Source organism: Psammomys obesus, unplaced genomic scaffold, assembly GCF_907164565.1.
Source record: "Psammomys obesus unplaced genomic scaffold, mPsaObe1.curated_primary_1811, whole genome shotgun sequence".
NCBI lineage: Eukaryota > Metazoa > Chordata > Mammalia > Rodentia > Muridae > Psammomys > Psammomys obesus.
This window is the reverse complement of record NW_026591560.1, coordinates 870,551-934,763: the sequence shown is the minus strand read 5'-3', so window position 1 is coordinate 934,763 and position 64,213 is coordinate 870,551. Positions and strand designations below refer to the sequence as shown.

At 51.4% G+C, this 64,213-nt stretch overlaps 2 protein-coding genes across 3 annotated transcripts; both read right to left on the bottom strand.

Annotated features, from left to right (window-relative positions):
• Window positions 1-15,304: 15,304 nt before the first annotated feature.
• Window positions 15,305-27,414, bottom strand: Rps6ka4 (ribosomal protein S6 kinase A4). 2 transcript variants are annotated; one of them, XM_055610550.1, is made up of 17 exons: window positions 27,289-27,414; window positions 27,128-27,199; window positions 26,228-26,446; window positions 26,027-26,142; window positions 24,821-24,928; window positions 24,522-24,602; window positions 24,345-24,448; window positions 24,091-24,241; window positions 20,936-21,100; window positions 18,361-18,489; window positions 18,093-18,226; window positions 17,919-18,012; window positions 17,423-17,596; window positions 17,136-17,330; window positions 16,739-16,898; window positions 16,429-16,592; window positions 15,305-16,253 (listed from the first exon to the last, which is right to left on the bottom strand). In XM_055610550.1, the coding sequence occupies exons 1-17, from the start codon at window positions 27,341-27,343 to the stop codon at window positions 16,053-16,055; spliced, it is 2,322 nt and encodes a 773-aa protein (XP_055466525.1). In that variant the 5' UTR covers window positions 27,344-27,414; the 3' UTR covers window positions 15,305-16,052. The 2 variants fall into 2 exon arrangements, with proteins under 2 accessions (XP_055466525.1, XP_055466526.1); XM_055610551.1 differs by lacking the exons at window positions 26,027-26,142; window positions 26,228-26,446; window positions 27,289-27,414 and having other exon boundaries at window positions 27,128-27,190.
• A 4,042-nt stretch (window positions 27,415-31,456) lies between these two features.
• Ccdc88b (coiled-coil domain containing 88B) lies at window positions 31,457-46,512 on the bottom strand. Its single transcript, XM_055610530.1, has 27 exons — window positions 46,423-46,512; window positions 46,024-46,178; window positions 45,787-45,898; window positions 45,639-45,708; window positions 45,502-45,560; window positions 45,332-45,415; window positions 44,562-44,705; window positions 44,251-44,399; window positions 44,044-44,125; window positions 43,767-43,925; window positions 43,137-43,283; window positions 42,857-42,965; window positions 42,571-42,707; window positions 41,370-42,485; window positions 37,104-37,231; window positions 36,916-37,033; window positions 36,571-36,666; window positions 36,353-36,493; window positions 35,645-35,901; window positions 35,236-35,379; window positions 34,885-35,071; window positions 34,637-34,782; window positions 34,331-34,429; window positions 33,946-34,112; window positions 33,210-33,419; window positions 32,988-33,056; window positions 31,457-31,868 (listed from the first exon to the last, which is right to left on the bottom strand). Exons 1-27 carry the CDS (start codon window positions 46,480-46,482, stop codon window positions 31,813-31,815), a joined length of 4,401 nt encoding a protein of 1,466 aa, XP_055466505.1. The 5' UTR covers window positions 46,483-46,512; the 3' UTR covers window positions 31,457-31,812.
• Window positions 46,513-64,213: the final 17,701 nt, after the last annotated feature.

The following is a 64,213-nucleotide window of genomic DNA, read 5'->3' as shown; positions in this document are numbered from 1 at the left end:
AGGAGGAGGAGGAGGAGGAGGAGGAGGAGGAGGAGGAGGAGGAGGAGGAGGAGAAGGAGAAGGAGAAGGAGAAGAAGACAAAAGTGGGGGGGGAAGCATAGAAAAAGGTTATATGTGTCTTTAACTCCATTTGGTGTGATCACTTATTCAATCAGCAAACAGTGGATACACTGAGGAAATGCTGCATCTCCTCATCCCAGGGACCCACACACAACCTGTGTCAAACCCCCCCTTCTTTGTATCAGGAGACAGGATGCAGTGTGTCAGCTGCTCCACACACAGTGACTGTTCCATAAAAACTGCACCTGCCTACAAACTAGACTGCCAAAAGTGGCAAGGGAGGATGGCGGTTACCTTCTTCTGCCACAGACAAAGAAGCCCAGGGGCTGCAGAGATGGCTCAGCAACTAAGAGCCCTCACTGCTTTCTCTTGTCGAGGACCTGAGCTCTGCCTCCAGCACCTACGTTGGGAGGCCCACCACCATCTCAGAGGAGTGGAGTGGGCGCCCTCTTCTGGCCTCCACAGGCACATGCACAATGAACGCACAATTTTTTAAAAAGTTTTCTAAAAGAAGTCTCAAAGTCCTGCTGTGGGGTTGAGGCAGGAGCATGGCTGTCGTCAGTGTAGCTGGTCCCTTCTCTCCCTGTCATCATTAATAGGAGGTTCCCATCTTTTCATGCCACCTCCTGATTCCAGATATCACATCCACCTGCCAGGCAGTGGAGGTGAGAAGAAAGAAGATAACCCCCCAAACACACCCCACCTCACCCGGACTCCTGCCCTGTCAGCCTCTGAGGAGTCCTGCGGCCACCCCACCCCAGCCCTTCTGGTTAACTCTCACTGGCCTGTTCTGAGAGGGCAGGAAAGGGGGCAGTGTAGGAAGTTCACCGTTCGGCTCAGCTCTCGGGGCTTTCTGTTGCTAAAACCAAGGGTGTGGTTGTGGGGTGTGCTGAAAGAAACCGCCGACCCCTTCACTCACATAATCCTGATTGATGAATGAAAGACAGGCCTGAGGGCTTCAGGAAGCTTCTCACTGACACTGTGGGGCCTCAGAACGAAAAGGAAGCAGCCTGGAAACTGTCCAGCAATGGGCTTGCTGCAACAAGTCCGCTGCCACCCTGCACCGCGGAGAGAACGTTAATAAAAACTGGAGTTGTTTTAGAGTGATCCCCTGCTCTGGGGCCCTACGAAGCAGGCCAACATCAAAGTGGCCTCACTTGTTCCTTTCTCAAGCAAAGCATTCTGGGAAATCAGGAGAAAGAGATGACAGCCAAGGATACCACAGACTGCTTTCTAACTTCTTTCTTTTCTTTCTTTCTTTTTTTTCCTTCTTTCTTTCTTTCTTCCTTTCCCTTTTTCTTTCTTTTCCTTCTTCATTTTTTTGTTGTTTTGTTTGTTTGTTTGTTTTTTAAGACAGGGTTTCTCTGTATAGCCCTTGCAGTCCTGGACCTTGCTCTGTAGACCAGGCTGGCCTTGACCTCACAGAGATCTGTTGGTCCAGAGTCTGGGATCACTTCTTCGCTGCAGGGAGTCCAGGCACTGATGTGTACAGGTGCTGGACGCAGAGGAAAGAAACTTAGCTAGGCAGCTGGGTTTGCAGGATGCCAGTCCAGCGGTGAATGCCAGGAGGGAAAAAGCCTTCTCCGATACAGCTCTTCCAGTGTTACAGCGATACAGTGGCACAGCTCTTCCAGTGTTACAGCGGTACAGTGGCACAGCTCTTCCAGTGATCCAGCTCTCTTTATTGGGGGGCATAAGGGATATGTAAGCCTTGGGGAAGTGGATAGGGTTTTCCAATGAGTGAACATTATTGGCTGGGGCTGAGGTGCTGGGAATGCTTCATTTGCGCAGAGAGGGATTCCAGGTGCTAGGCTACGTGACTGCAGAATTGCAAGGGTGGGGGTTCTCAGGGCTACATGTGTGTGGGACGTGCAAGTGCCGAGCAGGGAGCGAGGGATCCTTACTCCTGCCGGTCTCAAGACTGAGAGCTCAAGAGTGAGGGTTTGGACACACCTAGACCCTGCTCTAGCTCCATGCTGGTTTCCATGGTGACACAGTCCCCATGCCACACAGAGATCCGCCTGCCTCTGCCTCCCAAGTGCTAGGATTAAAGGTATGTGCCACCATCAGCAACACAGGCTGCTTCCGATCAACACAGTAATGAAATAATTCTCTCTGCCTTAGTTTACCAAAAAATTGCGTCATAAAGCTGGGCTCTGTGACACCCACCTGTCACCCTAGCTACTTAGGAGGCTGAGACAGAAGGATGGTGTCAGCCCAGGCCAAGAGTTCAAGACTTGCCTGGGCAACACAATGAGACTCCAGATCAACCAATAAATCAATCAATCAATTTCCTTTCAAAATAACTTCATATAACCAAAGTTCATGGATCAGTATTTCCATTATTTATTTTTCTCTCCCTGTGTAATACCATCTAGGCATGCAAGAATGTGTGTGTGTGTGTGTGTGTTTCTATCAATTAAAGAATTAAAAGGCAGGGAAAATTTGAAAGTCAGACAAAGCCAAAGGTTATTCAAAGGTAACAATTTAAAAAGAAACACCCAGAGCAGGCACGATGTAAATCTCAGCAGCTTCCCGGAGAAGAAGGATGGAGAAGAGAAAGAGAGAAAAAATCCACACTACTTGAGTTAAGCCAGAATGGAGGAATCTTTGGGGCAGACAAGCAGCTGTGGGGCAGGGAGGGAATTTAAAGAAAGAGGGAGAGAGCCCAGTAACAGAGAAAGCTCACTTACCTTCTGGTGGTATTGAAAGGAAGAGACAGGAAAAGGAAATGTGACACCTCTCTGAGTCAGGACTCAGGAGGGAGAGCAGACACAGCTGAGCCTCATGGCCCTAGGAGGGACTGCAACAGAGGGCAGAAATTCTAGGAAGGGAAAGTACAGTATCTCAGTAAAGGAATAATTATTCCGCCCATCTCTTAGCCTGCCTTCCTTGGAGAGGGCGCTGGGCCAGGTCATTGACTGGCTCAACTGGATTAACTATGTTTTAGGTAGCTTGGTCTCCACCCAGGCCAGAGATGGTGTGGGCTTTTGCTGTGTTGGCCCCGTCTCAGCAGGTAACCCTAAAATCATCTAGAAGGTGGGCAAAAACTAGGGGTGACCTCTAACCCATTCTCACCATGAAAATCTCAGGATTTGTTTCCAAAGTTGTTTGCCAAAAGAAATCATTACTGTCTGGGCCGGAGTTCTAGTCCACACCCTACAGTGCAGCTACAGGCAAGAACTGCTAAGGAACTGGAGCTCCCTGGTAGCCGTCCTGGCCCGGGAACTAAGGAGGGTTCTAGATGTCACTTCTGTGGCCCCTGCCTGAGCTTCCCGTCAGTTTCTGCCTCTTGTTTGCATCACCTGCTCCTGCCTTGGAAAGAAAGTTTTAAATTACATCCTTTCTTTGTGTGTGGTGTGTGTGCCTGCACTGGAGGTGAGTTTCCAGGGTCCTCACCTTCCACCTTGCTGTGGCCTTTACCCACTGAGCCACCTCGTGGGCATAAGAAAGTGATTTCGAACTTTGACCTTAGTTTCTTCTTTCCTCGGCTCTTTACTCTCTGCTCAGTTCACTGGGACACTTATTCGGTTGTAGGATGAAATGCCTGACTCTGAAGCAAGTGGATCTCTGTGAGTTTAGGGACAGCCTGGTCTACATAACAAGTTTGAAGCTAGCCAGGGCTACCTAATGTGTCCTTGTCTCAAGAAAAAGAAAGAAAGAAGGAAAAGAAAAGCTAAGAACTTTAGCCAATTTATTACTCTCATCCATTCACACAGATATGCTGGTAGTCCACGGGGACCCTCTGAACTTCCTCTGAGTTTTCAGTTCCTTGCTCCTAGTCCATCTTTTCCATTCTTTTGGCATTTGCTTTTTCTCTCTGAGGCAATTTATTCCACCACTCGGCTCCCAGTTGCTCCAGGACACAATCTTCACATTGTGATCCTGGGTTGTTGATCAGAGCGGAAAGCTGAGCTAAGATGAGGGACACGGCGATGTCACATGCTGACTGATGGGATGTACTTCAACTAGACAGCACGCCAAGCCAGCGCGCCTCCACTGCTTCAGGCTGCACCGAGTCAGAGCAATAACCAGAGCCACGGCGCAGGCGAGCTGAGATGTGTAATAAAGCGAAGTAAAAGGCCACAGAAGCCTCTGGAAGGTGGGGATTACTAACTCCGAGAGGGAGGGTTAGGCCGGGGTGTGGAGAGGTTCACAGCCTCGGCTGCTGCTCTGCGACTCTAGACAAAGTGTGTAGCCTTTGTGTGAGCCCCGTCTTCCTCCCCCACACAGTGACAATTCCATTCCTGAAGTGTAGTCATCTCGCAACAGTGGTGACAGTAACCTCTGAGCTCGGATGTGTGTGACGCCCAGGCTGACACACTGACACGCAACAGTTGAGCTCGATGGCCCGGTTCTCCTGGTGTCACAATACCCAGAGAGTATTTCCCCTCCCTCCCTACAGCCCCAGACACTTCCCCTAACTTGGCTTTACAGGAAGCAAGAGGAACGTTCCACCTCCACCTCCGTCCTGGGAAGAGGTAGGCTGGAGACACCGGGAGGTGAGGAGGAGCCTGGAGCTGCAGCCCAGCATCTGCAAGGCTCCCCTCCCCCACCCATCCCAGGTCCAGGATGGCTAGTGGCAGCCCTTCAGGGACATCAGTCCTGAGCAGCCAGCTGGATGCCTGTGGCTGCTGCTGACTCAGGGAAGCTGGGAGACCTGGTGCTGCCCTCACTCTGTGATAGCTGGCTCTCTTGTGACTGGGGCAGGAGGATGGGTGTCTGAGATCCTGCCATAAAGCTGCTATGTGTAAAATTCTGGGATCTGGGAGCTGTAGCTCATGCATCTAATCCCAGCACTCAGAGACTGAAGAAAGAGGACTACCTTGAGTTCCAAGCTAGCTTAGGCAACACACACACATAATATATATAAATTATATGTGTGTGTGTGATACATATTATATATCAGACAGGGTTTCTCTGTATCCTTGGCTGTCCTAGAACTTACTCTGTAGAGCAGACTGGCCTTGAACTCAGAGATCCACCTACCTCTGCTTTCCAAGTGCTGTGATTAAAGCATGCTCCACCACTGCCTGGTTAAAAAAAAAAAAAAAAAAAAAAAGTGTACTTTAATTAAAAATTCCTCTGTGTACTTTGGTCCCCTTGAGGGTGATGCACTCTGACAATAGAACCAGGAACACTGGTTAAGGGCAGAGCTACAGCCCACACCCCAAGGGTCCAGGAACCTACCTGCCTCTTCTCGGGGACCCTACTCCTTGGTGACCTCTTGATCAGTGGTCTTAGGTAACCTGGGGCCTCCTCATAGTCAGCGGGGCCTCAGGAGAAGTAAGAAGGCAGGGAGGAAAGGGTAGGCAGGAGGGCACCCAGGGCCAGCCAGTAAACTGTGTTCCTCCATGGTCTCTGCTTCAGTTCCGGCCCTGGCTTTCCTCAGCCAGAAGGACTGCAAGCTGTAAGATGAAATTCTCTTTCATCCCAAACTGCTTTTGGTGGCGGTGTTTCTCACAGCGTCCCTGATGGAACACTGTCACACCAGGCTGAATGAGCTCAGAGATCAGCCTGCCGGCCATCCTCCCCTGTAAAATGTTCGCTATCCGAGAAGACAACAACGGCTGCTGTCTCCCCCCCTCCCCCTCCCCATCCCCACCCCGTCCTACTGCCTCTGCAGTCCCACCTCCGCTGTCACATCTGTGTCCTGTCTGCTGTAGGTGTAACCTCATCTTGCCCTCACAACAGCGTCCATGGTGGCCAGCCCCACTGTTTGAATTTGTCCAGTGAGGTCCTGAGGCTCAGAGAGGTTCAGAATTAGCCCCAGGTCACACAGCTGAAACCCTAGAGCCTGTTTACAGCCAGGCAGAAAGCTTCCCAGAACCACACACAGAAGCCTAGATAAGGGTTCTGTTAGCCCTCAGCAGAGGTCTTCTGACAGACATCCTGCCTCCCTCTCCTGCTCAGGGAGAACTTCTCCAGGCAGAACTGGATCTGAGAGTCACAGTCACTCCCCTGGTCCCCATGAGAGAGGAAATGTGTCATCCCTGAGGCCACACAGTATGCAAGCAAGTTCCTGGCATTAGCAGCACCTGGTCAGACAGGAGCCCCGCTGTTCAGCTTGGAGGACACCTGAGCAGTCTACCAGAGCCTCTAGGCTGGAGACAGCTAGAACCTAGCCCCAGAAAGGAACGTCACTGGGGTTTCAGCCATAATGCGCCTGGCTACTGACCCAACAAACAAACATTGGCTGAGCACCTACCCATGCCAAGGGCTCACCCAAGTGTCTCCTGCATCAAGCATCATGACAGGAGCAGATGGGCTTCAGGGGCTTAGACTCAAATGTCAACAGCACCTCGTGGCCCAAAGTAGAACACCGCCCCCCATCTTGTCCTATTTTCTTCAACCCAGAAAACCCCCAGCCACTTTCCCACTGCCCCTGAGTTTCACAAGAGATGAGGGTGGTCTGCCTGGGAGGCAGGGAGAGGAAGGAGCCTAGAGCTGCAGCCCTGGCACCTGCAACCATCATCAACAGTCAGGCCCCTCATGGCCTTCTCCTCCTCGACTGTCCAGGGCTGTTAGCTACAGCCTGCAGGGATGTTTCTAATAGAGCCAGCCAGCACCTGCAGCCTGGGGTTCCCACACAGCCTAAACTCCTGCTCCCTGCTCCTCCTCACCCCCGCCACACAGACACACACACACACACACACACACACACACACACACACCTCCCAGCATGCCAGGCTCCCATCAGGCCCTGGTGTGTCCTGCTCCCAGCAGCTCCAGGTCCTTACTGGCAGCTGGCAGCTCACATCTGCGGTCTCCAAGCTGAGCTCCTAGAATCCCAGGTACCCATGTCTATAAAGTCCCCACCTTTAGCCTGGCACTGGTGGGAACCTGGAAAAGGAAAGAATGTGCCAGTGTGTGCTCACTGGCACGGCGTTACCCCGCCCACCACGACATTTATGCCTTTCCTCAAGGGTCCTGGATGAGGAAGGAGAGACACCAGCCTGGCTGACACAAAAGCAGGATCCGGGCTGAAGATGGCTCAGCGGTGGAGAGTATATACTGCTCATGCACACATACCTACACACAGACACAGACACAGACAGACACACACCTCATTGAAAATAAAAAATAAAATTGCATGTGGTGGCGCACATCTTTCATTCTAGCACTCAAGAAGCAGAGGCAGGTGGATTTCTGTGAGTTAGAAGCCAGCCTAGTCTACATAGTGAGTTTCAGAACAGCCGGAGCTACACAGTGAGACCCTGTCTCGTCTCGTAGTTACTTGCTGTTTTTCTTGCTGTGATAGAACACCATGACCAAGGCAGCTTACGTAAGAAAATACTTATTTGGGTTTATGGCTCCAGAGGGCCGGAGCCCATGCATGATGACACAGGGAAAGCAAGGAGCCAGGCGTAGGAATCCGGTTCTGCTCACATCTTGAGCTGCTAGCAGGAAGCAGAGAGTGAACTGGGAACAGTGAGAATCTCTACAACCTCGAAGCCTCCACCTCCAGGGACATACTTCCTTAGCGGGACATCTCCCAAGCCTTACCACCTACTGGGTGACTGAATGTTCAAATGTCCAGGATTACGCAGGACATCTCATTTAAACTACCACACCCTGTCACAAAAAGAGATGAAGGCCTAGGACGGGCTGAAGAGATGGCTCCGCTGTTAGGACTCAGGTTCAATTCCCAGGACCCACACAGTGGCTCCCAACCATCTGTAACTCCAATTCCAGGTAACCCAATGCCCTCTTCTGACCTCTAAGCGTACTGCATGCATGTGGTACACAGACACATGCAAGTAAAACACCCATAGGTGTAAAATAAAATTTCAGTCTTGAGGTGGGGGCTTGAGACGTGGTGTTCTAGTTACTTTTCTATTCCTATGAATAGACACCATGACCAAAGCAGCTTTTTTTAAAAAAAACAAAAATTTTAATCTTTTCTTATTTATTTTATGTATATGGGTACTCTATCTGCATGTGCATCTGCAGGCCTGAAGAGAGCATCAGATCCCAGTATAGATGGGTGTGAGCCACCATGTGGTTGCTGGGAATTGAACTCAGGGCCTCTGGAAGAGCAGACAGTGCTCTTAACCACTGAGCCATCTCTGCAGCCTCCAAGGCAGCTGGTTGTACAAAGCAGGTCAGGTGCTGTGCCATCACCATCATGGCAGGAATCATGACAGCAGGCAGGAAGGCATGGCCCTGGGGCAGTAGCTGGGAGCTTACATCCCTATCAAAAGGTAGAAAGCAGAAAGAGACTGGGCCTGGCATGGGGTTGAGAAACTTGAAAGCCCAATCCAAGGATATGCTCCAACAAGGCCACACCTTTCCCCAAACTTCTACCAACTAAGGTTCAAGTATTCAGATATATGAGTTGGGGGGAGAGGGCATTCTCTTTGAACACACGACACAGGGTTTCTCTTTATAGATCTGGCTGTCCTGAACTTGCTAAGCAAACCAGGCTGGCCTCAAGCTCACAGAAATCCTGCTGTCTCTGAGTACTGGGATTAAAGGCCTGTTAAACCATGCCTAGCCTTTTTTTTTTTTTTTTTAATTTAGACAAGCAAACAAAACAATAGCAACAAAAGAGCTGGGCCAAGCATGATGGCTACTGTGTAAGAGTTCCTTCCAAGATTGAAACATTCTATCCTGCCTTGAAGCTCCTTAAGCAAGAAGGTAAACAACTGAAAATAGCTCAGGAAGTCCCTGAAGCTGACCAAAATTGCTAGGACCCTCCTGCCGGAGTAAGTAATAAAAACCAGGAGTCCCTCTCAGAAGAAGAGAGTCAGGCTGCATAGAAGACTCTGAGAACAGATCAGCCTCCTGGAAGAAGCAGAAAATAGCCAAGCTGTCTGGAAGAGGTTTAGACCAACTGAGGCCCTGGGAAAGGACACTCTCCAGCCTGTTGAGCTGTGCAGCGTGCTCCTAGTTTTGTGAGCTGTCACCCTTGTTCAGGTGGGCGTTGGTTTTGCAGCTGTCTGAGTCATTTCTGCTCCTATAACCCCTCACCCAGATTCCTGTAAGTAACCCCAATAAAACTCATCGGTGCAGCAGGTTGGACTTCGGTAGTATCTGTACTTAGTCTGCTGCAGGTTTCCTACCTGGGCTGAGCAGGCATGTCTGTTGAATCTCTACAGGAAAACTTTCGTCACACAGCAGTGGGGCATACCACTAATTCCAGCACTTGGGAGGCAGAGGCAGACAGATCTCTGTAAGCTTAAGGACAGCCTGGGTCTACAGAGTGAGTTCCAAGACAGCTAGAGCTGCATATGGAGAGCCTGTCTCAAAATTAAAAATATAATAAGAAAACAATAAATAAAAAGCAAGATCCACAGCCTTAGGGACCTGGACCTATCTGTTGATTTTCTGAATTCCTGGAATTTTTTTTCTTCCTTTTTTTGGAGAAGTCCCTACGGGGCTCAGCTTAGTGGGGTTTGTACCCACGTCCACTGAAGCTCTCAGTACCAAATGAGCAGTAGTAGCAGGAGCAGGAGGGGCCTGGCTGGGGTTTGAGCCCTCTGCAGGACCAGGGGTATGCCCACCAACCGGCCTCAGTGCAGGCCCACAGCCTGGACACCTGCTGTTGCCTATGTAGCCATGCGCCTGTCCCTAAAGCATGCTCACCCCAGCCCATCCAACAGAGGAGGGGGTCATCTGTGGGGCCTCTTGTCTGGCTCATGCCCCCCTACTACACTCTAGAAGGGAATAGCCAAGGTTTCAGCTGCATCCATCAGTTTCTGGAGCACCACCCAGTGAGGGCATTGGGGCCTCGCTCAGTGAGTCTATGTTCTTTTCTTTTCTTTTTTTTTTTTTTTTTTTTTGAAGGGAGACAGGGTCTCTATAGCCTTGAGCACACAATGTTCAAAGGATCGCCTTCAAACTCCTGATCCCCCTGCTTCCACCTCTGTTAGGATAATCTTTTTGTGCACTGTGTAAAAGTTGTCTTTATATTATTTGAATGGTGATTTCTGTACCAGGAGATTGCTGAGTACTGTGGAGACTTTGATCTTTTTATGAAGCTTCACCTGTCTCTGTGCTTTATAAACACACTTCCCTCACCTTCTGGTTGGTTTCATAAAAAGAGCTGACAGCCTATAGGCAGGCAAGAGAGGACTTCTGGGCAGAGAGAGATAGGAACGGTGGGAAAAATTGAGAGGTGCGAGATTCGGCAGCCAGACATGAAGGAAGTCCACCATACAAGGAACGAGGAGATGGTAATGGGCCCCATGGCAAATGTGGCCAGAATAAACAGGTTAATTAAGTTGTGTGAGCTATTTGGAAACAAGCCTAGGCTGTAAGGCCTAAGCGCTCATAAAGAAATAGAAGTCTCTGTGTCACTATTGGGAGCTGGCAGGTCGAGACAGCTGATGATAAACCTCCCAAGTGCTGGCATTACAAGGTTCACCACACCCACTTTGTGTAGGGCTGGGAATCAAACTCGGTCTCCTCACATGCTGGACAAGCGCTCCGTGCAGAGCTGCTCAGAACAGCAGGGAACTGAGAAGCCCCCCGGCAGCCAAAATAAAAACTAGATAAACGGTGGGAAGGAATGCCTGTGGCTACACAAAGTAATTAAAAAAATATAACCAGGGATGGAAATGGTCAAATGCAGCCTCTGAGTTTGAGACATGCTAGGAGAATCTAGCTACATACTGATGTCATTCCAATTAAAACTCAATTCATATCCATAAAGAAAAATGGCAGGGTTGGACTGTGGATATGCAAAAGTAAGGTTTTTCTATGCCCTCCCTTGCTCTGAATATGACACAGAGAACTTTATATTTATGAAGAGCTTCAGGCACTTTAGCTGAGCAGATGCTCGGCTATTCTAACCTTGACAATACTGGTCTGGCCTACTTCCCAGCTCTGTGGCCTGTTACCTGCCACCTTGGCCCCTTCTTCTTCCTCCTTGTCTTGTTGGTGACTCTCTCTTGTCCCCACCTGAGACCCTCTCTCTGGGTCCAGAAGTCCCACCGTTTTTCTCCAGCCCAGCTATTGGCCATTCAGCTCTTTATCTGACCAATCAGAAGGTGATAGAGAATAATGTTTTACAAAATACTGAGTCAGGAGATGCTTCAAAATAATGACAATAACAAAGTCCAGACTACAACCCGATCTCTGGGTACAGAAATCAGCATTTGAATACACATGTATTCAATACACGTGCACAAAAAAAAAAAAAAATCCTCCAACAGGATGTGGCTCAGTTGGTAGCATGTTTGCCTAGTAGGCACGAAGCTGTGTTTTCCATCCCTGGCACTGCACGTACCTATACTCATAGTACGTAAGAGGCAGAGGCAGAAGAATAAAGAATTCAAGGTCATCTTTGGGTACATATGGTGTTATAGGCCAACCTGAGCTACACAGGACCCTTTCTCAAAAGCAAAAGGAAAAGATGGCAGTGCCTCCTTTAAACTACTAAGAAAAACCCAAAACAAAAAAAGAAGCTGGGCCGTGGACACCTTTAATCTTGGCACTCTGGAGGCAAAGGAGATGGATCTCTGTGAGTTCAAGGCCAGCCTGGTCTACAAAGTGAATTCCAGGACTACATGGGGAGACCCTGTCTCAAAAACACTGTGTGTGTTTGTGTGTGTATGTGTACATATGAAGATTATCTGTGGAGAATCATGCTGAGTGACTCTTTACATTCTTTGCCCTTATATTTTCTGACTTTTTTTTTCCTTCGAGCAATATTCAATTAATATGAAGTTTTACTGTCTAGCTATTTAAGTAACCTGGAACTACACCAGAATTCGTGTGCAAGCACAAACATACCATGGCATACACTTGTAGAGACCAGAGGACAACTTGAGTGAGTTGGTTTTCTCCCTCCAACATGTAGGATAGAACCCACGTTGTTGGGCCTAGCAGCCGCCCCTGCCAACCAAACCATCTCACCAGCCTGCAAACATTTTTAGACTTATTTATTTTTATTTTTTAAGTGGGTGAATGTTTTGCCTGCCTGGATGTCTGTACACCATGGGGATGTCTGGGGCCACAGAGGCCAGAAGAGGGCATCATATCCCCTGGAACGGCTGGAGTTACAGAGGATTGTTAGCCATTGTGGGTAAGGAACCCAGGTCTTCTGTGAGAGCAGCCCACACTCTCAGCCCCTGAGCCACCTCTCCCACTCCTTCCAAGGGTTTTTGTTTTGTTCTGTTTTGTTTCGTTTTTAATGGCAATGCTCTACGCCAGTGACTGTCTGATGAAATGATTCTGTTTCCTAATTTTCTGTTTTTAAAGCGCAGGATCACCCTGAACTTGATATGCAGCCAAGGAGCCAAGGATGGCCAAGAATGCCTTGAACTCCTGTCCTCATTGCCTTCAGTTCACTTGCTGAGTGCGGGGATTAGAGGTGTGGGCCACCACATCTGGTTTGTGTAGTCCCGGCACTCTACCACCTACCTCCCAGCCCCTGTTTTCCTCCCCCCCACCCTGAGACAGGGTCTCTCCACATGGCCCTGGGTGCCCTGAAGCTCTCTGGTCTCGAACTCCGAGAGATCTGTCTGCCTCTCTGCTTTCTGGATGCTGGGATTAAGGGCATGCACCAGCACGTCCAGCCCCATTGTCCTAGCTTGAGTGAGAGTCCTACTTGCAATGCTCAAGAAGAGCCCTGCGTACCGTAAGAACTCAGGGAACCCTTGGTGGCTGAGCGCTCACGCCCTGACACCTGCCGATTCCCAAGCTGCTCTTGATGGACAGGAAAGCCTGGGCTAGCAGGTGGCTCGCTGTGTGACTGCTGTCACACAGTCAACAATTGATGGCATAGGAGTCAGAATTACAGAGAGCTCACCTTCGAGAACGCTTGCTAGGGCCTCTCCCTGCCCTTCCAGAGTGCCAGGACAGGACACAGCTGAGCACCCCACACCACCTAACGGCGCAGTCCCTGAGGACACCAACCACCCACGCCAGCAATGCTGCCTCCAAGGCCTGCCTAGCTCCGACCTGACACTGGCAACTCTGGGGATCCCACTCATGTTTCCAGGCAGCCAGGTACCACCTCCTCCAAGAGATAAACATTGCGGGAAGTTACGCCTCACAGTCCCACAGCACCGCTCAGGAAGCATGGAGGAAGCTATCCAGGTGAGGCCGGGACGGCAGATCCACAATGTAGGGACAAAAGCCCTGACCTAGAGCACCAGCAAAGGGGCTCAGACCACAGCTGCCCCAGAAATGACTATCATTCCCCTGAGAGAAGGCTACTCTCACCACTGACAGGTCATGGAAGAAGCTGGCAGGTCTTCTACTCACCATCCAAGGAGCCTTGAAAGGCAAAGTCCATGTCCATTGCTAATCAACTGTGCCATAGCCATAAGCCAATCAGCACCTAATCATTCTTGACTGAAGTGATTAGCTCAGGATGGCCACACCCCTTAATGGCATCCAATAGAGCGCAGCTCCAGACTTCCTCAGAACCCATCCCCTGGTTCAGCCAGAGCTTGCTGGACCCCATCTTGCATTAGGGCAGCAGTTCTCAACATGCAGGTTGTGACTCCTTTGGAGGGGCCAAAGGGCCCCTTTCACAGGGGTCACCTAAGACCATTGAAAACAGACACTCACTTTATGACTCCTGACCATAGCAAAATTACAGTTATTAAGTAGCAACGAAAATAATTTAATGGTTGGGGTCACCACACCATGAGGACCTGTACTAAAGCGTCTCAGCGTTAGGAAGGCCGAGGACCACTGCTCCTTAAATAGTCAAGCCCAAATAATACTGCTAGAGACTGAATAAAGAGGGGACACTGGGAATGTGGTCCAGAGCACGGTTTTTACCCAGATCAGGCCTGGCCGGAAGCTGTGTTGAGTTCGGTAGTTTCAAGGGCCTAAACCAGGCTTGAACTTTTGCCTCAGTGAGTTAAAGTTATCTACTAGTCACAAACCTGGCCAGAGCTTCTGAGACCACACGTGAGATGAGTTTGGCTTCTGTCAAAAACCCAGGAGCAGGGCAGGAGACGTGGCTCTGAGGTTAAGAGCACCCACTGTTCTCCCGAACGGACCTGGGTTCGATTCCCAGCACCCAAGTGATGCCTCACAACTTTTTGTAACTCCAGTTCCAGGGGGATCTGGCACCCTCTGCTGGCTGCAGATGGCACTGAATGCACGTGGCACACACATACAAGGTGAAACACCTGTAAAATAAAATTTTAAATAAATAAAATAAATAAAGGATTAAAAAAAAAAAAAGTCCCAGGTCTGGTTGAGTGCTTTCCCAGCATGCACACAGCACCAGGTTGGAGCATGGAAATGCACATACACACTCAGGGGGTGGAAGCAGGAGGGTGAGGCATTTGAGATCAGATAATCCTCAGCTACACCGCGAGTTCCAGAACAGCCTGGGATGGAGGGGAGGAGTGGGGGAAGGGGTGGGGGTTAGCTGAGTGAATAAGGATCACCAGGAGGCATGGAGGCCCAGACGGCTAAGTTCGGATCTCTGAAGCAAGCTGGGTGCTTGGCTAAACCAGCCCTATCTGCAATCTCTGGGTTCAGTGAGTAAGATGGACGGTAACTGAGGAAGATTCCCAACGTCAACCTGAGACCTCTGCACAAGGGCACACGCACACCCGAACATATGTACCCCACACTAATGTAAGGCACACACATGCAAATGAAACAGAATGATGGGCCTGTCCTAAATTACCTGCAGTAGGAGGAGGACATGAGTTGGGATCCCAAAACCGACAGAAAGGAAAGAAAGAAAGAAAGAAAGAAAGAAAGAAAGAAAGAAAGAAAGAAAGAAAGAGGGAGGGAGGGAGGAAGAAGGCCAGGTGTGGCATGGGATCCTGCCCTTGGGTTCAGTGAGACACTGTCCCAAAAGACAAAGCTGGAGGCCCACCATGGCGGTGCACTCCTTGAATGCCAGCATTTGGGGAAGGGGAGCAGATGCGCCTCTGTAAGTTGGAGGTCAACCTGATCTACGTACTGAGTTCCAGGACAGCCAGCGTTTGCTCATGTAGAGACCCTGTCTTAAAATGAATTCATTAGCTGGGTGGTGGTGGCACTTGCCTTTAATTCCAGCACTTGGTAGGAAGAGACAGGCAGATCTCTGGATCTCTGTGAGTTCCAGGACATCTAGGGCTACACAGAGAAACCCTATTTTGGAAAATTAAAGATGGAGAGCCGCGGAGGAAAGGTGGGCTATGTATACCTGTGTACACAGATGCACCCGGCTCGGTAACAAAGGCTAAAGGCTTCCTTCCTGACCCTCTCAGAGGTCTACCCGTCCCTCCACCCCCAGCTCCAGACGCTCTCACCATGAACACCAACCACAGAGGCCACATGCGGCAATGGATGGAGTTTTATTTTAAAGTCAAAGGCATAGCCTAGAGGGGCTGAGGCCGTGGCTGTGGATGCCCAGCCCAGGACCCCAAGGCTCCACCTGCAGCCAGAAACAGCTCTGCCCATGAGGAATGGGTGAGTGAGAAAAGGGCTCCCCTGGTAGGGGCCCTCCTACAAGCACCTCCTTCCTCAGCTTCACTAGGGGAGAAGCCAGTGATATAAAAGTGATGTTATCTCAGAAATGCTCTAGAGGTCCCCCAGGGTGTCTCTCTCTCTCTCTCTCTCTCTCTCTCATTCCCAGCAGAGGTCTTTGGTGAACATAATTGCACAGAATCCATAAAGTGACATACTGGTGAGTACCCCCCCAGGGGCGATGCCCCGGGGAAGCACAGGATAGGGGCTCCTGCTTTCTTCCCCATGGCAGCTGCAGACTTAGGACTGGGATAGGCCGCCCTTCCTTAGCAGAGCAGCCCCTGGGTGGACTTCTCTCCTGATGAGGCAGCATGGAGGGGCAGCCCCAAACTCCACTCTGCTCACGCTTGCTTCCCTGTGTCCCTAACTCTTATCTGGTAAGACGTTTTTTCTTAAAAAATCTCTGCTTATAAAAATACTTCTGCTCTGTCTTGAAGTGGGTGGGGAGGGGAGGGCAATTCCTGGGGATCGGAGTGGGAATCGCTGGCAGAAGTCTGGTGGCAGCACCGGGCTCCTGGGTCACAGCTCCTAAGGGGAAGGGGGTCACGTGGCGGGAGCTAGGAGGGGGACAAGGGGCCGTTGGCTCGGCGGGTTGTCCCCTTGGAGGCAGAGGCTGGTAGGCGACCCGAGGAGGCAGGCACCGGGGAGCCGCGGCGGGAGGCCGCTGCGCTCCTGAGCTTCTGCTTGCGCCGCTTGGCGAGAGGCGCATTCTCCACACTCTTCAGAAAGAAGCCCTCGCGCTTGCCTCGGTTGAACGCCTGGGGAGGGGGAGGATGAATGTCCCTACCCGGCCTGATTCAGTGGCCTGATCCTCACCTTGGCAAGCCTCAGATAGTGCCCAGATCTACAGGGATCCAGGCCTCCAGCCTCTAGAGGTCAGGATCACCTACTCATCAAAGGCAGGGCTCCCCCCACCAGCGGCCCGCCCCTTACCATGAAAGTGGCGTTGACCCCTGAGCGCACGGCTGGCCCGGAGGACTCCAGCACATCCGGCGTCCGGAGAGGCGGCGAGGAGCGCGCGCTGCCGTCCTGGAGCCACGAGCTGCTTCGCAGCCCCTCAAGCTTCAGCCGTTTGGCTGGGTCCACTGTTAGTAGCCCTAGTGGTAAGGGAGGAGGGGCATATTGGGAAGGGAGTCTCACTCTGCTCCGGTACCTGTCCCCGATCCAGGGACTCCTCCGCCTCACCTAAATAACCCCAGGACCTCCCCTCCGTAACCACGCCCCAAGTCCCCCAGCTCCTCACCTCGGACCAGCTCCTTGGCTTCCTCTGACACACCCTGCCAGGCTTCCCCATCCAGTGAGAAGCGCCCTTCACGGATCTTGCACATGATCTCAGCTGCCTGGCTCTGCCCGCCCTGGCTGGAGGTCCCTTGGAAGGGAACCTGCCCGGACAGCATCATGTACTAGGAGGAGGTGAGGGAGTGAGACCGGTCCAGGCTGCCAAGGATCCTCACCCACCCACAGCACCACCGCCTTCTCCACTACAGGGACCCAAGAGTGACAGGACCTCAGTCCCAGTGTCACAGAGACCCTGCCTTGCATTCAGTCCTCAAAGACACTGCTACCCCCCACGAACCCACCTGGTCCCCTGCCTCGGGGGACATCAGAAGAGTAACCCCAGGCTCCTCCTAGAACCTTACCAGAATGACACCCAGGCTCCAAAGATCGCAGGACTCGTCGTAGCCCTGCTGCGCCAGCAGCTCAGGGGCTGCGTACTGCAGCGTGAAGCAAGGCGTCTGCATGGGCCCCGCCGAGCTCTGCGGCCGAAGTCGCGCGAACCCGAAGTCGATGATCTTCACCGAGGCCCCGGGCGTGTCGTCCGCGTACAAGATGTTCTACGGAAGGGAAGCGGGCGACCGTCTGAGGAGGCACGGCCCTGGCGCAGGTGCCAGCCGGTCCTGCCTCGCCGCCCGGGGCCCGCACCCACCTCGGGCTTCAGGTCGCGGTGTACCACACCTGCCTCCTCGTGCATGAAGCTCACGGCCGACACCAGGCTGCGAAGGATCTGGCTGGCCTCCGACTCGCTGAAGAGCCGCTTCTTGCGAATGCGCTCCAGCAGCTCCCCGCCCCGCAGCAACTCCAGGACCAGGTAAGTGTGCAACTGCGGAAGGCGCGGCGGGTCACGGCCACTACCTGCTGACCCAGGCATCTCAGGAGACCCCGTATTCCACTCCCGGACAACTCCCCTCGCCCCATCCCCAGCAAACGAACTGCCTTTCGGTACCTCTTTTTTTTAATCCAAGTTTAACACCCGCCTCCCCTAAGCCCCGCCTCCTGAGCATCCTTACATTCCTTTCTGCCTCCATCCTCAGCAGTGTCCCGCAGTCCTCAGGCCCTGTGCCCCTCAGATTCTCCCTTCTGGGGTCTTCCTCTTCTCTCCCACCCCCCAACTCCAGAGGCTGCCCCTAACAAGCATCGGTCACCTGGTCATGAAGCACCTCATGCAGATTCACCACGTTGGGGTGTGACTGGCACAAGCGAAGGGCGGCCACCTCACGCTGTGCGTTCTCCTCCAGCCTGGGGACAAAGCAGGGGGCGTTACAGCGGCCTGCTAAGCTCTTATCCCCAAGCCTCTCCGCCCACAGAGGGCTCCCAACCTGCGGCTGAGGATCTTGACAGCGAATTCCTGGCCGCTCTGGCGCTGGCGACATCGCCGACACACGGAGAAGCTGCCCTGCCCCAGCGCGGGCTCCCGGAGGTCCAGCTCATACTGCTGGAAGAAGGGCGAATCCTGGAGGCAAAGGGGGCCGTTAGAGTATCACCCTGCATCTGGGCGGCCACTTCATGGCGGACAGCCCACACCCAAGGTTGTTTGGTCTCCAACAAAGCCAACACCCCCACCCCCGCCGCCCCAGGCCAGCCCACCTGCATCATGGCACTCCTGGCAACTGCTGCCCTGCCAGGCCTGTATCCAGCACCAGGTGCCTCTAGCACATCCGCCATCACCGCGTTGTTGTGGTCGAAGAGGACGGATGGGGCCACGAAGGAGTATCCCTGTGAGGATGAGCCCCAGAAGCATATGCCCATGAGGGCTGCCAGTCAGTGTTTGGGGAGAGTTCATCCACAAAGGAGTGGTTGGGGTAGGAGCACACGGCCTGTGTGGACGCATGCTATGCCACCTTGGGGCCGGGTCTGTCCTCCTGGCGTGTGACACCCCCCCCACACACTTTTCTCCTCACAGTGACAGTCTTCTACCCCCAAAGTACCTAGCACAGACTAGTGCTAGCCTAGGACTGCACACAGGGCTGTACCTGGTGTCATACACACGTAGCTTAAGATCATTCAGCAGTATCTGCCAAGGTACAAAAACAACTCTCTACCCTTTCAAACCAAACTCTGGCCTCCTCTGCAAGAGGGGTTTGAGGGGGGAGGCCTGCCGAGGAAAGGCAATCTTTGCCTTTCATAGACCCATGTCCTGGCAATTTCAAAGTTTTCTTTTGTTATTATTTTGTTTCTGAGTTGTTTTAGTTGTTGTTTTGGGTTGTTTGTTTGTTTGTTTGTTTGTTGTGTCAGGGCTTTCTATATCCACCAGGCTAGTCTGAACTTACAGGGATCCCACCTGGCTCTGCCTCCTGAGTTCTGAGATTGAAGGCCTGTGCCGCCATGCTGTCTTTGCTTTGTTTTGAGACAGGGTCATGTGATATAGCCTTGGTCAGCCTGGTACTCAGTTTCCCAGTGCTGGGATTGCAGCTGGACATCACAGGTGGCGCCACTGGTTTCTTTAATACAGACTCCACGTGGGCGGTATTTTCTCCTGTTAAGGTCACTGGCTCATCTCCAGCATCCAGATCACATTATAGGTGCCCAACACAGAATCTCACTCTGCTGGCCTCAACCTCTCAATCCTCCTGCCTCAGCCCTCTGAGTTCTGGGATGACCAGTGTTATACCGTCATAACTGGCTGGGCCCATCATACTCGATATTGTTCTAATCTTATTCATTATGTTTAAACTGTGTTCTAGAGGCTGGACCTGAGCCCCAGGCCTGGGGGACACAGGAATTAATTCCAGTCCTTAGGGACCTCCAGACTAGTCCTGTCAAATGGCTCAGCAGTCAGCGCTGAGCTCCAGGGCAGCGCACAGGAAAGGGAGTCCCAGGGAGCCAGGCGGTGTGACCAATGGGGAGCTCGCCAGGCGACTGCTCTGGGGCAGGCAAAATACAGAGGTGTCCCTGGGGGCCTCTGGAACGTGCAGTGGCACTATCTGGAGCATCAGGTAGGAGAACGGTAAGCCTGGGGTAATCAGCTGACACTGGGCCACACCACCCCAGGCCCTGGAGGCCAAGCCAAGGCAAGCCTTGTCATTCAGCCCCGAGCTTCTAGGCAGGTAGGTATGGCTGTGGCATAAACAGAGCATCTCTCCCCTGAGTGCCTACTTAGCAATTTTGAAAGACAGTACTAATTTTTGAGACTGAGTCCCATGTCTCCCAGGCTGGCCTCAAACTCCATATGTAGCAAAGGATGATCCTGAACTCATGATTCTCTTGCCTCTCCTTCCTGAGTGCTGGGATTACAGGTGGTAGCACCCACCCGGTTTATGAAGTCCCGGCACCAAACCCAAGCTCTACGAATGCAGAGCAAGCTCTCTGCCAACTGAGCTACATTCTCAGACCTTAACAATTTAAAGCAATATTATTTATTTACTTACTTATTCTATATGTGTGGGGTGTTTTGCTTGCATGCACATCTGTGCAGCACATGTGTGCAGAGCCCTCAGAGGCCAGAAGAGGGCGTCAGATAGATCCCCTAGAACTAGTGTTACAGATGGTTGTGAATTACCATGTAGGTGCTGGGAACTGAACTCCTGTTGTCCGCAAGAGCAACCAATGCTTTTAACCACTGAGTCATCTCTCTAGACCCTAAAGCAATATTTTTATAGAACAAGGAAATGGTGGAATGGAAAGGAAATGGAAAGCCTGGAGGCACAGGCCTGTCTTTCAGCTACTTGGGAGACTGAAGCAGTCGGGTAGAAAGTTCAAGACCATCCTGGGCAACTCATCAAGGCCATGTCTCAAAATAAAAAGCAAAAAGAGGCTAGTGGCAGAGCACTCCTTAGCACAGTAAAGCCCTACGCTTAGTCCCGACTACATAAAGGGAACAAGGGCTGGAGAGATGGCTCAGCAGCTAAGAGCCCTGGCTGCTCTTCCAAAGGACCTGGATTTGAATCCCAGCACCAACATGGAAGTTCACAGCTGTCTGTAATCCAGTGCCCAGCCATCTGGCACCCTCTTCCGGCCTCCCTGGGCACCAGGCATCTCACAGTGTAAAAATATACAAACAGACAAAATATAATACCCAGGCACCCCCCAGGAAGTGGAAAAGTCTGGGGAGATATGTCCTCAGCATAACCTGGGGTCTGTGCAGTGACTCTGGCAGCAGGACTGAAGCAGGCAGTTGTGTCCTGCATCTCCTCCATCTAGGGTCTGGTCGGTTCCCACTCACCTGAAAGATTCTAGGGTCCCCAGGTGGGGGGCTGCCAGCAGGGGAGTAGACAGGCTCCAGCTTAGTGAATTCCTCTGCAAAATTACCCACATCCAACTCTGAGCGGATCTGGGGCCGGAATGGGGCTGGGATCTTCCTGGCAGCCAGAGCCACCCAATCCAGACCCTGGGGAAGAAAGGTCAGGGGTGAGAGGTTAAGAACAGGCTGACCCACTCTGGTTCCGTTCACTCTGCTGTATGAAGCAGGACCCTTCAGGCTGTGCCTAGCCTTGAATGACTGCTTTGTAACCACACAGCCCTGACCTGAGTTACTCCATTTGGAGTCTAACTGCCGAGAAAGAATGACTTTACATCTCGTTTATACAAGTAAACAACTGCCACCTGCCAGCACAGCCAGAGGCACAAGTTGATAAATATTTGTATCTAATAAATAAGGACACCTGGAAATATACCAAGCCATGAGCCCGGGGCATAGCTCAGGTGGAAGAGTGCCTGCTTCTTCATATGTGCTCAAAGCCCTTGGTCTAATCCTCAGAATTCATAAACTGGGCACGCCTGTAATCCTAAACCTGGGGAGATGGAGGCAGGAGGCTCAGAAATACAAGGAGTTTGAGACCCTGGTAGAATAGTAGAAAAATCAGACCCTTGAGCATCTCACATGGAAAGGAAGCTCTTCCCCTGGGACTATGAAAAGAAGGATGGGAAGACCAAAATGTGGCTGACCTGCCACCTAGTCACTGGGTCACAGGCAACAACCTCATCCAGGAAACTGCCACAGCAGAGGACTCCTGCCTCTGACCCAGGCCCAGGCATAGCTTCTCCTTCAGTGACATTCAGCCCACTTCAGACTCGCCCCGGAAACACGGAGGAAACAGCCCGTTGCTTGGCCCTGCATCTGCTCTGTGCCTTCAGGACAACCTCAGAGGTGAAGCCTCTTTAACCCTTTCTTAGCCATTCTGCAAACTATCCTGTGGCATGTGGGACAGTGATCAGAGAACTGACACGGATAACTGCAATGAGAATAAATGGCCAGGTGAAACGGCTCCCTAGACAAAGGCGCTCGCCACCGAGCCTGACAACCTGACCTCACTAGCTGGAACGCGCATAGTGGAAGGAGCACACTGAGTCCTACAAGTTGACCTCTGACCTCCCTCCACATCCATGTCCAGGAGACCTGGCTGTCCTGGAACTCACTGTGTAGACCAGGTTGGCCTTGAACTCATGGAGATCTGCCCAAGTGCTAAGATGAAAGATTAAATACCCAGTGCAAAAATAAGCTTAAAAAAAAAAAAAGATTGGAATAAAAGAACCTGTGACTGCCAATATCCAGCTCACAAGTGACACTGGATTACCTGGCAGACATCAGCCAATCAAACCGATGCAGCTTGAGAACTTATTGTTACTCAATAAATCCTGATGCTGTGGAGAGACACAAATAAGTCCATCTGTTTCTGACATAACATTCATTAAGCAGTCAGAGGGCAGGATGTGGAGACCCCAGTCTCCTCTCAGTGGGCAACTCCGCAGGAGCAAAGGCGCTGACATTGGAGAAGGCAGCCTTCCTGCCCCACTCCCCCCCCTTACAGAGCTCCCATTCGCCACACTGTCTGTTCCTGAACCTGTAAGGCAAGTGACATCATAACACAAACAAGGTGGGCCAGGAGAGATGGCTCAGTGGGTAAGAGCCCTGGCTGCTGCTCTTCCAGAGGATCCAGGTTCACTTCCCAGCACCCAGCTAGCAGCTCATCATGGTCTGTAACTAGTCTGATGCTTTCTCCTGGCCTCCACATGGTACAAATATCCCTAAATAAAGAAACGCTTTTCTTTGGATTTTCACTTCTGGGAGTGAGCACCTGCCCTTTTGTGTATGTTTAAACTACTGTAACAGAGCTAACTAATCTTCTGCTAGCATCCATTTCCCTGTCTTTTTTTAGCACCATAATCCCAATGCAACCAAGATGCACCACCTTACAAACACTTCCTTGTAGCTTGCTGCACCCAATAGCTCCATAGCAAATGTTGTTGGGTGGAGCCTAGGAAGCACCTTGAGGGGGAGGTGAGGAGCTGGCAAACACCCTCCCTGCCCTTGCTCCTCTTGTTTCTCCCCACCCCCCAAGAGAATCTCAGTGTGACAGGTAGCGCCCTGAGAATCTTTCACATTCTGCCTACACACCAGAAGAGGGCACCAGATGGTTATGAACCACCATGTGGTTGCTGCGATTTGAACTCAGGACCTTTGGGAGTACAGTCAGTGTTCTTAACCTTTGGGCCATCTCTCCAGCCCCCTCCTATTGCTTCTTGCAGGGGAAGTAGTCTAGATAGCAAGAGCTTCAGCAGCCCTTTGGCGTCACAAAGCAACCATGGGAATAAAAACGGTATGCTAAATATGGAGGAAAGAAAAAGAGCTTGGATTCTTAAAGACAGCCTAGTGTGGCTTTCTTTCAGGTAAGAAGAAGCTCTTCCTTACCACCACCCCATTGTACACATATGTATGTATGTATGCATGTGTGTGTATCGCCATGTGTGGTTGTATTGTGCGGTGTCAGATTAAGTATGTACATGCAATAGCCTCCAAAGAACTTGTCCAAAGAAAGGGCAGAAAGGGGGAACACCCACTCCAGGTGCCATGCCTCAAATCCTTGGGGCCCCTGCAGAATGACAGGTGAGCGTTCTCCCAGCACCCCGTCTGAGCTTGGGGGTGTTCCAGAAATTCCCTGAAGGAAGTGGACCCTGCTCAGCAGCATTCTGGGTCCCACTCCTGCCCACACCTCTGCCTAGAGCCATGTTGGCTTGGGAGAGGAACACTCTGGTCTGAGGGCAACCCAGGAGGCCCTCCCAGGCTGGGACCCCAGCATGGAGGCAGAGGGCCTGGCCACAGGAAATACCCACGAATGGATGTTCCTGTTGCCACGTCAGACAGATGCCAAATCTGATGCCTACATGTAAACAGAAAAAGGCAGCATCTAGGAGAACACATGTAGTGAGGTCTGACGAGAGGGCTCCATGCCAGTTCCGACATTCCCAGGGAGCTGCCAGTGAGAGTGGCCACATTCTGCCCTTAGACCCCTTACCGTGCGGAACATCAGAAAAAGATGCAATACACTTGTGCCACCCATGCTGCAGCCCAGCCTACAGAGGTGTAGGATAAAGTCTCACCTGGAAAAAGGGGTGACTCTTGACTTCCTGTGCACCCTGGGGACCTGCGCCCAACCTCTTCTTAGGGTCCTTACACAGCAGCCGCTGTAGCAGGTCCTGTGCCACAGGCCCAATCCGGAGAGGGAAGGGAGGGGAGCACTTCAAGATCCGTCTGGGAGGATGGGCGGGGTGTCAGGGGTAGCGAGCCCCCTCCCAGCCCAACCCAGGCAGGTCGTTAGAGCCCTCAGCTGCCCTCCGTGAGCCCTACAACCTACCGAGACACCTCGGCCTGGGTGTTCCTCTCGCCCTCCAGTGTGAAGGGCGAGGCCCCCGTCAGCAGCTCGAAGAGCAGGATGCCCAGGCTCCACCAGTCCACAGCCTATGGAGCAGAGCTGGAGTGAAGGCCCTGTGCCCTCAGCCTCACCCCTGCCACCTTCGCCCAGGCAACCCACCTTGCCATGTCCGGCCTTGCTTCGGATGATTTCAGGAGCCATGTACTCGATCGTGCCACAGAAGGAGAAGGTCCGCTCTTTCTGTGAAGCCGAGAGGACCCATTTGGATACCTTATACTCTCCCACAGCCCCAAAGGCCCTAAAGGTGTAGAGCAGAACTTGCTCAGCTCTGGATGATGCTGGGAAAACAGTGGGAACCTTTATACTGTCCACTCTGCAGCCCCCAGAGTACTGATATGGAGGGAGCAGGACAGAGGCCTGGCTGGGAGCACCATGGGTCAAGTTTACCATCCACTCACCTCCTCTGACAGGAACTCCTTGCTCAGCCCAAAGTCGGTGAGGACGATGTGACCTTCTGAGTCAAGTAAGACATTCTCCAGCTTCAGGTCACGGTAGATGATGCCCAGCTGGCAGAAGCAAAAGAGAGACTGAGCACCAGCCTGAAAGACCCCCTCCACAGCCACAGCCCTGCGCATCTCCACTTGGGATAAAGGGATGCCCTGAAGCTCTTTAGCCTGCAGGGTGCTCTCCAGAGTACTACGAAGCCTGGGCAGAGCTAGCTGTTAGGTAAGAAAAGCCACTGAATCCAGGCATGTAAGCTCATGCCTCTCATCCTAGTACACTGGAGGCTATGGCAGGAGGCCAGGCTAGGCTAGTCGGAGATTATCTGAAGAGTTGAGATACAGAGTAAGACCCTCTCTAAAGCACAAAAACAAAACAAAAGAAAGAAAAGAGAAAAAGAAGTAAGGCCTGGGGCTGGGTGGGACCGACTAGCAGGGTGCTAGTCTAGCATGGGGCCCGAGGTTGGCTCCCCAGCACTGTATAAAACTGGGCATGGTGGCACATGCCGGTGATCTCCATACTGAAGCCACAGAGGCAGCAGGATCAGAAGTTCAAGGTCATTCTTGACTACAGAAGGATTTCAAAGCCAGCTTGGGTACAGGAGATGGCTGAGGGTGCAGCCATCGAAATGGCTCGGCAGATAAAGTGTTTGCCTGACAACCCGAGTTTGATCCCCAGAAACCATGTAAAAGGTGGAAGGAGATAAGTAATGTCACAGACTCTGACCAGCATACACACTGTGACACATATGTACCTCCACACATCACACATCCATGCAATAACAAACAAACAAACAAGAGAAGAGTAAAAAAGGGTCACTGACAATATAAAGCAGGAAGGCCCTGTGGCACAGGCCCCAAGGTCTCCAAAAAACGTGGTGTGAACAAAAAGCCCCATTTCAGAGCCCTTGGGGACTGAGGTCTGAGGTCACCACTTGAGGAAGTCTCCATAAAACTAAGCCTAAGTTCCTGTTGGAGGAAAGCCCCTTCCAGAAGGCTCGGGGCAGGGGACCCTTCCAGGTAATGCTATTTCATGCCCAGAGGCCAAGGCAAGCAGTTTGTTCAAGATTCCCCACCCAGGCCACCCCTGAAACAGGAAGCCCCTCATTCAGCTCAGTGCAGTTCCCAGAGAGCAGGCAGCCAAAAGCCAGGGCCCTCTATTACCTTGTGGAGGTGTTCCAGGGCCAGCACAATCTCACCCCCATACACTCGCACCTCAGCCTCCTTGAAGTACTGGCGCTGGTAGAGGTGAGTGAACATCTCTCCACCGCTCACATAGTCTGGGGGTGCAGGAGAGGTTGAGATGGTCCCCTATCTAACCTAATTCCCATCCCCCTCCAAAGCCGGGTGGTGACAGGCCCTCACCCAGGATGAGGTGCAGCTTGGCATCTGTCTGGAAGGCGTAGTGCAGTGTGACCAGGAAGGGCGCCTGGCGCACCAGCTCCAACACCGAGCGTTCGGTGCGGGTGTGCTCCTGAGTCTTGGCGCGCTGCACCAACGCTGCCTTGCGTAGCACCTTCATGGCATAGAGCTTGCCCGCATCATGCCCACCCGCCTTCCGCACCAGGAACACCTTCCCGTAGGCTGTGGGAGCAGCAAGCAAGCGGATGGAAGGTGGGTTGTGAGTGCGAGGGCGGTGCAGACTGGCGGGAAGGGGGAGGGAGGGGGTGCAAAAGGCTGACAGAGCCTTCTAAGGTGAGCTCATTCCTGGAGGGTGCTCAGCTAAGCCTGAGAAGCAATGTGCAGTGCAAGCTAGCCTGGGAATCGGGCAACTCTAGAAGGCCTGAGGGGCGGGAAGGGGGCGGGGCACGCGCAACCCTGGGACTAGCAGAGAGCTGAGACAGGATGAAAACGCTGGCACCGGAGGCAGAGCGCGCTCCCAGACAGCAGAGGGGTATGCAAACTCGGACTGGAGGATTTGCAAAATACAAGAGTGGGGCCCGCAAGGGGAAAAACGGAGGGGCGGGGGGGCTATGCAAAACTCTTGGGAGAAAGTCAAACCCCCAAAGAGGCTAGGAAATCGAGGCAGGGGGTCATGCACTGGCAGGACTTTGCAGAGAGAAGTCATGTCAACGTGGACGCCCTACAAATGGGCATGGAACCTTGGCACGGTAGGGCGGGGCAGGCAAGGGGAGCTATGCCGGGAAAGGGTGGGGGTACCACCCCCATCAGCCAGGCCCAGGCCCAGGCCCAGGCGAGTGAGCAGACAGGAGGCCCAAAGCACCATGCCGCGGGGGCACTAGCCCAGGGAACGCGGTTTCTCACCTCCCGTGCCCAGCACCTTGAGCAGCGCGAAGTTCTCCACGCTCACCTTCTCCTCATGCCCGGTCAAGTTAGCTGCGGGCACAGGGGGGCGAATGGGTCCAGCTGGTCGCTGACTCTTGCCACCCCCCCCCGGGGCAGCCGCTCCGGGATCCCGCACCCACCTTCGGTGATCTGCAGCTCCACCGCACAGCTCTCGTCTTCATCCTCGTCTCCCATGGCGGGCGGGTCGCTGGGGCCCGCGCGGCTGGGGCTCCGGGCGGCGCCGGTTACATGGCGGCTCCGGCCGGGGCGGGTGCTTCCTGGTGCCGCCTCCGGGGCCGAGCAGGCGCCGGCACCGCCTCCCGGCTCCCCGCCCCGCGAGGCTTTAGTCAGGCGGCTGGAACGTGACGGAGCCGGGCTGCGAGTGGGCTAGTCAGAGGGGGTGGCAGGGCCTCCCCGCCCCGGGACCAGTGAGAGCCATGCAGGGCCTTTGGATGACACCTGGCCGCAGCCGGAGTAAGCCTCCAACCCAGGTGTCCAGCAGGATGTGGGGGACACCAGAGGTGTATGTCCCAGGATTGGGGGAGGGCTGCCCACCCAGGCTCCTGGAGCCCTGCCTCGCACGTGGCGGCCATGCTTCTTCTGCTCCCCTTAGCCACTTGACACAAATCACAGCCCACCCTCTTCTTTAGGACCACTCCTTAACCTCAGCAAATACAGCAGAGATTTTTATATTCCCTGGACACAAGAGCCCTAGGCTCTTGATGCCGGGCGGACAAAGGGGATCTTGAGAGTACGCTTCAAAAAAAGGAAGCCACTTTACATGTGTAAAGTTGCTTTTGCTCCAAAGGAGACCATCTGAGTCGGATGCCTGGTTCCCACAGGTAGAAAAGGAGAACTGACTCCCACAAGCCGTCCTTAGATCTATATTAGCCTGCGCCCCATACAATGCAAACACACATAATATAATGTATTTATTATTTGTATATGTATAAGTATATAATGCATAATATAAAATAAATCTAATTTCAAAAAAATTAAAGAGGGAGCCTGCAGGGCTGATTGCTCAAGGAGCCCGCTCCACCTTTGCAGGGAGCCCCACCCTCCCTTGGGCGGCCTCAGGTGCCCTGACTCACATCCTGCCACCCAGCCTAACTGCCCCTGAATCAGCCTGCTTCTGTGTTGCAGTGATAAAACACTCTGACTGAAAGCAGCTTGGGGCAGGGGGGCAGTTATCTGGCTTGTAGGTTACAGCCCTTAATCGAGGGACGCCAAGGCAAGAACTCCAGGCTGGAGTGTGGGGACGGGGACTGAAACAGAGACCATGGAGGAGCACTGCTTACTGGCTCGCATCCCTTGCTTGCTCAGCTAGTTTTATTACACAGCCCAAGCCCACCTATTTAGGGAGGTACCAACCACAGAAAATGAGGGCCTCCTACATCAGTTAATAATCAAGAAAATGTCCCCACAGACATGCCCACAGGCCAATCGGATGGAGACAATTCCTCAGCGGTGAGGTTTCCTCTTCCTAGGTGTCAAGTTTGACAAGTGAACTATGACATTCCACAGCTTGTCAACTTTGACACACAAGCGTATCTCTGTTAAAGCATAACCTTTCTTTTCTTATTTGTCCCCAGGAGCCCATATTATGTGTTAATATCACAATATAAAAAACAGTCCAGGGGCTGAAGAAATGGCTCAATGGTTCTTCCAGAGGACTCAGGTTCAATTCCCAGCACCCACATGGCAGCTCACAACTGTCTGTAACTCCAGTCCCAGGGGACCTGACACCCTCACACAGACAAGAATGCAGGCAAAAACATCAGTGCACATAAAATTAGATTAAATTAAAGTTATAATTAAAAAAAAAAAAGACAGCTGGGCAGTGGTGGTGCACGCCTATAATCCCAGCACTCAGGAGGCAGAGGCAGGTGGATCTCTGAGTTTGAGGCCCACTTGGGTCTACAGAGCAAGTCCCAGGAGAGCCAGGGCTACACAGAAAAACCCTGTCTCAAAAATAAATAAATAAATAAATAAATAAATATAAAAATGCAATGACTTGATAGTCTAGAGTCTCTTTTTTAAATAGACAAGTTTCTTAAATGTGGGCTGCTGTAAAATCCAAAATAGTCACACACTTTTATTTCAAAAAGGAGGAACCAGGACACAGATATAATCAGATCAAGCAAAACCCAGCATCAAGTACTGACTTCAAAGCCTGTATCTCAGTGCGTAGCATCTGGAACTCACTCATGTTCTTCTGGCTCCAAAGCTGCGCTCAGGAAGCTCTGCTCGCCTGGCCTGCCATCCCCAGCACACAGAGCTGATCTTGAAGGCTTAAGTCAGCTCCCTTCCCCTGCTGCTGCTGTCCTTGACATGCATCTCACAGTCCTGGCATCTCCAATACCGAGGTCTCCGTGGCATCTGACACTGCACCTTCACCAGAGGCGGCCTAGCCTCTCTTCAGGGACTCTGACCCTGCTTCATGTTACCAAGCCCCAGCTGTTTAAGTTGGGCCTTTCATGCCTTCAGCACCATGTGGGAGGCTCTCACACATTGTTCGCCAAGTTCTTCTGACAGCTTGAGATGCAGCCTTGACCCTGCACTAGGCCGTAACTTCTGTGTCATGACCCTGGGAAACACTTCCCATAGCCTCTGCCTCAATGGTTTTGTTTTTTCATCCCTAGCTAACAAATATCCATTGTCTCTGTAAAGCAAAGGTTTCACTTCCACTGATTCTTTTTTGGTTTGGTTTGGTTTGGTTTTGTTTTCAAGACAGGGTTTCTCTGTGTAGCCCTGGTGTCCTGGAACTTGCTCTGTAGTCCAGGCTGCCCTCAAACTCAGAGATCTGCCTGCTTCTGCCTCCCGAGTGCTGGGATTAAAGGCTTGAGCCATCAGCACCCGGATCACTTTCATTGGTTCTTAATTAAAATATATCACATGGACAACCCTGATAAACACTGAAGAACTGTAAAACTTCCCTCTGAAACTCCACAGGCCAGGCCTCTTGTCTGCATGGCTCTTAACATGATCTTCCGAGTTCCCACAACAGTTCTTTAAGCTCTGAGCACTCAATGACCTTTCTAGGGCAAAGTTCCCAAACCCTCTTCCTTCTTCCCACAAAGCAGTCAATGGCATGAAAGTCACATGTTCAGGTCCCTCACAGCAGTGCCCCACATCCCAGGGACCAACTTCTACATTAGCTCGCTTCTCTGTGGCCATGATAAAAACACTGACAAAAAGCAACCTGGGCAAGAAAAGGTTTGTCTGGCTTACAGGTCATAGTCCTGCAAGCCAAGCCGAGGCAGGAACATGGAGGTAGGAACTGAAGCAGAAACCATGGAGCAACACTGCCTGCTGGATTGCTTCCTTTGGCCTTCTCAGACAGCTTCTTTCTTTCTTTTTAATATTTTTATTATTTTTAGTTATGTGTAGGTGTGTGTGTCTACATGTGGGTGTGTGCACAGGAGGCCCAGAGGCATTCCCTAGGGCTGGGGTTACAGACACCTGTGAGCTACCTAGCGTGGCTGGGAACTGAACCTGGGCCTTCCAGAAGAGCAGCAAGTATTGAGCCATCTCTCTAGCTCCTCTGCTAGCACGTGTGTGTGTGTGTGTGTGTGTGTGTGTGTGTGTGTGTGTGTGTGTGTTTGTGTGTGTGTGTGTGTGTATACACCTGCTTAGGGACGTACCATCACAGTGGACTTAGCCTACCTACGACAATCAGCAGTCAAGAGAATGCCTCCATAGACAATACCCAATACTGACAATACTGACAGTATTCCAATCTGTTGGTGGCAATTCCTCAGGTAAGTTTCCTCCTCCCGGGTGTCAGGTTGACAGCTAAAGCTAACTATATCAGTTCCCCTTCCCAATCATTGTCCTAGGGACCCAGCTCAGAGATGTGGCCTACCACCTCTTATAGCACCCCCTTACCAGAGCGAGCTCCCTGAGGCAGGGCTCAACCCCAAAGGGGCAGGGGAAAGGAGATGAGAAGGTTGGGGGATACAGAGAGAGAAAGGAGGTGCTCTGAGAGACCAGGTCAAGGCCAACCAACGTGACTGTGTCTCCCATCCCAGACCCCAGGTCTCATCCACTGCTGAATGCCTACCCAGGCCCTGCCCACCATTGGCTGCTCACCCAGCCAGCACATCCAGCCTTTGCCAAGGCCAAATGCCCACACTGTAATTCCTTTTGCTACCTGGTCCAGGCATGGCTCTCTGGCTGCAGAAGCCCACCAATAGGAATCCACAGCACCTCCAGTCTCCCAGACCCAGCCAGCAGACACAAAGCCGAGATTCATGGGGTTACAGCTTTATTCTCCTCTCCTCCATGTCCCAGACAAGGCTCAGATATCAGCCCAGGCCTGTCTCCGGGGAATAGGCCTTGCCTTCCCATCTAGGCCTGGCAGAGGGCTCTCTTGCCAGCCTCCTTCAGCTGAGGAATCTCCCAGAGATCGCCTCCTCAGTGACGGCCGTGTGGCCGAGCAAGAGCCCTGGCGGGACCAGTCATATCCCCTGCCCACAGCCTTGTCCCAGCATCTTCTCAGGGACCCAGTGTATGTTGTGGGGCACCTGGGAGACCAGGCATCTTTGTCCAAGGATGCTTTTTGGGGTCCCTGGGTCCCCCAGTTGTTGGACTGCCTGGGAAACCCACTGAACCTACAATGGGTAGAAGGTTGCACTCCAAAGCCTTCTGTCCTCACAGTGTCACTGGTTGAGGGAAGGGGTTGAGAGCAGTTTCTCCAGGTTCTGCTCCTGGAGGGCTAGAGAGAAAGGCTGGGCTCAGGCTTCCTCCCAGGAAGATGCTCAGCAGTCAAGGCAGCCCACAGGACCCTGAACCTTCTATCCACCTGCTATTCCTCCACCTCCCTCAACCAGCCTGCCTCCAAGCTGTCCCTAAACGCCAGTTCCTCTCTGAAGCTTGTCCCAATTTCAACCCCTCGCCTGATCACACACGAGAGTGTGTGTAAAAAAATAATGGGTGTGGTGGCACACAATTATTTTCCTAGAACTAAGAAAGTTGAGGTAGGAAGATGGCCACAAATTTTTGGCCAGCCTGGGCTACACAGTGAGTTCTAGGCCATCTTGAGCTATAGAACAAGACCCTGAATCAAAAAACAAAGAAACAAACAAGTCAGGCCTATTTTACAATCACAGCACTGAGAAGGTAGAGGCAGAAATATCAGTTCAAGGCCAGCCTAGGCAATGTGAGACCTGTGTTCTCAAGAAAAAGGAAAAAGAAAAAAATTGAGCCAGACTTGGTAGATCATGCCTTTAATCCCAGCATAGATAGGCAGATCTTTGTGAGTTAGAAGCTGGCCTGGTCTCCATAGGAAGTTCCAGGATAGCCAGGCTGCACAGTGAGACTCTGTCTCAAAAATACTAACAATAATAATTTAAACAAGAAAATCTCATTTGTCATTTTTTGCACTGACTACACATCGAAAAATGTAATCATTTAGGCAGAGTTAAATGAATCCTGTCATTGAAATTGTTGTACCTATCTCTTTGGTTTCTGACAGGGTCATTAAAAGGAAAAATTCACATGTAGCTCACATCGCATTCCCCCCCCCCCCTCCTTTAAGGCAGAGTCTTGCCATAGACTTAAGGCTGAGCTTGAACTTATAATTCTCCTACCTCAGCCTCCCAGGGATGACAGGCAGGTACCACCCAGGCCCTGTATTGCTGTCAGTCCCGGCTGTTGCACAGAGTTATTATTCTCAGGCAGTGTTTGCTGTCTGCTTCCCTACACCACAATGTTCCCTGCCATATCCACAGGAGCACACCAGCTGGTGTTTGGTAAAGGATCCTTCCTCATCAGAAGAGAGAATTGGTGAATGAGACTTGCCAGAGACCCCAAATGGACATGCACCCCCACTCACCCTCTCGACTGGCATCTGCTTCATGTTCCGGGAGTGTCTTACTGGAGCCATCCCATTCCACACCAGATCCTGGAGATCAAAAGGCAGCCACTGGGCCACGGTGCCAGGCAGTGGTGGGCAAGGCCCACAGGAACACAGAGACTAGCAGGAATGACTCTCCTCCTCAAAGGTGCTGGGTCCACTGGATGGTGGGGGTTCATATTCAAGGTCTCTATATCTCACCTTTGCTGTGGGCACTGGGTGCCCCCGGGGGGCCTGGCCTGCGCTGTCGGAACCGCTGTCTTGGGGTGTCCCCTGGACTAAATGACTCAGAGCTTCGTCCCCCAGGGAACCGGGAACTGAGTCTACGCCGCTGCTGCCCACCTGCCAGGGTCTCGCCTCCCAAGCAGAGAGAGCTCTGGGCACGGCGCATGGGTGCCGGTGATGAAGACCCTGTGAGAGGCACATGCATGGGAGGGGAAGTGTCACCAAAGTACGGGGAGTGGCCAGGCAAGCAGAGAGCCAGTGGTTCAAGTTACACAGGGTAGAAAAAAGAGCAGAGTGTAGGAGGAAAGGGTCCTGACAAATGAGCCTGGCCAATGTGCTTGCTTTTGCTGCTGGCTCACACAAACGCTCATGTGTGTGAGCGAGGCACCTCACCTCACCCTCTCTGGTCCTCAGTTTCCTTCTGTACCATCAAGGATAAATAACCTTTCCCTGACATGCCCTGTTGCACTGAGGTCTTAGGCACGGTTTTGGGTTGCGTAAAAATGGGGAGATGGCAATACAGACAGAAAGGAGGAGCCAGGCGGGGGTACCCTGCGGGCTGGGGCAGAGAGCGGCCAACAGCATCGAGGCAGGTGGAGGCGGGTGGCAGGGAAAGCCTGGGAGGCACGTGTGCAAGCCAGACAGTGTGGCAGAGGCCAAGGGTGGGAGACATGGAATAGGGACATCCTGGTCACCAGGCCCTCAGACCCACCTGTCCCATCTGCCTCCCTGCCCTCAGGGAGCTCCGTCTCCTGGGGGCCCCCCAGGCTCTCCGTGCTGCCAGCCCCATCGGCCCCAAGGCGTGGCCCCCCAGGGAGGGCCCCCTCCCGCCGGGGCCGTATCAGCCTCTTCACCTTGTCTGCCAGCCAGCTGCCCTTCCTGGGGGCAAGAGGGCATAAGACGGGATAAGGAAACAGGAAATGGGAGGGAGAGGAGAGTCGTGTCAGGGAATGAACAGGGTCACCCTTTCTAAGACCTGCACCCCAGCCTGGTTCTTGGGAAGCTGGAGGTCAGAGGATAGGACAGGGCAAAGGTTAGCAGGATCCGGGACAGGGCAAAGGTTAGCAGGATTCCAGTTCTGAAGAGTGGGGCCTCACTTGGTGCGGGCCAGCGGCCCAGGTTCCAGCACACGGTACTGGTCCATGATTTTCTCCACCAGCTTCTGCTTCTCACGGCGCAAGGCGTTAAGCTGGTCTCTAGTAGGAAGAGGAGAGAATGGGTTCACAGAAATCCTGGCAAAGTCCTGGCAGAAGCAGGTGTAACGCAGCTGCATTGCAGGTAAAACTGCCCTATGTCTGGGACCTTTCCCTTGGATCCGGGGGCGAGGTGGGGATAGTGGGAGGGTGGAAGTGCTCCCTGAAGGGGTCGCCAGGGGGCGTGGCCCTACTCTTGCGCATGCTCACAGGTACTCCTGCTGTTCTCGATGCAGATGGTCACGACTCTGCAGACTGCGCTCGAGCAGCTCTCTGTTCTCCCGGCTCAGGGCCTGTACCTCAGCTAACAGCTGCTTGTTCTCCTCCTCCTGCGCGCTGCGAAGCTGGGTCAGCAGCTGCAGGCAGCAGCAAGGCTATTATAAATACCTGGCTCGAGACTATCCCAGCCTGGCTTGCCTACCTTGACTGCTGAGGGCAGCCCCGACACCGCACCATACCTCACATTGTGTGGTCAGCCGACAGGCGCTCAGGTCCAGCTGCTGGTTGGACTCACGAAGCTGCTGGCTCTGAATCTCAAGTTGTGCTCGCTCCAGCTCCAGCCTCGCCAAGCGGCCCCGCAGCTCCCCACGTTCACCCTGGAGCTCCCCTCGCTCCCGAAACACTTCAGCCAGTAGCATCTGAGCTCTTCGGAGGCAAAGGCCATGGCTCTCTAAGAGTCAGGAGCGCCACACCCACAGAGAGGAGGCGAAGCGGGACACGCAGGGGCAGTGACCAGCCCACCCTAACCCACTTCTCACGTGGGATTGCTGACCTGGGGAGTGAGGGCAGGGCTGCCACAGAGCTGGTACCTGTCATGTTCATTCTGAAGTCTCCGCAGCTCCTCCTCCAGGCCCCGCTGCCTCTGCCCATCCTGCGTCAGGCGTTCACGCTCTGCTAATAGGGCCGCCTCTTGAGCTTCCACATTGGCCCGCTGGGTCTGCAACTGCTCATGCCTGTATGGACAGAGGCCTGCAGCCTTGGCAAGTAGGCACTGCATTGTGGGGATCTGGGAGTCTGACACCTCCTCAGCATAAGCACTACCCCAGCAGGGCCCCAAAGCAGAAGCCGATGCCTCAAAGTTGGTGAGCACAGTCCCCCAAGAGAGCAGCAGTAGGATAGATAGGCAGAGTATGGCACTTCCCAATGGGTCAGACCTGTTGAGGAAGACAGGCAAGTGAGCCTGTCAGGAAGAGAAGTGGGTCGTTTGGGGAGACTCACCGGCCCTGAAGCTCACGGTGAGCCAGCTCCAGGACACGCATATTGGTCTTGAGATCTCGGTGTCTCACCAACAGTCCCTCAAGCTCCACCTCTTGCCTTCGCTGCAGCTGGGCCAGGGTTTCATGGTCCCGAAGCAGAGCCTGCTGCTGCCCCCGGGTCTCCTCCTGGGCCCGTTTTGCCGCCCGAACCTCCTCTTCCAACAGCCCCAACTTCCTGTGCAGCTCCTGGCCCTGAATCTCCATCATAGACTTTTCAGCCTAGAGTGAAGCAGACAGGTAGGACCACCGCAGTGGAGGCGCCCAGCCCACAAGGAGTAAGGGGCATGGCCCAAGACCATAGGGCAGAGGACAGGGACGAGCTAGGGAGGAAGCAGATGGGCAGCCGAAGGACAGGCAGATGTCAAAAGCAGAAGAAAGGCATCATAGTAGCAGGGAAAGCCAAGCCAGGCAAGAGGTCCAAAACAGGGCTGGGACATGTGGGTCAGGGAAGCAGGTGAAGACAATGGTTAGTCTGGAGGAAAAGGCTCAGATGATAAGGTGATGGGGAATGGTGGACTCTGAAGGCAAGGAAAGGGAGAAAGTACAGACTGCGATGGCTGAGGTCAGAGGGAAAGCCCTGTGGGAACAGGTGGGGCAGTTGGCTAGCGTAAGGAAAAGGGCACAAAATGACACAAATGGGCAGGGGACAAGGGCCCCGGCTGCCACCCACCTGCAGACGGCTGCTGTGCTCCTGTGCGCGCTGACTCTGTAGCAGAAGCTCCTGTGCCCGGCCCTGCAGGCTTCCCAGCTGCCCCTCCAGATGCTTCAGCTGCCCCTGCAGCGCTGCCTTCTCTGCCATCAGCGTGGCATTCTGCCAGAAAGGGAGACCATCAGTGGCTAAGCAGCTAGTCCCCCCGTGCCCTGGGCAACCCATGCCCTGTCACTCACACTTCGCTCCACCTCGATAAGCCGACCGTTCTGGGTGTCCGCGGCCTGAGGCTCAGCTTGCACCTCAGTCGCCAGGCCCGCAGAGTACTGGCGCAGCTGCAGGGACAAGGCCCAGGGACACAGATCGCAGGTGCTTCCCACACACAGGGAAGTGTTGGAGCCCAAGCCGACAGACACAGCCAGTCACCCCCAGAAGAGGTTCCATCCACTTCAGGAATAGAGGAAGCAGCCCCACAAGCAGGGTGTGAGGTGAGCAGCTGGCCACCAATCCAGAGGTAAGACCCGAGCCCTGGCAGCCCTGGTTGGGACAAGGGGTGTGCACCTCAGTTCCCAGGAAAGCTTTACCTGAATCAGCTCCTCCTCCAGCTTCAGGGTCTTCGCCTTGATCTCCATCAACGCCTCCTCCTTACTGATGGCAGCTGCCTGTAGCTCGGCTTCCATCCGATGCTCCAGATCCTGGTACCTACCAGGAGAAACCTTAACACCCAGCCCTTACTTCCCTGACCCTCCCTGACCCTGGCCACTATGCCCACCTCTGGTTCTGGCTCTCCTGTTCTCGAAAGAACTCCTGGCGCTCCAAGGCCGCCTGTTCCAGCTCTCGCTGCAGGTGTTCCAGCCGGGCTCCCAGCTGCTGACCCCGCACTACAGCTCTCTCTAGCTCCTGCGGGCAGGCAGAGTGGGCTCAGCAGGTGAGGGGTGAAGGTGGGGAACATTGCTCTAGAGTCAGGCCCAAGGGGTTGTCTTGCCCTTTGCCTTGCTCTGCTAACCTGGCAGTTATCTTTAATCCTGTGGGCCTCTATGTTCCCATCTGGCAACACATGGTTCCCATCTGTAATACCAGCACTCAAGAAGCTGAGGCAGGAGGACAGCTGCAAAGTTAAGACCAGTAAAGAGGTCTAGGCTCAATGTGAGACCTTGTCTAAAAGACCTGGAGGTGCAGGATGGATATGAAAGGAGTGGGACCCTGAAATCTGGTAGGGTGCGGAAGCAGCCCCCGAGCGAGGGGTCAGAGATGCACACTAGGCAAGTGGCTTCACCTCTTTGAGCCCATAGTTCCGCAGGTACCGAGGATGGCGATGGGCCCTGCGAGCTGCCACACCAGCCATGTGCAGGGACTCAGTGGAGGTGGGCCAGCAGAGCACCCTCCAGCATGGAGGGGTGGCTACCAAGAGCAGTCAGAACAGGAACTCGGGCCTAACCACAGCGCCAGGCTGCAGAGGTTGGTCAGAGACTATGGCATTTGACGGTTGGGCCACACCATTCCAGGGTAGGGGGTGGAAGGCCAATTCTGACCTGTGAGCACCTGGGGGAGGGAGGCCAAACCATTATGACTCCTGGGGACCCTGGAAAGATAGAGCTACACAAAGGTGACACTGCCCTGCCACTGGCCACATCCTGCCTCTGAAAACTAAGACTGCTGTTGAGCCATCCTTCTAGGTAACAACTCTCCATACCTTGCCCAACAGATGTGGGCATAGCCTCTGGTTAAAAAACTAAAATTCAGCTAGCTGCCAGTGGTGGCACACACCTCTAATCCCAGCAACTCAGGAGACAGAGCTGATCTCTGAGTTCAAGGCCAGTCTGGTCTACAGAGCAAGTTCTAGGACAGCTAGGGCTAGACAGAGAAACTCTGTCTCAAAAAACCAAAGAGAAGAAGAGGAGGAGGAGAACTACAGTTCCCATGGGGCTCTGCTTCCTGACTGGCCACTAGGGCCCTCACACTGCTAGAGATAAGAGAACCACAGTGCAAAATGAATGTAGAGACCTGAGGCCCTTGCCCACTCCCTGTTCTGGCCATAGCCCTATCTAGTGCCCCTCTGGCCAGCCTGGGAGGCCTCTATGCCCATGTGAGAGCCTCAGGATCGCTTCTCTGTCTGCTCTGCTAGCCAGCTCCCTCAGTGCTACATCCAGGCAGTGCCCGGAACTGTTCCAGTCAGGAAATCATGCCAGTTCTCCCTACTCCCAGCCTCTCCTCCAAGTCCTCAGAGCCGCTAGCTCTTCCAGGCCCACCCTTGCCTTCACTGCTAGCCTCTCCCCCAAAAGCAAACGTGTACCGAGTGCCAGGTACACCGTAAGCTCTTGCCACGCATTGTTTTATGAGATCCTATCAGATAGGAACTGTTTGTGCTCTCTCTCTCTCTCTCTCTCTCTCTCTCTCTCTCCCCTTCTCTGCCTCTCTCGTTCTTTTTTCTTCTCCCTCTTTTGGTTATTTAATTATTTATTTCTGAGACAGGGTCTTGCTGTGTATTCCTGTCACCGTGAACCAGGCCAGCCTCAGACTCACAGAGATCCGCCAGCCTCTGCCCCCAAGTACTGAGATTAGAGGTTTGCACCACCACATCCAGGCCTCTCCTTAGCCTTAGAGGCTTTGCTGCATAGCACAGGGTGGCCTCTAACTCTCAATCCTCTTGCCTCAGCCTCCCTAGGGTAAGACTACAGGCATGTGCCACCACATGTGGGGCAGGCACCGTTTTGTTTCCATTTTACAGATGAGGAAATAAACACTCAGAAGTAACTTGCTCCAAGCCACACAGCTGGCAATGAGGAGGACCTGAGCTACTATGCAGTTCTTTGCCGGCAGATCTCCGGGTCCCATCCTACAATATGTACTCCAGAGAGATCCTCTTCCATCATTAGCTCGTCCGTAGGCGTTCTCACATTCCCTGTGTCTCTTCCCCCATCCTACCCTGGGCAGAGCCTACCCTGTGTCAACTGGCCCACCCAATCCTGTTCCCCATCCTCACCACTGGGAGGGGCCTACACGAGGTGTTCTTCCTGTCTGTGCCCTGGGATGGAGCCCAGGCTCTCACTGGAGCAGCCAGTTCCCAGTCCTCGTTCTAGAGCTCTACTCTAGCACCCTTGCCGTTGCCCAGTGCTAGCCTTGGCTTCGCATGCCAATATGACTGGCTGTTTTTGCTCATTTCCAGCCTCCAGCCGTACCGTTCACTCACAACAAAACCCCCATCCTCTCCCTCAGCAAAGAAGAAAGCTTTCACCCTGCCCAACGGAAACCCTGCTCAATTCCTCCTCAGTTGCACCTCTCCTGACTTCTCCAACTCACACCTGGATCTGTTCCTCTCCACCTCCTCCTGGAAGCCTTCCCTGATGTATCTAGCCAGGACCTATAACTCCATGCACTGTCCTGTTTCCTCTGTGCTTGTACATATGGGCATCCTGCCTAGCTGGTCACCACTGTACCCACAGCCTGGTACAGAGCCTTGGCTGGCCTCACGGAGTGAATGAATAAATGAATACCAGCATTTCTAGGATTCCCTCCCCTCTGTCACTGACCCTGTGCCCCTGCCAGCCCTACTTGCCACGGATACTACTGCCACTGCCTCCTGATGGGCCCAGGCCCACCACTGCCAAGGCGACCCTCCTCAAACTCAACTCACACTTTCCATGCCAGTGAACAGAGTAGGAGCCCCTTCAAAGGTGACTTCTGGGTCCCCCAGCCTCTCCAGTGCCTTAGAGTCCTTGTCACCCACTTCATCAAAGCTCTTAATCTTTCAGCATCAAGTAGAATCTTGATAATTTTCCCCGGAGACCTCTCACACCCAAACAGGCATTTCCACCCGCTCCTGGTAATAGTAGTAATGGCATTGTTTTTGTTTTGTTTTGTTTTGTTTATTTTGAGACGGGGTTTCTCTGTGTAGCCCTGGCTGTGCTAGAACTCACTATGTAGACCAGGCTAGGCTGGCCTCGAACTCATGGAGATTCACCTACGTCTGTCTCCTGAGTGCTGGGATTAAGGGTGTGCACTACGACTACCCAGCGCACTTCATCTTCAGTGAATGTTTGCTTTTGTTTTCTCTCTAGATGGAGTTTCAGGTAGCCCGGGCTAGCCTCCAGTTCATTATATAGTAAAGGATGTCTGTGCTGTCAACTTGACACGAGCCAGTCATCTGTGAACAGGGAACCCCAAATGGAAAAAAATGCCTCTGTCAGACTGTCCATAGGCAAGTCTGTGGGGCATTTTCTTGCGTAACAATTTATGTGGGAGGACCCAGCCCACTGTGAGAGGTGCCATCCCTAGACAGTTGTCCTGAGTTGTATAAAAAGAGCAAGATGAGGAAGCTAAGGAGGGAAGCCAGTGAGCAGAGCCTTCCCAGAGCCTCTGCTTCACTCAGTTCCTGTCTCCAGGTTCCTTCTTGGAGTTCTTGCCCTGACTTCCTTCATGATGGACTGTGCTCTGTAAGATGAAATAAACCCTTTCCTACCCACCTTGCTTTTGGTCATGGTGTTAAACGCGGCGACAGAAAAGCAAACTAGAACATCGGCCTTGAACTTCTAGTCCTCCTGCCTCCGCATCCCGAGCACTGAGATGACAAGCACCTGCCGCCATGTGTGCTTTAGGTGGGGTTGGGAATGCAAGCAAGCTCTCTATAGAGTGAGCTCCATCCCCAGCAACTGAGGAACTATTGTTTGGTCACTGATAGCGGGCCTTGGCAAGCATGAGTAAAGCAAGTCTCACAGCCTGGTCTGCAGACAGGCTGTGAGGGCTGCCAGGCACAGCATCTCTGTTTAATACAGGAAGAAGGGCCGGGGGCAAAGGAACAGAAACTACCACAACAGAGTGCAGGATAGACCACAGGATTGGCAGTGTGAGTCACTCTGCGAGCCCCTCCTGTGGCCTATCCCATCAAGGTCCGGCTATCAGCTGTATCCTGCAACCGCGGGAGTGGCCTGGATTTTCTACTCTCTGTCCCATCTCAGTGCAGTGAAGAGACCCACACCGCACATCCCAGCAACGGGCCCAGGTCCTCATTCCCCTGACCCACTCCCGTTACCCCACATACCTCCCTAAGCGCTTGCTTCTCCACATGCTCCCTCTCAGCGTCCTCCAGATGACGGCGGACCTCGCTCTCCAGAGCCTGCACCTGCTGCTCCGCAGCCTCAACTTGAGCCCGGAGCCTGGGCCCCTCACGTTCCCACTGCCTCCGCTCCCGGCCTGCTGCTGCTAGTGCCTCTGCCAGCGCCTCCCGCTCTCGAGATGCAGCCTCCAGCTCTAGGCTAGCCATATCCATCGCTTCACGAAGACGGGCCTGCTCCCGGGCCTGAGCCTCTGCTTCCTGATGGGCCTCAGCCTCTGCTCTGCGTGCTTGGGCCAGCTCCTCAGAGAGGCAGGCAGCCTCTGCACTTCGGGCCTCCAGTCTTTGGGCCTGGGCTTGCACTTTAGCTTGAAGGTCAGCAACCTGTCTCCTCAGTTGTGCCACCTCCTCTCTGATGGCCTGCTCCTCTGGCTCCTCCCCGGACCAGACATCAGGTTCCCCTTCTGATGTCTGCTGCGGTTTCTGAGAGGCCAGTTTACTGACCAAGCCCTTGGGCCTCTGTTCAGGGCCTCCTGCCTCTGTCTGTAGCCCCTGATCCAGGGTCTCCTGATCCTTCAGAGGCTCCAGGACGATGAACTCTGAAGATCCGGGCCTGCGCTCAGGGCCCTCCTGTTTCAGGACCCGGGTGTCGGGTACCAACTCTCCCTGGAGAGTCTCCCTGCTTGCTCCCTCCCTCTCTCCGAGCAACTCCTGCACTTCAATTCTGATCTCTGGACCCTGTGGTGGGGCCCAGACAGTGGGGCTCTGGAGAGAGACTCTGTGACCGGACTTCTCCAGGGACTCATGTGTCTCCACAGGAGGGTCTGATTCTTGGGGAGTTAGGTCTGAGGTGTGGGGATCTGGAGAAACCATCTGGAAAGGACTCTCCACCTCTGGGTGTGAATCAGACGCCTGGGGACACTCAGATGACCTTGTGACGTCAGAGTCTGATGCTGAGAAAGACAAGTCCAAAGACTCAGGGCCTTCACCTCCTATCTGGCAGGCCTGGCTTTGGAGGCTGGGATCTGGGCTCAGGGGAGTTGCAGAAGCCCCACTGGGCACAGGCATCGTGGAGTCCTTGCTCTGCTCCTCCAGCAGAGGGTGCTGAAGGCACAGGAGAGGGACAATGGGGAGCATTAGGAGAGGTAGGGTGGCAAAGAGTGAGGATAAGGATAGGGGAGGGACCCACCTGGCGGCCAAGCTGTCCCTGAAGCATCTGCAGCAGACCTCGGAGCTCCTGGTTCTCCTGCTCCACTGCCCTCAGCCGCCCGGCCTCCGCTTCCCTCACCTCATCTTGCAGTGAGGGTGCTGTCCCCGGTAGGGGCGCTGGAGACACGGCCAAGTCAGGACTCTGTCCACGCTCCCTGATCTCAGAGGCCTAGTAAGGGCATGAAAACAAGCCCCCCCTCTCCTCCCCGCACTCCGAGAGCCTGCCTACATCTCAGATCCTCATCCCCACCCTAGGCCAAACTCACCCTCCCCAGGGGAGCCTGGGGTCGGCTCCAGGCTCCTCTGAAGTTCCAGCTCCAGCCCCACATTCTCCTCCACCAGCTGCTCCAACTGATGCTGCAGAGAATCCAGCTCCTGGGGTGTGGAAGAGTGGGGTCAACACAGCCTTCTTCATCTGGTCCAGGCCAACTGTGCACTTCTGAGCATCCCAACAGGCTACAGGAATAACTTAGAGAAACCTGGAGCATCACCGGAGCCGTGGGGGACCAGGGACAAGGGACTGACGGACAGGTCAACAGGGCTCACCGCATGGGCCTCGCCCAGCCGCGTGCGCAGCAGGAGATTCTCCCGCTGGCTCTCGTGCAGCCTGGCTGAGCGCTCCCGGGCAACCTCCAGCTGTTCCTCCAGCAGGGCCTTCGAGGCCTCCAGGGCCCCAGAAAGCACCCGCTCCTCCTGGTGGGAAAGCCAGGAGGATCCTGGGTGAGATGCAGCCCTTCCCCTGGACCGGCTTCAGACCCTGCCTCCTCTTCTCTCAGGATCTCTCCAGGGTCTCCCCATGTACTCGACCTTTCCGTCCCTGCCCCAACGAAAAGCCTTCCAGAGCAGCGTCCCTCCAGACCACACTCATCAGTACCCACTACTTGGTAGTGTCTCACTGCAGATTTCGCAATTGTACCCGTAACCCTCCCCCGACCCCAAAATCCGGCTCTTCAAGATCTGCCCATAGTCTCTCGGGTTCTCCCTTTCATCCGCCTATCCTAAAGGGCTTGTCCCAGATTCCACCCGCTGTATCCTCACCCATTTCTCCCTGTTGTCACAGTCTCTCCAACAAAGCTGGACCCACTCCTCTCTCGGACAGCCCCGTCCCGCGGGTCCCGCCACCAGACCACGCCCCACCATAACCATACCCCGCCCCCAGCCCCGCCCCCAGCTCGCCTCCAGCTGGTTCTTGAATTGCTCCGTGGCCTGAAGCTTCTCGCGACAGCGCCGCAGCTCCTCCTGCAGGCGTGGCAGGCGGCTGGCGCGCTCGCGCAGCGCCTCTGCCTCCTCGCGGTAGAGTTCCGCGCGCTTGGCTTGTCCTGACAACGCCTGGACCTGGGCCAGATGGTGTGGAACTAGGATTAGCCAGCCACGGGACAGAGGGGTGAGGGATCGCACGGAGCAGTAGGACCGCGATGGGGAGGGGACAGTGGCGGAGGACATTGGAGCGCACCTCCTGGCGGAGCCTTCGAATTTCAGCCTCCAAGCCCTGCACCTCGGCCTGGGAGTCCAGCAGCAGCTCAGCCTTTTCCTCCCTGGAGGGATGGTGGCGATGGAGGATGTCTGCCGCAGCAACCCTACACCTGGGCCCTATCGTGCCCCCACGACTGGGAACCCATCCAGGTCCCACTGGCCCCTTCCCCAGCCTGCAGACACTCACACCTCCTGCCGCAGGCGTCTCAGCTGGGCCTTTGCGTTGGTCAACTGCAGAGCCAGATGGTGGGAGGGAGCCTCCGCAGAAGCGTTAGCAGGAGCCTCTGGCAACAGCAAGCGGGCAGGCTCCCGCTCCAGCAGCAGTTCAACCAACCGCTGGCGGGAGGGCAAAGGTCAAGAGGCACCTTTCAAAACCTCAGCACATCAGGCCTCCAATCCCCAAAGTCATTCTGGGTTATGACAACTGACAGCCCCCAATGTTGGCGCCAAACCCCATCTCCCCAGCTCAGCCCCATGTGACTGTTGCCTGTCTCCTACCTGAGCCCCCAGATCCCGCTCTCGCACCAGTCTGGACATTGTCCCCATCAGGCTTTGTAACTGCATCTCCAGCTCCGCAGCCACCAGCTCTCCAGGCTCTGGTCCAGCCAGAGCCAGTACCATACCAGCACCAGGCTGGGTCACCTGAGGGCACGGAGAGCAATACATCATACATCAGAAGGAGTGAGAGTTGGTTTCTGTGGTGATGACAGTCTCCCGTGCCACCCACCACAGTACGGAGAGATGGGCGTTAGACAGACTGGGAGAAGGGCCACGACTAGATAAAAAAGGTGGCAAATTTCCAAGATGGCGGAACCTCAACCTGCTGACTTAAGACAAAAGTCTGGCAGCTTTTGCCCAACTCCAGGAGGCCCCCTGCTGATGGATTGGTTCAACAAGTTCAAGGCCTGATTAGGATGTGTCACACAACAGTCTCAGACCAATCAACTAATGGTCTGACCAACCCTAAAGTAGAGGGAAGAAGAGTCTTCAGAGACATTAAGACACCCCCACACACACACAGGCCTCCAGAAGAGACGGCATACTTTGGCTTCCCCAAGTCCCCCCCCCCTCTGCAAAACAGAGGGTCTTTCTTTCTGTGTGTCTGCTGCACGTGTGTTTGCTCATTCCCAATAAATGCCTTTCTTAACTGCCGATTCTGTCTGCTGCCACCCGCTGTGCTTCAGGCTTGTCCTGCCTTTTAATTCTTTAACTGGCAGTGAAAATGAAGAACCCCATCAACGCCCTAGACTGTCTCACTTCAGCAGTACCTCCTGGATTGCAACAGCCAGCTCACTCTGGACGTCAAGGCTGAGGCCCCGGATGTGACGGATGAAGAGCTCCCGGTGTTCACACTGTGGGAGACAGGAGGTCCAAAGCTGTCACACAGGGCTCCCTCCTCCTGTGAGAACCCCATTCTCTTCTCCCTTCCCTTCCTCACCTGCACTGAGGCCCCCAACAACAACCGAAGGATGCCTTCCAGCTCGTCCACGGCCTCTTCTGCTGGGCACAAGCCACAAGGGGTCAAGAGGGACATAGGACAGGGACAGAGGCCAGGGGCAGGTAGGAAACAAGCACCTGAGAAAGGGTCAAACCCCAGTGTCTTCAGGTCTGGGGCTGGTGACAGGATCAGCAGCTGCAGTTCCTCCTAGAACAGGCCAACACTGAGAAAGGCACCTTCACAGGGGGCTCATAGGCTTCTTGTCAGCTCTCCCCAATGCCTTACCTGGTAGAAAGCTCTCAGCTGCACCCACAGATGATGGAGGTTCCACATCCGACAGGCTGCAGGACCATCAGGGTCCCTGACCATCCGAAGTCCTCCTCGGGAACTGGGAGCACTGCGGTCACCCAGGAGACAAGGATGAGGACCATCCCCATCAGACCTGCCCTGCCCTTCACCCGCAGGCTCCTCCCATAATTCACAGCCCCCTCCCCTCAGACCAGCCCTCTCTACGTCACTCACATAATGCCCAGCACCCGAAGAAGTAAGGCCCCATCGCTCAGCCTCAGGAATCTCTTCTCCACACAAAGAGGCCCCTCTTCTTCCTCCTCCTCCTGCTCCTCCTCTGTCCCCCCTGATTCTTCTGCCTCCCCCACCAGCCCAGCCAGCCCCAGCGCCTGTAGAGACAAACAAGTCAGCTAAGCAGGTGGAAACTCCCAACTAGTAACTCCATCCTGAGTCCTGATCTGCCCCAATATACTCTAGGGTCCCTTCCCACCAGTGCCCTTGAATGCCTCTTGTCCCAGATCCCAGACCCTCTCCACCTCCCACCCATCTGCCGGCTGGATTCTGTACACCCGGCCACCCCTCCCCCAGCCCTGACACTCTCTTCCCCTTCCAGCTCTCCCACCTGACCCTCACCCAGGTGGCCAGACTCCCACCCAGGAAGTCTCTGAGCCTGGGCTCCCTGGCCCCCTCCATGTTGGGGGCTCAGGGTGTAGTCCCCGTCACGCTGTGGTAGCTACACCTGCTCTGAGAGGAAGAGGAAGTCCCCGGCTGGGGGATCCCAGAGGCCCAGCCGCAGACCCTGCACAGCTTCCTTCTTCCGGGGTTCTGCAGGGCTCTGCTGAGACTCCTCAGCAGCCCGGTGTGTGTGCATGCACGCGCACACGCACACACACACACGCACACACACACACGCACACATGCACACATCTTCCCTGAGTGTCAGATAAGACTAACTACAAAGCTGTAAGTCAGCTGAGGGGAGGCCCCTGACACCATGGGCAATGATGGGAAGCCCTTTCTTTCCTCTCTGGGCAAGAGAGGGTGACCCTGGTACTCTGTGGTCACTAAAAGGGTTTTGGCCTTGGAGTCCATAGGTCAGGCTTCATTTGTTGATACCTCCTTCTTCAGCCTCATGGCAGTCCACCTCAAACCTTGAAGCCTGCTGCAGATGGGGCATGTCTCAGCCGGCTCCTCTGAACCCCAGGAGGCAGTAAATACTTTGTATATACTACACTGAGAAATGGCCGTGGGCCGGTAACCTCGGTTTACCTTCCTCAGTTTGCCATCTGTAAACTCCTTAAAAGGAAGCAACACAACACCAGGAGATGTGGCCCAGTTTGGAGTGTGCCTGTTTGGCATGCCCAAGGCCCTGGGTTCAAGCCCTAGTACCTTATAAACCAGGCGTAGAGATATATACCTGTAATTCCAGCTCTTGGACAGTAGAGACAGGACAATCAGGAATCTAAGGCCATCCTAGACTAGATATACTGAATGCTAGGCTAGCTAAGCCAATTTAGCAAAGCTATCTCCCAAAATAATGATAATGACAGGGGTGGTGGCACATATCTCTAATCCCAGCATTCAGGAGGCAGAGGTAGGTGGGTCTCTATGAGTTCAAAGCCAGCCTGGTCTACATAGTGAGTTCAAAGCTATCCAGGGTTATTTAGAGAAAGCCTGTCTCAAAAATAAGTAAATAATGGTGATAATAATGACATGAAAGTATAATATTGTAGTCCTATGGAAGTTTTGGTTTCTTTAAAAACAGTTATGTAAACACATTTTTGTTTTAATCCCAAGTGTGGAGTTTTGGTTTAAGCTTTAGTTTGTCCACACTGATAACTGCCTCATGTGGATCGTGGTCTTGGCCAGCTGGTAATGGCCTGCCTCATGCAGCACAGAGAGGGGCATGGTCTAGGATTCACATAAATATAAAAGCTGAGAGAGAGAAAGTGTGGTGTGTGGTGATGGCGTGTGGTGTGTGGCAGTTTGGAGAGGCCAGAGACAGACAGCGTGGCGGTTTGGAGCAGACAGATGGAGAGAGATGCTTCATGGAAGAGACTGCATGGAGGAGACTGCATGGAGGAGAACCCACCAACCCTAAACAGCCAGGAGAAGTAAAGGGGTATGTGCCTCCTCTCCCCCCTAACCCCTCTGTCCTACCTAGGGTTGGGGGTGGGGGTGGCAGGGAGAGGCTTTAAGGAATTTCAAATAAAAAAAAGAGTTTTAAACATGAGCACTACAGTCCTCCTAAGTGCTGTCACAGGGTAGTCACGGAGGACCTCCCAGAAGAGGCAGGAGAGTAGTGCTGACTGAGCTCACAAGGCCGCCTGCTGAGAAGGAAGCATATCCAAGGAATCCATGCATGACAGCTCGGAGAGGCAGCTAGAAGCATAGATCAGGAACCACTCATGTTTTATCTCTTCTCGTTTGTCACAGTCAGCACTTCTGAGGTCAGGTTGACAAGGTACTGTTGCCCTTCAGCTGGCTTCAGCCCTGACACAGCTGTCATTGCAGGCAGGAGCCCACACTTCCAAAGCACCCCCCTCCCCCGCAGCGATTCCTGGAGAAAGGTGTGAGCAACTTGGAAGAGGACCGTGAGGCCCTCCCGGGAGCACGCTGAACCCACAACCCAAATGGTGGGAGCACCGTCAGGAGGGACCTGGCGTGAGTTAATCCCAGCACCCCAGCAAAGCGGTCCTGGTTTTCAAGTCCCCAGGCTGGTGTTGGGATCCGTGCAAAGAAGCAGCTCTGTGGGCTCTTCTGCAGATTGGGAAGCAGCAGGGACAGGCGGCAGCAGGGACGGGCGGCAGGAGTGCTCTCAGCAGTCTGCCACGGGGCTCACCCATTCTGTCGATTCTATCATCCTGCTTCTGTGTGCATTCTGTGTTCATGTGATGTGGACCTGAATCTAATCAGGAAGCAGATCTTCTGGGAAATATACAATAAAAGTCCTCGAGGTGAACAGCCTGGGACACGGCTAACTTTTTTCTTTAGTGACATGTTTTATTACACTTGACGGCATCTTAGAGTAATAGCAATGGAGAGATGGTGGCACATGCCTGCAACCCCCGCTCTCAGGGGGCTGAAGCAAGAGGATCAAGTTTTCGAGGCCAGCCTCAGCTACATTTGAGCAGGAAAGATGGCTCATCAGGCCTTGGAGCCTGACAACTTGAGTTCAGTCACCAGGACCCACACAGCAGAAGGAGAGAAGAAGCTCCTGCAAGCTGTCTCTGAGGTCCACACACTCGTGGTGGCATATGGGAACCCGCACACAAAGGTAACCAAAACTTACAGTAAGTACAAATAATAGAAATTACAGCAAACACAGGCTTTCCATGAGCTGGGCCTGCTTAGTGAGTACTTGACTCTTTTTAAGATTTATTGACTTATTTTATGTATATGAGAGCTCTATCTGCATGTACGCCTGGAGGCCAGAAGGCATCAGATCCCAGTATAGACTAGCTGTGAGCCACCATGCGGTTGCCTGGAATTGAACTCAGGACCTCTGGAAGAACAGACAGTGCTCTTAACCCCTGAGCCATCTCTCCAGCCCTAAGTACTTGACTTTTATTAACCCATTTGTGCTGGACTCCTTTGAGAAATAAAAAACATGAAATGATTCTCATCTTACACACAAAACAAAAACCTGAGGCATAGAAAGGTTAAGAAATCCGCCTAAGGTCACACAGCTATGAAGTTGCTGATAGACCAACTGGAGAGGGCAGCAAGGCCAGAGGATAAGGAGCAAAGGACATCAAGTCCAGGTGAACTGGGGCTGACAAAGCACGAAAGACTGTAAGGAAGAGGCTTGTCCTTGAAACATCTGAGAAAGAGGAGAATCTGAAGTGCTGGGGGTCCGCAAGTGTGGCGGGGGTGGGGGAGGGGGACTCAGCATAAGCACTTCTTAAATGACCCAGCTGTGCCCTGACCTTCTAGTATACTATGCAGGGGGCGTCCGCTTCAGGCCTCTTGAATCTTGTGCCCACTTGCCTCCTCCAACAACTTTAGTCCAGGGATTCCCGTAAGCACTGCTACGCTGGCCAGGCCTTCGGAGCCAGCATGACATGGTGGCTGGGGCTCACCTCCACTGGTGGAAGGAGGGCCCTGTCTTGCTCAATTCTGAGTCACACCCTTCCTGAGCCCTGAGGCAGAGACCATGTCCCGATTGCTCTTACTTCCTTCATCTAGACAAGCCTGGCTGCACCTCCATCTGTCCTCAGACTGCTGAGTCAGGTGAGGCAGGCTGGGCAGCGAGGCATTCCATCCCTTGACATGGACACCCTGTGATTCCCAGGGTGCTCCTAGATACTGAGTGAAACTCATGTTGGGAAGTTGGGAGGGGCCCTGCCTCAGCTTGACACCAGCTCCAGTCATTCTGGGAGAGGGAACCTTAATTGAGAAGATGTCCCACCAGAGTGGCCTATGGGTAAGACTCTGATGCACTGTCATGATTGATGATTGATGTGGGAAGGCCCTGCCCAATGTGGGCAGTGCCACCCTGGGCCCGTGTGTTCTAAGACAGCAGGCTGAACAAGAAAGCTAGTAAGCAATATTTCTTTATGGCCCTTGCTTCAGTTCCTGCCCTGACTTCCCTGGGTTATAAACTATAAACTATGATGAAACAAAACCTTTCTCCCCAAGGTTGCTTTTTTGGTAATGGTGTTTTATTGCAGCAATAAACTTATAATAATAAAGAATCTGGAGCAGGAGAGCAGAGATCGGCAGGAGAGGACTTGGAACCATGACAAGAGATGAATCAGACCCAAGATATGACTAAAAGCAAGTATAATGTGGGAAATCTAAATGGGGGGAAACTATGCAGGCTTGGAGGTTTAGAATGGAGTAACTATTGCCCAGCATTGTGCTCTAGGTTAATTAAATAAACCCTAGTTTCTGTGTGGTGTTTGGGTATACAGCTCAATTAGGAATAACCACTGTTTAACTAAAAGTTAAATCAATAATAAATATTAATAATAAAAATAATATTAACAAAGAATCAAAGTACATGACTGTAACCAGAACTTGGAAAGCTGAGACAGGAGACTTATGAATTTGCAGCCAATCTGGACTACATAGTAGGACCCTGTCAAAACAAACAAACAAACAAACAAATGACATAGTGGCAACATAGTGGCTCACACCTGTAATCCCAGAACTTGGAAGGCTGAGTCCAGAACCTTATCACGAGTCAGAGGCCAGCCTGAGTGGGCTAAGGGCTATGTTCCAGGCCAGGCCCAAACCTTTAATCCCAACACTTGGGAGACAGAGGCAGGCAGATCTCTGAGTTTGAGGCCAGCATGATCTACAGAGCTAATTCCAGGACAGTCAGGACAGAGAAACCCTGACTTGGAAAAAAAAAAAAAAAAAAAGTGCATAGAGAAACTAGAGTATCTTTCATCTATCACTCCAACTGCCCTGACTAGAGATAACCACTGGTCTGCTTCCATATCCTTTCCGAGGACACGCGTGAGCCTGGCACACACATGGCCTTGCACCTTCTTTGTTGCTTCTCGGTGTGTCTGCAATCTTGTTTGTTTCTCTGGTGGTGCTGAGAAGGGGCCCAGGGCATCACACATGCTAGGCGCGCAGTGCAGCCTAAGCTGCTGTCCCACACAAAATCTGTTGTCTTTCTGTTCAGGGAGCCAGGCATGGTGGCACATGCCTTTAGTTCCAGAACTTGGGAAGCAGAGACAAGCAGTTTTCTGTGAGTTTGAGACCAGCCTGAACAGCTTAGGGCTACACAGAGAGGCCATGTCTTGAAAAGCCAAATAATAAATGAATGTATGTTGCTGAAGGAGGTCAAAGGACAGTCTTGGGTATCGATGCTCACACTTTATCATGTTTGAGGCTAGGCCTCATCTCCAGCTTTACTGTGTACCAGGGCACATGGCCCCTGAGCTTCCAGAGATTCTGCTGTTTTCACCTTCCATCTCCTCAGAGCGACAGGATTGCAGAAACCCAGACTTCACACCTGGCTCTTATGTGGGCTCTGGTGATTCAAACTCAAATTCTCACACTTGTATGACAAGCTGGCCTGAAATTTATCACATAGCTCAGGCTGGCCTCCAATTTGTGATGAGCCTTGGGACTCAGACTTTCTAAGAACTGAGACTACAGGTATGAGCCACTATGTTGGGTTTTTTGGTTTCAGCTTTTTAACAGGGTATTGCTTACATAGTCCAGATTGGCTGCAAATTTGCAATCCTCCTGCCTGAGTTTTTCAGGTTCTGATCACAGGCACTTACCATGAAATCCCTGCTTTTTAACATTTTGAGCCATCTGCTATCTTTTCTCCACTCCATTGCCTGAGTTTTTTGCTTGTTTGTTTTTCAGACAGGTTTTCTCTGTGTATCCCTGGCTGTCCTAGACCTAGCTCTGTATACCAGGCTGGCCTGGAACCCAGGGATCTGTATGCCTCTGCCTCCCAAGTGCTGGGATTAAAAGTGTGGGCTACCATTGCCTGACTTTGTTTAGTTTCCTGTTGGTGAACATTGGACACATTTGCATCTTTGTGTTATGAACACAAGAGACGAGAACTGGCTTTCTCACAGGTCTTTTTTGAGCAGTTCCTTTTCAATTAAATTCATGTCTCAGCTCAGCATGGGGTCTCACACCTGTGACCCAGGTACTGAGGAGGCTGAGACAAATGGTAAGGTTAACGATAGCTACAAAAAAGGCTATATCTTAAAAAAAAAAATGCTGGGCATCACAGCTCATGCTTTTTTTAAAATTTTTTATTAATTACACTTTATTCATTTTGTATCCCCCCATAATCCCCTCCCTCCTCCCCTCCCGATCCCACCCTCCCTCCCCTTTCTGCATGCATGCCACTCCCCAAGTCCACTGATAGGGGAGGTTCTCCTCTTCTTTCTGATCTTAGTCTATCAGTTCTCATCAAAAGTGGCTGTATTGTCCTCTACTGTGGCCTGGTAAGGCTGCTCCCCCCTCAGGGGGAAGTGATCAACGAGCAGGCCACAGCTCATGCTTTTAATCCCAGCAAAGTCAGGTAGATCTCTGTGAGTTCTAAGACAGCCTATTCTATATAGAGAGTTCTAGCCAGCCAAGGATATATAGAGAGAGACACTGTATTCCTCAAAAAAGAAAAGAAAGAAAGAAAGAAAGAAAGAAAGAAAGAAAGAAAGAAAGAAAGAAAGAAAGGAAGGAAGGAAGGAAGGAAGGAAGGAAGGAAGGAAGGAAGAAAGAAAGAGCAAAATTGATAGCAGTGGTAGCTCAAAGCCTGTATTCCTAGCATTTGTAGGCACAGGCAAGAGAATCATGAGAAGTTCAAAGAAAGCTTAGCCTAATCTAAAAAACAAGTTCCAGGTTATCAGGCAGCTATATAATGAGGCCCTATCTCAAAAACAAAACACAGGGCCAGCAAGATGCCTCAGTGGGCACTTTTGGCCGAGCCTCACAACCTGAGTTGTGAGGAACTCCCTGGAACCCGCATGATGGAAAAAAAGAACCAACTCTCAGAAGTCATCCTCTGGCTTACACACACACACAGAAACCATACACATACAACCAAATATACATGCCACATAGCCACATACATCACACATACCACAAACATGTAACCCCCGACATACACACCATACCACACACTGACATCACACACATGCACCACGCATACACATACACACATATGTAAATTATTAAGAAAGCAACAGTTTTCTTTGTTTTGTTGGTTTTTGTTTTGTTTTATTTTTTGAGACAGGATTTCTCTGTGTAACTTTGGCTGTCCTGAAACTCTTTCTGGAGACCAGGCTGGTCTTGAACTCACAGAGATCCACCTGCCTTTGCCTCTGAGTGCTGAGATTAAAGGCGTGTGCCATCACGTCCAGCAGCAACAGTTTAACCCCACTAGCTTCCAAAATTATTGACACAGAGAGACTATGATTTATTTAACAAGATTAAAGCACTGGAGCTGGGCAGATTTTAATCCTCTAAACTATTTAGCTATCTCTCAGCTACTCAACCCAAGTTATATGCCAATAAATCGTTCTTTATGGGCTGGATCTGATCCATCAGGCCACGGCTTTCTGCATCTTCTGTTCCTTATCCACATCCTCCCCCTGCCTCCTGGTCTCCTAATTGCAAGCCTAAACTACACCTACCTCTCTTCTGCCTAGTTACAGGTTTCAGCATTTTTATTAACCAATTAACTTTAAATTGGGTAAAGGAAGGTTTACACAAAAAGATAGGTGTAGGTGAGAGTGTGCTCATCTGGGTGGCAACCAGACCTTGGGGGCCAGTAATTAGCATTAAAATACAGCAACAGACCAATCCCCCAAAATTCCCCCTTTTTGTCTAAATAAAAAAAGTCTCTTCATCTTACAATAATAAACCCCATACAATAAGAACAAATATAAAACAATCATGAAAACTATCATGTAACAATTACATCTACAATGTCCAGTCCATTTGTAATTGGCAACCTAGGAGAAAGTAGCCTACTATCTATCCTATTTTAGTGAGCTCAAAGTTCTGTATCCAGATTGTTTTTAGCATAGCTTGTAGTTAACAACCTAAAAATTTTATTGAGACCTAAAAATATCTTTTTAAAATAGTTTCTAAATCCTAAAAAAATTAAGCTTAATTGTGAGACTAAACTATTTAGTCTTCCACCACATCAGAGACTTGAGAAGGAAATAATATTACCTAAGAATGTAGAATGTGAAAGCAAGAGAGTTCCAGTAAAAAACAAATGACAGAGACAGCTGGCTGGACAGTCACCCAAAATCTCTCTACCATGTTGGAGCACCAACTTCAGACTTTCAGCCCAGTATATCTGGCAGACTTAATCGAAAAGCAGGAAATATGAAGGACTTGCTTGCCTTGTCTTGGCAGAGCTTGGCAGTTGACTCCTCTGCATTCAAGTTCTGTCCACTTTCAGAGAGTATGTTGTCTGCAGTTGAATAGAGACAGTTTTGCCCAGTGGCTAGCTTGCTGCATTTGAAGCAACTCCATATAAAGGTTTTTTTGATGCTCATAGGTTCTTTGAATCGTCTGGGGGTGCTGCCAGGAGCTGACTTGCCTCAAGTCAAAAAGGCCTTAAATTAATAAAAACATTTTTAAATGCCATATTCTGCAGGTCTCTGAGATTTTTGAAGAATTCTATCTACCTATTTATCTGTCTATCTATAGTAAATCTGAACAAGCAAACATTGCTTGTTTCTAGCTATTTACTATCTCTTTAACCCAGGATGCATATTTCTGTAATGAACTAAACTAGTGTCTTACATAAGCTTGAGTTTGATTACTAACCATAACTTGTATTATTTAATTATTCTAAACAGTTTGTAATAGCAGCTTATAAAAGAATTAGGAGTAAACCTTATATTTATTAATGAGTTGTATAAATGAGGTCTAATACCTCATACCAGAGTAAAAACATACCTGTGTGTATCAAAATTAACCTTAAATTTTTTTTAATATACAAAATTCTATACCAATGTATCAAAAAATAACCTTATTGGAGAATAACAGTTAAATCTCTAAGTTGAAGAATAGATTTAATAATCTACTTTTTATCTTATTATTCCTATATGATATTTCTATATTTCCCCCTCTTCTTCTTAACCTTTATCCCCTTACCTAAGAGAAAAAGATGGAGAAAAGAAAAGAGAGAAATAGTTGAGTCTAAGTTTCTATACCTTGTTTTTCTCAGACTAAGGTCATTAACAACTTGTAACCAATCCCTTTATACTGACAAGCATCCAACACCCAATAAAACAACCAAAACCTATCCTCTCCACCTTACAGGAATGGAATGTCATTCTTTTTTTGGATTTCGTCCTGTTGATTTGGGGACATAGGATACCTTTTGGGGGACCCAAAGAAAATTGGAAAAATGGTTAAGTAACCTAGCAATAACATTTGTTTCCAGGCTCTAAATGTTGGGAAATTTTAGGCTTTATTGAAGTCCTGTTTGGAACAGGCTGATAGGCTGGACCAGTTGGGATCAGTAGCTTTCTTTGAAGCTGTCTTGGAAGCATGCTTTGAGGAACAGCAACTGAAGCAGTCTGAGGCAGGACAATGTAGGATACTGAAATATCTGTATCAGCATCTCAGCCTCCTCCAAGAAGAATCCTGTCAGATCTGGTCTAACTTTACTGGTGTCCAGTTCTTTTGCTCTGAAATCATATAATTTCTCACAAGTAATATACACTCCTAAAATTATAAATGTATGAGATGTGTGGGATCCACAGATCAATTAAGGATGGTTTTCTGCTCTTTGAGTAGAAGAAAGATTTCTATAAATCTCCATTCTTGCCATGTGAAAGAATGGCATGTAAAAATAAGCCATGGGGATTCTGTAGCCAACAAGATTTATTGGCTATGCATAGACATTCATGTCTCAATCAGTCTCAGATCTGTTCCCATTAATGGGATCAGCAGTACAGGTTACCTGCTTGTTCTTTTTTTCTGTGGCCAAGATCTTCAGGAGGCCTTCCCTAGTCAAATCTGATTCTTATTACTTTGGATGGAATCCAAAGCCTTTTCTTTCCTGTTGACATAAACATAAAGCCTCTCTGTCAACATAACATACCTTTTGTCCTGCAGCTTGAAGTTATTATAAGTATAGATTGATTTAATTTAACAGCCCCTCTCTTACCTAGGTCTGCTCCATTTTGACGTCTCTCAAAGAGGATGCATAATATTACCATTACCATTGAACATACAATCATTCTCATGTTGACTATCAAAGCAGGACTGTATGGTGTCCAAATATCCTCCCCTACAGGGACATTTATTATTTTTATTATGATGGGGTTATTCTCAGTCTGGGACCCTGTGTCCCACTGTACCAGGCCAAGCCACCACCTGTCCCCTATGGGAGCCTCACATCTATACAGACTGGCTGGCTTCCCAGACAATGGAAAAAGCATTACCTTTTAAGTTAACCTCACTTAAACCCCTTTCTATCTGTAGTGCTCTAGTGCTATTTAAGCATATTATACTGTTTAGAGATTTGGGTCTGGGTTTGTACTTCTCTGTGGTTATCCTTGCCCAGCCCCTTTTTCTACATGGAATGGGTTCTGCCTTTTAAACATAGGAACTTAGGCCGCCATCCATGTCTCCACCTGTATTGCCCCCTGTGCCCCTCTGTGCCAGGCTGAGCCACCCTGTCTCCATGAGAGCCTCCCACCTATGGGGACTGGCCAGCTGACATCTCACCTCAGTTAACTCTCAATAGCTTTCGGATGTGGGAGGCATGTAGCTTGTATGTTCATCTCTCAGCCTAATGTTGAGTCCTTACATTGACTAACAGACTAAGCTGCAGACGGCCAGAAGCAGCCCAGATCTGTACACCTGGGATTGAAACAAAAGCATCTTCTTATAATATTTCTGTTTTTAAGGAAACCAAAATTCCAGAATTCTCACCACACACAGACACAAATGCACCATACACACACATACACCACACACTCATAAACACCACGCACACATAATAAATACTCGTAACAAAGTTTAATTAAACATTTATATTTTAAATGATTTATAAAATTCAGACAAGAAGCAGAGAATGTACAACATTAAATCGAGGGGGTTGAAGCCGGGAGAGGTGGCACACACCTGTAATCCCAGCACTCAGGGAGGCAGAGGTAGGTGGATCTCTATTTGTTCAAGGCCAGCCTGAGTCCAGGACAGCTAAGACTACATAAAAAAAAAAAAAATACTTTTGAAAAAAAAATCTAGGAAGCTGAGGATACAGCTGAGTTAGTAGAATATTTGCCTCTCATGTAGAAAGCCCTAGGTACCACCCCAACACTAAACAAACCAAATGTCGTGGCACATGCCTGTGAGCCAACACTTGGGAGGAGGAAGAAGGATCAGGAGTTCAGGGTCATCCTCAGCTACACAAGGTCTTTGGGGACAGCCTGATTTGCATGAAATTCTGTTATAATATATAGATTATATATATATATATATATATATATATATATATATATATATATATATCTTTGTGGCACAGACCTATATTCCCAGTCATAAGGAAGCTGAGGCAGGAGGATTGCAAGCTCAACACCTGCCTGGGCTCTGTACTCTAGCAAGTTCAAAACTCTGTCTTACAAAAGTGAAGTTAAACTGTGTAGTAATGACACACACCATTAATCCCAGCACTTGGGAGGCAGAGGCGGGCAGATCTCTGCAAATTTAAGGCCAGTCTGGGATATAGAGGGAGCTCCAAGACATCCAAAGCTAAAAACAAAACAAAACAAAAAACAAACCAAAAAGTAAGAGTTATTAGGTTTGGCTTGATCTTACACAGGCTGGCTTCAAAATCAAGATCCTTCTGCTTCAGGCTGCTAGGTCCTGGGATCACAGCCTGTCTCGCCCTCCCGCTGGTGTCAATTTTAAGAAGTCTCACTTCATACTGCTGTCCAGCAGAGGGACCCAAGAGAAGGGCATGAACTGAGACTGTCACACGGACACACGGAGGATGGAGTCTGTTGGGGTGATCTTTTTGTGCCCTGTGTAAAGATTGTCTTTGTATTATTCAAATGCTGATTTCTGTACCTGACTGAAACCAGAGAACAGGCTAGACTTCAGGATTGTTAATTTTTATTTATACTTAATTTTTTATTTAAATTTATTATTTTTAATTTATTCACTGTACATCCCAAACATAGCCCCCACCCCATATCTCATCCCAGTTGCACCCAGTATTGTTATTTTTATGACAATACTGTCTCATTGTTTTGTAAACATCTTCTCCATCACCTTCTGATTCATTTAATAAAGAGCTGAATGGCCTATAGCAAAGCAGGAGAGAATAGGCGGGACTTACGGGCAGAGACAGGAACTCTGGGAAAGAATCAGGCGCAGGGGCTTTGCGGGCTGGACAAAGAAGAGAGAAGAGACAAGTGGAGGAAGAAACAGGTGCTGGGACTGAGGAGCTGGTCACATGGCAGAATATAGATTAATGTAAATGAGTTAATTTAAGTTATAGGAGCTAGTTGGGAACAAGCCCAAGCCAAGGCCAAGCTTACATAATAATAAAAAGTGTTATTACATGGGTGGCTGGCGAGTCGAGACAGTCTGGTGATAATTGGAGCCCAACGGTTGTGGGAGGGGGTGGATTTGATAGGACTCAGCGCCCCTGTCCCTGTTCGGCAGCCCCTCCCTGGGGGCACTTCAGGATCTGCACAAGGAGAGCTGGGAAAGACTGCAGCCTTCAGTTCTCTTCTGGTTCTGAGGTTTCTGCATAGCCGGGATCCAACAGGAAGGCCGGAAGGTGGGCTCTGCAGCTGGGGCCAGAGGCCTGGCCAGCCAGCCTCAGTCAGTGAAGCTTTTCGTCTCTGGTTGAGTGGCCTAGAGTCCCACCCAGTACCCCAAAGGCCTGGCTCCTTCCCAGCTCTCTTCTCAGGTGGTTCAGGGCCCGGATTCAGAAAATCAAAACATGAAACAGAGCCTCCGGGGCTTTCTGGCGTCTCCACAGAGATTCCCTCCTTCCCAGCCACCTGTGAGAGAAACTGTTCAGATCCATAAATGCTCAGTGACCCATGCTTCGTAGGTGGGAGGCCAGATCCAGCTGGCATGGAGCCCACACCTTACCAGGTGCCAGCACCCACCATGCGTGCCCCAGTGCCAGCTGCAGCCCTAACCGCTGAAAAGAGTGAAGCCCAGGCCAGGCTTGCCATCTGTCGACTGGCCAGACTTTCCTTCCTGTTCTCCCCAAGACTCTCACTTCTGACTTTCCCTGACTGTCCCTAAGGCTCTAGGCATCAAGGGACACAAACCTCCATCTCCTTCCAGGCCTTCTCAATGGTTTCTCCCTGTACTTCAAATCAAGTTGAAAGTTCCGTCCATGACCTTTAAGGCCCTGAAGAAAAGGCCCTTTGCCAGGTGTAGTGGCTCACGCCTTTAATCCCAGCACTCAGGAGGCAGAGGCAGGTGGTTCTCTGAGTTTAAGGCCAGCCTGGTCTGCAGAGTGAGTCCAGAGAAGCCAAAGACTACACAGAGAAACCAAATCTCAAGGGAAAATTTTTTTCTTAAAATAGGGGATGGTCTTGTACACTGTGTATACAGATGCTGATTTCTGTACCGAGATCTGGTTGCTGTCTGGCTGTGGGTGCTGTTATTTCCATGAAGAGTTTCCTGTCTCGATGTTGCATAAAAATTGTTCTCCATCATCTCTGATTTGTTAATAAAGAAGCTGATCTGCCAGTAGCTGGGCAGGAGAGTTAGGGCTCACCTTCCAATCCCAGTTAGAGGGTCCCAGGTAGGAGGAAAGGAGGAGAAGGAGGTGATGAAGAAGTCACCATAAGGAAGCACAGGAGAGTCACCATGAGGATGGAGCAGAAGCAGCCAGGGTGAGACTAAGATGGCAGGCAACAGGAAGTCTGTCAATGTGCTCGGGTTAGAATAGATGAGTATCTACCTAGCTTTAGTGCTAAAGCTTATTAATAAATTTAATAGGTCTCTGTGTCATTATTTAGGAGCTACAACCAGTATAGAAAAAGCTATACCATATTTTTAAAAAACAAAACAACAAAAAGCCACCACCCTGACTACTAAAATTTGAATCTAAAACGTTCCCTAAAGGTTTGTGGCTTGAAGGTTTGGCCCCTAGACATGGCTCTATTTTGGTTGTAGAAACAATGAGAAATGGGACCGCAGCCAAAGAAAGATGTTGCAGGATGCTTGATCCCACTGTGAACCCCGAGACTGTGAACTGTAAAAACCTGTTTCTTGTTTGGTGTGGAGCAGCCCTAACCCACACCTTTTACCTAAGAGCATTCTGTTTACTGTAAAAAAGTGCTTGTAGTTTTTGCTCAGCCCTAGCACATACCTTTAATCCAAGAGTTAAATAAAGGCAATGCTAGGTCAAGAAGCAGAGAGAGAAACCAGCTGAGGGGATTAAACAGAAAGGAGGGACATTGGGAGAAGGGTGTTTAAGACCTTGTGGAGAAGAAAAAAAATAGGTTTTGGCTTTTGGCTTTTTCCTTCTGGAACATCAGGTGAGTAAGAAAGTCAGCTGGGTGCTTTCTCTGCCTCTCTAAACTAGTAGATTTTCACCCCAATATCTGGCTCCTGATATAAAGATGGGTAAAATTGAACAATTGGGATTTTCATTCTTTATAACAACAGAAGATCTATATGGGAAGGTCCTTGGGGGTATGTTATTTCTGACTATTCAGAAGTAGTCTTGCTCTCTGATTTCTGTTCAGCCATGATGTGAATCGTGCTTCTCCACCGTGCCTTCCCCAACACGATGGACTGAACCCTCTGAAACCGTGAGCTGAGTCTGTGGCTCAGTTAGTAGAGTTCTTGCAAGAACTCTAGGTTCAAGTCCCAGCACTGCATATACTAGGGACTGATGGCACATGCCCATGATCCCAGCACTTGAGAGGTAGAAGCAGGAAGATTAGGAGTTCAAAACCATCTTTGGTCACATATCAAGGTCAAGGCCAGCCTGAGATGGGTGAGATCCTGTCTCAAAAACAAATAAGGGTCTGGAGAGGTGGCTTCACAGTTAAGAGGACTACTGCTCTTCCAGAGGACCTGAGTTCAGTTCCCAGCACCCACAAGGTGGCTCACAATCATTTGTAACTCCAGCTCCAGGAACTTTTATGCCCTCTTCTGACCTCTACAGGCAATTCACGCAGGTGGTGAACAAGCACACATGCAGACACAACACTTACACACATAAAATAAAAATAAATTACTCTTTGGGGCTGGAGAGATGGCTCAGTGGTTAAGAGCACTGGCTGCTTTCCAGAGGTCTGAGGTTCGATTTTCAGCACCCACATGGTGGCTCACAACCGTCTGTCACTCCAGTGCAGGGGGACCTGACACCATCGTGCAGTTATACCACAAACAAAACACCAGTGCACATAAAAAGTAAAGATAAATCGCTGAAATTTTAAAAATTAATTGATTGAGTAATCTTCAAAATAAAATAAAAATAAGAATTTGAATAAGTAAACAAAATCTTTCTTTGTTTCTGTCAGGTAAGAGTAATACACTAATCCAATCTTCTCCTCTCCTCTCCTCTATGTCCTTCTGTCCTCTCCCTTTTCTCTCTCTCTTCCTCTCCACTTCATAAGGACACCCTCCTCCTTCTCACCCCATTACACTCAGTCAACTACCCACTTCTCACAAAAGACTTTTCCTTTTTCCTTTTGTGTGTGTGTGCTTTTTTCGTGTTTGTTTGTTTGTTTGTGACAGGTTTTCTCTGTATAACCTTGCCTGTCCTGGACTTGCTTTGTAGACCAGGCTGGCCTCAAACTAACAGAGATCCGCCTGCTTCTGCCTTTGCCTCCCCAAGTGCTGGGATTACAGGTGTGGGCCACCGAATCTGGCGACTTTTCCTTTTTTTCAAGGACCCCAACCTGTTGCACTCTGTGGTGGCTTCATGTTTTCTGTGGAAGGGATGTCTGCATATGTGGCATCTACAGCCACCACAAGACTGCCCAGCTCTGTGTTTGTATTAGCCCTTTGTCCCCAGCCATAAAGCAGTTGTTATTATCCCCATTTACAAGGAGAAACATTTTGTTCACAGATCTTCTTTCATTTACCCGAGGCCATGCACCCAGGAAGCTGTGGTGCCGAGACGCAGAAGGCACCCAAGCTCCAGCTCCTGACTAAAAGAATTCCCACTGCAGAGATAAAGAAAATGAGTCTCTGGCTAGGTATGAGGGGCCACACCTGTGATCCTAGTACCAGGGAGATGGACTCAGAGGATAAGGAGTTCAAAGTCATGCTCTCCTCTGCTACATAGCAAATTGAGGTCGGCCTAAGGTACATGAGATTGTCCGTACAATGGGAGAGGGGCTGGAGAGATGACTCATTAAGAGCACTGGCTGCTCTTCCCGAGGACCTGTATCCAATTCCCAGCACCCATGTGATAATTGTATCTCCAGTCTCAGAGTGTCCAAAGCCCTCTTCTGACCTCCAAGGACAGTACACACATGAGCTGCACAGCTATGTAAGCAGTCCAAACACTCAGACACATAAAACATTTTCAATTTTCTTCATTAAAAAAGAGCACTTGCTGCTCTTGCAGAGGACCCAGGTTAGGTTCCCAGCATCCACACGGCATCTCTTCGCTGTCTGTGACTCCAGTTCCACGGAATCTGGTGCTCTCCACTGATTTCCAAGAACACTAGGCATGCACATGGTACACATATGTACGAGTATAACATTCACACACATAAACAAAAATGAAAGGAAGGAAGGGGAAAGAGGGCACCTCCGTACAGATGGTGCACACCTACAGTTCCAGCTGAGGCAGGAGAATTGTTTGGGCCTGGAGTTTGAGAACATAGTGAGAATGAGAGAGGGGGAAGGAGAGAGTGAGAGCTCAGTGGGACTGGATGCGGGTGGCAGGAAGCAGAACTGAGGGTGGAGCTCAAGTCCGCCACCTTGGGCTCTGAGCACCCCCAACCTGACCCCTCACTGTCTGGTTGAAAGAGCAAGGCAGGCATCCAGGCACATCAGCTAGCAAGGAGGAGCCCAAAGCCGCCTGGGGTCACCAACCACCCATGTAACTAACGCTTCATGATAAAGACCTACCACCACTAAACACCTATTTGGCAGGAAAATCAAATCCCAAATGAGAGTGAGCAGTGAGAAAGTGCAAAGGCTCCTCAGAGAGGCCCTCCAGGAGGGCCAATAAAACACTCAGCCTTTGCCCTGGCAACCCAGCCTTAAAGGACACGCCCTGAGGAATGAGTCCAAGATGAAAGAAACGGAAAAAATGTGTCTGAAGTGTTGCTCGCCTAAAAGCTGAGGAGGCCAGCTTCCTACCGAGAGGAGCCAAGAGAGCCACACATCTCTGCCTCACTGTGCCCAGACGTCCCTCATCCTCCTCTCCTTCTAAGACTTGTTTCCACATCTCAGAGCAGCCTGCAACGTGTACCTTCAGGTTCACTGCTGAGACTCTGAATGTCAGACAAAGACTCAGAGATGACTCCCAGCAGACAGCTGCTAAAGGGGGCGAGGGGCACCTTGTGTGACTGCGAGGGGACCTGGGAGTGAGAATGTGGACCTCTACACATCCAAACATGCCCCTCAGAATTATACAGAGCTGCCCTGCTCAAAAGGGAGAGATGGCTTCCTACTGGTGCCACACTCCTTTAGCCCCAGCTCTGGGAAGCAGAGGCAGGTGGATCTCTGCGAGTTCAAGGCCAGTCTGATCTACAAAGTAGGTCCAGGACAGCCAGGGCTAAAACCCTGTCTCAAAAAAACAAAACAAAATAAACAAACAAGGAATCCCTCTTTCAAAGTGGGCAAGGTGGCATACACCTGTAATCCCAGCACTCAGGAGCCTGAGCCAGGCAGGAGAATTATTGCAATTGTGAACTACATAGTCATTTCTAGACCAGCCTGAGCTACAGTGTGAAGTCTAAGAAAGAGAGCCCCTGACAAAAAAAAAAAAAAAAAAAAAAAAAAAAAAAAAAAAAAAAAAAAA

Excerpts from the sequence above, each read along its gene's own strand:
- Rps6ka4 (XM_055610550.1), bottom strand. The coding sequence starts at position 27,343 with ATGGGAGACGAGGATGAAGACGAGAGCTGTGCGGTGGAGCTGCAGATC. Across the intron at positions 26,447-27,127 it reads CAAGGTGCTGGGCACGGGAG|CCTACGGGAAGGTGTTCCTG; the intron begins GTGAGAAACCGC and ends CTGCTCCCACAG. Across the intron at positions 21,101-24,090 it reads AGAGTCACCCCTTTTTCCAG|GGTCTGGATTGGGTGGCTCT; the intron begins GTGAGACTTTAT and ends TTTCTTCCCCAG.
- Ccdc88b (XM_055610530.1), bottom strand. The coding sequence starts at position 46,482 with ATGGAGGGGGCCAGGGAGCCCAGGCTCAGAGACTTCCTGGGTGGGAGT. Across the intron at positions 44,400-44,561 it reads AGCGGGATCTGGGGGCTCAG|CGGTTGGTTGAACTGCTGCT; the intron begins GTAGGAGACAGG and ends CCCTCCCGCCAG. Across the intron at positions 35,072-35,235 it reads CTTCAGAATGAACATGACAG|AGCTCAGATGCTACTGGCTG; the intron begins GTACCAGCTCTG and ends TTGCCTCCGAAG.